The 61,084-nt window shown below is 35.5% G+C and overlaps 1 pseudogene; it reads left to right on the top strand.

The window, feature by feature from the left end:
• Positions 1-36,647: 36,647 nt before the first annotated feature.
• Positions 36,648-37,738, top strand: LOC149069494 (uncharacterized; annotated as a pseudogene).
• The last annotated feature ends 23,346 nt before the right edge of the window (positions 37,739-61,084 follow it).

Genomic DNA, 61,084 nt, shown 5'->3' on the forward strand with positions numbered 1-61,084 from the left:
TCTAAAAAAGAGCTCATTGAGCCAGCTCTCGCTCAAGCATTTCAGATATTAGCCTCGTTTATCTGTGACTTCCGTGGTCCACAGATTGAGATTCCAAGCTCCAAAAAGTGGAAAATGACCCTGCCCCAAAGTGTATGAGGAAGTATTTTCGACCAACAAACGACAAAAGACCATGAAACGAAGAATTATTGAAATATACGAGAGGAATGTCGTGAAAATTTATTAACTGGCCCATTCAATGGCAATTTCGAAAAATTAGTTGTGGTAAGACAATGCGAATCGTCACCAACTTAAGTGAGGTTCAGCTATTTCGTGTCGGGTTGAATAGGTTTCTCCCTATTCAATTTAGTATTATGCCAACCATAATAATAATAAATGTCGAGTTATCCGCAGGTAGAATTATTGAGATTCTACTGTACTTATTCCCCAATCAAATTTTGTGCGAATTCATTTTTTCTTTGGAAATTCTGTGCGAAACTCATATTTGCATTAAAGCAGAAATTGCAGAAATATTCGAGAGCTATATGAATATAATTAAATCACAATATATTGACAGCAATTAATCCCTGGTGGCTGTAGTCCAAAGGATCCCGATTTACAAACAATATTTGAATCATCACAAATATTACATGATATTCATTAAAGTCATTCGTATTTCATTTAAAAGTGACAGCAAAGCGAATAATTCATACTATATTGCAGTCGTCTATTCCAATGGTACGATATTCCAGTGTTACAAAATGTTTTTTTTGATTATGTATTTGCGGTGATGATTAAATCCGGCTCTGCAGATGTTTTTATTCCTGTCCTCATTTATTATAGATTTGCCAGGTCAACATTCAAACTCAGCAAGTGTTTAATCCCAGTACTGTTATTTTTATCATTTTTACTATGAATTATATTTCTTTTATCTGCGGTCGATAAATGTTTTTCTTTATGAGGGAAAAAACGGGTCACGTGCATAGGTACCGGAACCTAGGCTTTGAAGCTATTTGACCCCCACTTATAATTTCTGAAAAACCATGCAATGCACCTTCCCTCTAATGCGTATGGGCTTTAGTCCCGCATATACACGGGACAACCAGAAAAACCCTGTATCATCAGGATGAAAGCTTAGCATAATACCCACACGACCACACAGCGACAGTAATGGCTGACTATTTATTCTTTCATCAATTCTGCAATTTTTTCTTTAATTAATTTAGAATTTTCATCAGTTCTGAATTCTTTCCAATCCTGAAATTCGAAATTCCCATGAACTTTAGAATTCTAAATTTTGGTCAATTTTAGAATGATAAATTTCCATCATTTGCCAACTTTTTCTTTTTTTCATTAATTCTGAATTTTCATCGGTGCCGTGGTTTCTTTCAAGAAATTTTCTCATTCCCAATTCATTAATTCTAAATTTTAATTATTTGTCAGATAATTTTGTTCGTCAATTCCTAATTTTCATTAGTCTTGGAATTATTTATTTGATCAATTCTAAATTTTCTTCTGTTCTGAATTTTTCATGAATTTTTAGTGTTAACTTAAATTTCATTGTATCTGTATTTCGTCAAATCTTTTTGCATGTATTTCTCTCAGCACTCCTGTATATTTGTATGAATTTTCGGATGCCGATTTCCCTCCTCAACAAAATACAGGGTGTTTCAAAAATAATCATCGGAATTAAGGAAAACATAACTATTCAGATTTTAATCCGTTTTGATCGAATAATGAATAGGTAGAAAGAGAGAAATCTCGAGTTTCACGAGCCGACAGATAACGCTCTTTTTTTGGCAGCCACTTCAGTGTTTGTCTAGATTGACTTTTCCCATAGTTGCAAACCGATTCGGATGACTTCATTTTCCAGCAGGACGGGGCACCACCAAACTGGAGCTCGGACGTTCGATAATTTTTAAACAATCGCATTCCGAAACGATGGGACCTGACGATTCAGTTAAACATCACTGGCCGGACCTCGCAGTCAGAGATTTCTTCTTGTGGCGGTTAATAAAAGACTACGTTTAGGTGCCTCCCCTTCCAGCTACATTAGCCTACTGAAGATACGCATAACAGCAGCCATGGAAGCAAACATGCTCGCAAAAGTTTGGGACGAGTTTGACTACCGTATAGACATATGCCGTGCATCCCAAGGTGGACATAGTGAGTAGTGAGCACCTTTAATTTGGTTTGTAAAAATACTCTTTATACAATATTCTTTCCGTACTGTTTGAGAATAATTTACTAACGGTGAATTTCTAGCATGAATTTTATATATGTTGTCTTTTACCATAGAAATTGTATTCTTAAATCCAAACTACGGTATATCAGCCACTTCAGAAGCTTGAATATTGAAAAAAAAAATCAGTAAAATAATTGGTTTTGTTTTCAGCAATTTTTCTACCAAAAAGACATGAGTAAGTTCTTGGAAAAAGAAAAGTTTCTCCTGTTAGAACTCGCATTCAAAGAAACTTTGAGGGTTTCAACCCAAAAAATAAGAAACTTCCTTAGGATTTCCCTTGTCATTGTACCAGGAAATTAGTCTCGGTGACGAACGACTTCCTCTAACAGATTCTCATTCATTTCCTTGATATTCTCCAAAGAGATTCCCTTTTATGTATTGGATCCCAGACAAAGACGATCTGATTGTTTTCACAAATTGTTTGACGCGTTCAAAGCACCAATAAAAGTCTAGGTATCCAATGTGTTCAGTATAGCGAATAGAAGATTACCGATTGAACGATGAATATATAGTCTTCGAGAAGTGACATCTTTTTTACGGAGAGAAAATACTTAAACTAGTTAAAGACAAAAATGAGACAAGTATTCAATAAATACAGTATTCTGTTAATGGACAGACAAACTCAGGGGGTTGCTAGTAGGCATCAAGAGGAACAAAAATTTCAATGGAACATAGTGTCGCAAACCACGTTGGCAGGGTGAAAATCGCGGAAAACGCATGCACGCTCTGATTCCAGAGGAGACGCAAGGTGGATGTCAGTTTGATAGCTGAATGCGTTCGTAGGTTCGCTCACCGTATCTGACGTAAACAGCGTCACGGAACGCATGCGCTGTTGTAGGATCACACGCTGCGGACGACGTAAATTAGCGCTATTGCGGTAGTAAGGACGGGTAGCAGTTAGTTTGTCTGTTTCGATGAGTATCGCGATGGCTGACTACACGAACGAGGAACACGCTGATATGCATCTGATTTACGGTCGAACACATGGCAATGGGCGCTTAGCACAGCGGATGTACCAACAGCAATATTCGATGAGGAGTTGTCCGCACCATACTACATTTGCCACGATCGATCGAAACGATCTGGTATTTTCGAGTGCGTCCGGGAATCATTTTTACGGCGTTGTAGACTGTACAATGACGTCAGCGGTCGCTACTTTTAACAACTCTTGAAATAAGTACTCAAATAAATTTTTTTGTAGATATTATTGTACTTTTTGTTGTTCCAACGTGACGTCGAAACCTGCATGCGTTTTTCTCGATTTTCACTCTTTCAACGTGGTTTGAGACACCATGTTTCATCGCAATTTTTGTTCCTCTTGATGTCTACTAACAACCCTCTGAATTTGTCGTATTTGTCGGTCCATTAACTGAATAATCGACAATGGTTAATTCGAAGCTCAAACGGACAGCAAAAATGATCGAATTACCCAATTCACCCATATAAGATGTTCCTTCAAATCCTAGACGTTCTCGAAAACTCTTAATACATTAAAATCCCTCTTTTGCGGACACCCACGGGACAATAAAATCGTCCGTGAAAGAGCAGAAAGTTGGGGAAGAACAAAAACTAACGGACAACGTTTCTTTCTCAACTTATCTCAGACTTTTGAATTCAGATATCTCAGGGAATATTGCTCTTGAAATTGTTTTGTTGGCATCAGAAGAAATATGGCAACAACTTCATAATTGAGATTTTGGGCACAGGGTGTCCATATAAAAAAGTTATTTTTTTATTTTAATAACTATACAGCCCCTGGTAACATGAATGACGCAGTTGAAATTCCTGACTTCGCACATTTATATTCTTCAAGAATGACTTTAATATCTGTCTCATCGTTTTTTAATATCCCATTTTGAAAACCTTCAGTACATTGTGGAACCCTCTGTAATAGGCCCAAGAACCTCTGTTGCTTTTTACATATTCGTTTTCGTCCTTTTCAAGAGAAGATTCAATGCGACTTTATTTTTTCTACCTTTTAACCGTATCCGTAAGTCAACCACAATTTTTCTTATATAGCGTATGAACAAGCGTATGAATCTCGTTTGGACATGATGAAAAATGCTGTTAAGATGCTACATATTGGTATTCCAAAATAAATGAGCAATGCTGCTAGAAATGCACTAATCTCCAAAACATTTTAACTAGAGAAGTGACGTATTACAGTACTCCATCTTTTACCGTATGTAGAGAAGTTGCTTACTACACACACTTTCGTATTTCCTGAGAAGTAGCAAATGCATCTGCCATTGGCAGTTGCCAATAGAGTAATGCAAGATGTAGTGAAACTCCTGGAACCCAGGGTAAGACAAAAGATGGATTATGTGTGGACTATTATGTGTGGGATTGGTCACGGAATCATTACTTCTTGCTTGGAACAACAATGAAAAATGTTTGTTTATTTAGTTTTTTTCTCATTGGCTACATGTTATATTCTGGAAAAGATCAGCAAACCACGGAATGAAGAATAGGATTACTGAAAGTTAATGGAATTTTAATTCTGGGGAGAGAAACATTTTGGACATGTGACATACCTGAAGCAAATCCTCCTCTTAACCAGATCATAGAACGCCACTCTGGCGCAATAAAGAGATATAAACAGGTGATCGTAGAAGACCTGGACCATGCTCGAAGCTGTGAGTGTATGTATGTATGTGTTGTGAACCTAACGTGAAATTTGTTTCTGTGTAATGCTTGTTTCAGTGATCTGCCATCAATTTTTCAAACTATAAGTGTAATGATTGAATAATTGTATCGTTGTAGGCCTCTTTCTCTCTGTGGCGAAATTTTTTAACGTGGAGATCAGCTCGCATTCCCACCTCGAAGTTGGGAACCACAGAAAACCAAACTTTGGATTATCTGAAACGTTAAGGAAAAAAACTAATTAAACAAGCAATTTCAACATTAAGTTGAATAAGAAACTCAAGGGAACTTCCTAAGAATTTGAATTATCAGAAAATTCGAATTATCCAAGTTCTACTATACATACATTGTATTATGGTTTTTCATCCCAATTTTGGGGACAAGTTACCCAATGATTTGCTGAATTTATTAAGTCTGCAGTATTAACAAATGAGGCTGCTGTGTGGTTGCGTGGGCATCGTGCTGGCCTCTCATTGTGAGGATAAATGTTTGGACCCCGTTGACGGCATGGCGATGGTCACCTGAAGGTTTTCCAACTTTCAAGAGTGAATACAAGCCAGTATTCCATTTGAAAAAGTCTCTCCGCAGAGAGGAGGCAGACCTTCAACATGTAATGTTCATACTTACATAACATGGAAATCCAAGCACTCAGAATCTCAACTTCAAAATATGGAAGACAGATGGCAGCACTAGCAAGAACTCGAAACAATCACACCTCCAACTCCATAAATACGTTATGGTCATGCATAAACACTTACATACACAACGCGCTCCTGCATGTACCGATTCGTTAGGAAATGTGTACGGGGTGCAGGTACGGTTAAAAAAGGATGAGTAGCAACGCGCAAAATGGATTTATTCATATTATGCAAGTTTCCCACTTCGATTCAGCATATTAAATAACGAAACCTAATTCATAACACGCACAGCTCTAGACACTACCAGATAATGTTAGATTGAAAAAAAAATCCCATATTTCATCACGAAGACTTACTTCAGGGATGTTTCCACTATGTCCAACGTCGTCCATAATAGATATTATTCGATGTTTCCCCGTCACGAAAACTTATGTCCGAGTATAAAGCACTTGTCACTTTTGTCGAGGTAAATAATGATAAACGACGGTGAAATGTCTTTTAGTAGTGACTCTTGATATTTATTCTTCACGTAATATCTCGGCGTTTTTATACTTATAACCATTCTCATACACGATACATACCCGCGACGCTCTGGTGCTGCTACATATACTTAACGTGAATTTTTTCAATTTTCTTCCATAGAAAAAAATGGTGTCAAAAAAGTAATATTTATGTGTGGAATTGTGTTGATAATTAATCTTTTTAATCACACGATGGTCATTATCTGCAAACGAAGGCTTATTAGACCGAGACCAACAGTTTCTTGCTGATTCCGAATGGCAATTTCAACGCACTGCTTTTTTTTATACATATCTCTCCCGAGGGGTTGATGCGCTTATGCCTCTGCGAGAGAGGGGGGGGGGGACTCCATTCGGTAGCAAGAATTTTTTGTGGTCATGCTGTCACTGTTTCTGTTGTGCCTTCGCACTAGAGAAAGTTTCTAACGACGATGAATCGAGTATCGAACTCGCGACACCTCTAAACAACCTTTGGAGTCTTTTCCCTCATTCTGGAGTTTAAACCCTTCTTAGGCGAGTATATTATCAACTTGGGCAACCGCGCCCCTATTTTGAATGTTTTCACTTTCATGAGGATGTTTTTTATGCATACGATTGTGCGTGAAATATTACTTGATCCAGATGAAACCCGTTCCGTTAGAGTTCTCTGAAATACTAGACATTTGTCCAACACATTTGAGCAAAAGAGGGACGCCAATACTGCCCCCTTAGCACCCGAGTGGCGTCGTGGTAAGATGCCCGTTTTACACCATGAAGGTTTCTGTCAGGTCCGAGGTTCGATCCTGGAAAATAACATAAACAGCAAGTTCTTTCCCGACGAACACGAAGCGACCACCGTAGATGGCGTCCTCACTTCCGACCAAATTCTATTGGCAGAAAATCACTGTATGCCACGATATGACCGTAGGTGAAGTAGTAGTAGTATTATTGCTATGTAGCTAATCACTATTCCTTACCCTGCTTTTCTTTGAACCATTTGTGGGACATACCTTAGCAAGCGGAAATTTTCGCCCAAAGATGGACCACGATTCCACATTCCTTTGGAAGGAGACTTCAATACAAAGCATAAATAACTTGATACGTTCCAAAAAATATAATTTCTGCAAGGAAAATTTTACCGGATTTTGCAGGGAATTCGAACCATCATTTCTTGTAAATTTCTCGCTACAGATAACTGGATACGATGCGATTATTTTCGAGAGGAAAAATTTCACACATTCTCTGCAAAGATTTTAATCAAATCAAAAACCTTCACACTAAAGAAGGAAAATGTCAGTGTGTCTGTTTATTGAGTAGTGGCAGTACTTTCTTTCTGCTCGATCTTTGACTTAGGCCTGTGAAATTTTCTTTCCAGAAATATATGGAAGAAAAATTGTAAACTTACAATTTATCCAGTTGGATGGATACGATAAACGACTAGCGTTATACACAGGATGTCCCATAAATTCATAAATAGTTTAAAATTCATAAACATTGAAGGAATTGGTATACAGTGATATCTCGGCTTACGAACTTTTTGGATAACGAAGATTTATTTCATTGATTTTCTGCCTCGGCTAATGATATGTATGCACTGGAAAATATAAAATCCCACGGCGTGAGCCTAAATTTAGCGCCAGTCATCATAGGAATTTATCTCATTCGAGCTCGATTTACTCAGGTCCACCTCGGAATATTTTTCCAGACGTAGCTCCACTTTTCTTTCGGAAAGTTTCTGAACTATTTCATGTAAAATGAAAGATTCAGCTAATAGAAAATGCATTGAAAAATAAGAAAAGGCACCCATGTTTTAAGAGCAAGGCTCTTATCATCAAACTGAACAGTTTGGAGTTTACTAGCCTATCATTTCCATATGCATGCATCGGACACAGCAATGCGCTGACCAAATCATAAATGGATAGGTGTGGGGGGACTTACGAACTCGACTAGGTTGTGTCACCAGCTTTAATCTATTAAGTGTTGCTTGTATAGACAGTGTAAAATAAAAAGATACTTAGCACCCTCGCCCCTTCCCCCCTTTCTTATTTCTTGCAAATTCTAATTCATTCACTTTTGAAGCTCTTCATTTTGGCCTTCAGTCAATTTTTGTCTTTTTTACAGCACTCCTAGGTGTTTAAAAAAATCGTATCTTCCAATTTTGCGCAGTACCTGGAACTAATTAAATGATTGTCCACAGAGACCTCGCGAGAAATCGCGTTTCGGCTAGAAATATTTTCGTTATATAGCCGGGGTATCATTGAATTTAATACAGTTTGCGAGAAAAGTTATTCTCGATGTTTTTTGGTACAGGAAAATTTTCATCGATAGAGGGTACTGCATGAAAGTGCATCACTGGAAATACTGCAACTCATAGTTCTATAAAATACACGGAGTACAATTACCAGTTCATCTCTGAACTTTGCTTTTACTTTCGCTTAATCAGCTTTCCATCGTGGTGTTGACATTGGTGAATAAAGCACAATCGTATTTGTTTTGTTTTATTTTAGCCAGGAATCACAGACAGAACGTTTCTGACGTAGAGGGGAATGAAGAAAGGTCTAATCACTCCTGTCAGACTTGACTTGGGTGGAGTGCTCTTTTTCGACAAAAAAATTGAAATAACTTTTTCTTTCTAAAAAAAATTCCCCTGCTTGAGAATAACTTTTCACAAACCGCATTAAAATATGCCAATTCCTTTAATTTTTTTAAATTTTCAAACTAATTAAGAATTTATGGGATACCCCTTTACTCGATAATCTCTTATCGAGAAATGAAAAATTTAACCAAATAATACCTTGCTTAGAGTATTCTCTGATGCACAGTCATCCTTAAAGTTCTCGAAATTTAAATTACAATTTCCTGATAAACTAACTTTTATACGTCTCACAAGAAACAAATAAAATTTCGTCTGAATGTATTTTTCATAATGCATTTACTAAAATCCCCAACAGTTCCGAAATCTGTACGTTGCCAAGAGGTTGCCGGCATATTTAATATGTCTGAAGCAAAATAAATTATAGAACAAGCACTCCTCGAGGACATTACGCTCATGGTTTTCATCATATCTTTCCATTTACGTAGTAGATCTGCTGCAAAGAGCTTTCTCTCCCGTGTGTGTGTGTCTCTGTAGAAAAAAAAGGAAAATAGGATATAAAAACTGGAGAAGGAGAGTTTTCACCTTGTCTTGACACATTCGCCGGGCCAACTTTCCATTTATTATCCGGGACATTTACCGCTCGGAAGAAGATTTTTTCATTTTTCATCTTCACGCATCGTTTCAGACGCTTTTGCCGTTTTTCGTCTCTTCTTATGTAATATATTTTTACTTTACTTTATTTTGTGAGAGTTTCTTCAGACCACACAGTCATTTCTTTTCTGTAGTTTTTTTATAGCATGTTTTCTCCCCGTACATGACGCATTACCTCAATGTTCAAGCCATTACTTGAGTCTTGAGTATTTTTTTGGACGAAATATAATTTAAAGACATCATTCGATCTGACAGTCGTGCTTCGAATGGTCGCCAGATAAGCGGCCTTATTGCTCTTTACTATGAAGTTTCTTTGATTATATTATAACGCTTGGTTAAGATTTATGAGTGAGTTATCTTCTAAAAGGTGAAAGCTTTTCCTGGTTATTCGTTCATCGAAAATTCGGATTTCAGATGTTTGAAGAGGAGCAGAACAGGTACTCCGATTTGGGATCTGGAAATTTCATCTACGACATTTCGTCCATGACATTTCGCCTACCCTGACCATATGAGTGACCGAGTGAGTGATTCATGTGAATGACCGTCACTCACTTGATCACTCATACAGACAATCACTGGGTACTCACTTGGTCACACATGCGATAACCCTCTTGGACATTCATACGGTCACTGACTTGGTCAAGAATACTTTCACCCATTCACACACTTGGTCGCATAAATGGTCACTCACTCACTTACTAACTTGGCCACTCACACGATCGTTCACTCACTTTACAGGGTGAAACGTCCCGAAGAGGGACTGTCGGAGTTGAATTTTCCGAATATCATGGAAAGAAAATATGCATCGCTCAAATTTCCAATCAGTAAAAATTAATTCACCCACTCACATGCACACTTGTATGGTCGCTCACTTTGTCACTTGTATGGTCACTCATACACTTAGTTGGGGTAACTTGTATGGTCAGTCATCCACTCACTTGGTCACTTACACTGCCACTCACTTGAGCACTAATACAGTTACTCACTTGGTCACTTATGTAGTCACTCATGCGATCAGGTTTGGCGAAGTGTCAGAGGTGAAATTTCTGTTGACCAAATACACCGGGTTCGAAACGTGCAAGGGCTAAATGTCGGGGATAAAACTTCCGCTGACCCTCGGATATACAACATATTAATAAAATGTCCAGTTTTTCGGACTCAATAGATGATGGGTGCTCTTGTTAGTAGCAACATCTATTCAACCTCGGTGCTGGTAAGTGACATTAAATGTTAACTGTCTTTTACCTTTATCATTCTGTTACTTACATAATTAGCCATGGTGCGGTCGTGTAGGCATCGTACTAGACTCTCATCGTGAGTATCCAGGTTCGAACCCAGTTGACGGCAAAATGGTTGTCGACTTAATTTCGTTTCCTGTGGTTTAACACCCAGTCAAAAATGCGACTCGATGTCTAATTCGAAAGTTGTCGTTCCGCAGAGAAGAGAGCAGGTATACACATGATACTTACATAACACGAATATTCACTTCAAAGTATGGGAGACAGATGGCAGCACCACGACAACATGAAACATGCATGACTGGGAAGGTGAATACGTTAGTTCCCCTAATACACTCAGTACTCATATTCCGGCAGGTACGATGCGCATATGCGGTAAATTAGCTGTAGTACATCAATCAGTCATATATATTGCTGTCCCGCCCCTAGAGGTATACAGCGGGTAGCTGTCGTACATGTCACGACTTAGCGAATTTAAGAAATAAACAGACTGAGTGCAGTAGAATGTTGAAACACTGTGATACATGCTTTAATGTAACGGGAATTCGAAAAGCGAAATGCATTTATGTCTGTCACAACTCGAATATTGAAGGAAACGTCAAGCCAATATGAAAACTTATCACTGAAAATCAGAGATTCTTTTAAAAGAAGAAAAAAAGAACATGAATTCCATGAAATTCTTTAGAAAAAGGAGAGAAAATGTCTTCTTCTTTTCTCGTAATCTTGAAAGACATTGAGTTGTATTTTTTACGTGTATTTAAGTTCTGTCGCAGAAAAACATGTCATGTGTCCTGACTGCTTCAATTTTCCAATATTTATATAGCTTCTCAATCTTTTTTTTTATTGATATATATTGCCTTTGAGTCAGTGAAATTTCTTATTCCACGTTGGCATCACTTCATCACCGAGTGCGACGTCAACGCTCTTCTTATTACCAAACGTATATAGATTTGGTAATACGTTTATCGAAACGTCAAACATGAAATACCGAGCGGATCTTTCTGGTTTTTTTTTCCTCTCTGAAAAAAAATAAATGAATGAAGTTACAAGAGTAACATCATGACAAAAATCAGCGTCTTTTTCGGTTTCTTGAAAACACTTTTATAATCTTGGAAACAAAGAGGAACGCTAATAAAAATTCCTAAAAGTTACTGCTAAGTGGTTAAAAATGATATATGACAAGATAGCTCTACAAAATGTTATATCTCTCTGCATGGTGTTATACGCAACATCATAGTGTTTGTAATGGTTTGTACAAATGCGGATATAAACGGGTGCTGCTAGTATATTTCTGATTAAAAAAAATTAACATATATATAATATATTTAACCTTTTAATTCCCCCAATCTTCTCAATTGGGAACATCGGTATTCGAATACGTTGAAAATGTCATTTTGGAAGAAGGTATCACACACAATATTTTATTTATTTTTAATTTTTATGAAAGCTCTATTCTTAGTGATTCCAACACAGGCCTTGTTTTATTTATACGTCGCTTAGAACCGAAGTTACGTCCACTTCAGAGTTTTCTACATACAAGTAATTCGCGAATAAGAACTTTAAAAACATGTTCTACGAAAAGTGTTATTTTTGATATTTTACTTGAGTTTGAATTATGATGTCTCTAAAAATGTATTTATTGTATCATTACGAAATTTTAATGTCATATTTTGCTATATAGGGTGCATGGGTAACAGGTCACATGCCATTTTACTGGCAAACCATTAATCCAAGAGTCATACTTTCAATCAATAAGAAATATATCCAAATAACGTGTAGTACTCAGAAAATGTCGGATGAATGATTAAAGGTTCACCAATAAAATGTCAAAAGTCCTGTTACCTATGCATCCAGTGTAGTGTTGAGGTTATGAATCAAAATTTAACGTTCATTACATATATTTGTGGATCACTGAGATTCGTGACTGAGCCAAACCAAACTCACCTTTTTTACCGTTCACTAATTCCACAGGCATATATACATGTATATCCTCACTGAGAATGGCGTCAAATGCCTCAATTCAATATTGATCATATATCATTCTGCTGATGTATGCAAAAGAAGCAGTCGATATCGAATCACGACGAGAACAATACTAAAACTTCCTAATAGTTTGAATCCACGTTTGCGTTTCATAAATGCAGCAATTTTGGGCTTGATTTTCTGCGAAACCAGTTCTTATAAAAATAATGTATTTTTTCTTGGAGTGAAGTCGTGGATTAAGCGTTAAAACATCTGGATTTCTTAGTGCGGATTATATAGCTGCATGTTTTATCTGCACTTTTTTTTCTAAGAGGTTTGTATCAAATTAATATTTTTAAATAGTACGTGAGCATCATGATGTGCGCCAATCTGGTCGACGAGTTGGCGTCTGACACGTTCTGCGAGTCCACCATAGGTTGCAAGGACGCGACGACCGGCAAGATGCTCAAGAAACTCCTCCAGATGGATTACTTCCGGATCTTGGTGATCGACAACGTGGAGACCATCGATTTGGCGACAGTCGGGGCTTTCAAGAAGTTGATGCTGGACTGTTGCATAGATACTTAGAGCCACGCTGTTCAAATTCCTCAAAGAACAGAACCAACGAGAGAATTCAGTTTGTGTTTATATGTAAACCCAATCTTGCGTGTGAGGTGTACTGTTCTGTATGCGCGTCTCCCAGTAAAAATCTTGACGTAACAATACAGTATAAGGCTCTGAGAGACAAAGAAGAGGGAAAAGGCCTCAGAAGAACGAAATCGCGAGAACTGAGGGGTACATTGGAAAATAAAAATGAGAGAGCAGTGTGTCTGAAAACGATCGAGTATATAGGTTCGTAGTCTTCAGTGTACGTTCTTATTCTAATTTTTACTAATAAATTCCTGTTAAGTTTGTCTCGATGAGAGCTTACTATTCGGAGAACCCATGGTGGCTACAAGAAGCTTTATTAATATTGATCCTTCATCGGTTTTCAATATACAAACTATACTAATTGTAAAATGGCAATTACATTGTTCCCCTGCTTAAGCAGATATTGCGGGCTGGAATCAATGATACCCGATAAAGCAGGGCTGAATTTGTTGACTAATCCTGACAAGAAGGATGGAGATGACAAAGAGGGGGGGGGAGAGAGAGACAAGAGAGAGAGAGCCATCAAATGAAATTTCTCTGATAATCTTAAGGGTTCCGAAGTTGACGAATGAACCAAGTGTAAGAACCGCCTTTTGGCAATTAGATATTAGATACTTTGAACAAATTTGAAATAAATCAATAGTTAATTTATGTGCTTAATGATATTTTCACTAGTTGTTCTCCATGTTAAAAAGCAAGAGGCCCCTTAAAGTATGCATTTCATTGTTACTGTACTCAAATAAAAGTTTTTTGTGTGTCGTTCAAGAAGATTTTTTTTTAAATTTCAATATTTATATGACGACACAAAGTATAATAAAAGCTATTTTTTAAGGTTTGGGATTTATCTGCGTAGCCCACCTTGCCGCGAACTCGCTAAGTCCTTCACACACAGAGAGATGCTCTCATCTTTCTTCTCTTACAGAATTCTATTGCCATAGGAAAAAGCATCAAAGAGTCGTTTCACTTTATTTTTCTTTTTTGACTACTGCTATTCCAATGCATATGAAAGTTCCATCAGCAATACACAGATCGACGAGAGTAACGGCCATTTTGCGTGATCTCCCGGAATTTTCTTTTCCGATTTTACTTTTCTTATTTTCCTTCTATACACGGGAACTACTCGAATGTAGAAGAAACGTCAGCGCGTGTTTGGGCTTCGGGTTTATAATCGAACAGCTCCCCCCCCCCCCCCCCTTCTCTTCTTCGAGATTTGATCTTGTATGACGTCAAATGAAAAATGCGTATAACGAATAAAATAGAATTGAATGAGTGCGATGAAAATCGATACTCATATACCTGTGCCCCCACTCCGAAATCCCTATGTATAAACTGGAATTTTGATGCGCATTATAACAAATAATATTCAAATAACAAACTGTAGTTGAAATTCTGTACTTGAAAAAATTTACGAGTAATTGGGACTCTAAAGATAGAATTGCAGCAAATCTCATTCAAATATAGTGAAACTTCGCTACAACGATAATCGATACAACGATAAATCCCTCTACAACGATATTTTTAAAAATCTTGTTTGGAATCTCCTATAGCCAAATGTTAAATATGTCTCGACACAACGATAGCCTCTACTACGACAAATCCCTCTATACCGATATTTTGTAAGGTATTTTGAAAACTGCTACAACGACATTTTTTTATCTTTCGCTCAAAATCGTCTTGGATTGAATTCTAACTTCGTCACTTGATTTCATTCTTCCAAGAGCATCTAATAACAGTGGTTTTTTTTCCTTTCACAGAACTCTTCCCTGACTTTTAACAAATAATCCCTATCCTTCGTCAAATGTTTTACATTTCCCTCTGACTTCCCTGACTACTTTTAATTTCCTTGACTTTTCAAGTCTCTCATAAACCAGTAAAAACTGGAAAAAAAATACTTTTTAACATCTCCTAGGAACTTGAAAGGAAAAAAACGAATGCTTTCAAACTTATTGATTCCAGTCAGAACAAAGGAATACGCTGTTTCTTGGCACTTGATTAATTTTTTTGTCGTTTTCAGCGCAGAAATGCAAAAAAGAAATCTGAGCGCAGATTGCAAAAAAGAAAGAAAGAAAGAAAAACGAAGTACGAATGTAAAGAAAACCCGCAAAGTACTTTGGGTATTAATAATATTTTTCCCCATTTAAAATGGAAATCAAGTACGATCACCTTACCGAAAAAGAAATGTTTGCGACGTGAATTTCGCACGACACATTTCTGCAAGCCAAAGCTAAAAAATGCCACGGCAAATTGTTGGTAAAACCCGTATTTTCTAAAGAATCGAAAAATACAATTTTTCTCATTATCTCAATTTTCCTAAATAATCTGTCAACATGCTATAATTTTTTCCTATCTACTGTAGTTCCCCCCCCCCCAAAAACGATTCATCGCCATTCAAGACCCACTGCTCTACAACGATATTCTTTCTTGGCCCACGGAATATCGTTATATCGAGGTTTCGCTGTATACCGATTCCTTCAATTTTTTACGAATTTTCAAACCATTTACGAATTTACATTCCTCGAACATTTACTACCATATCCCCACACGTCCATCGAAGATTATGCCAGATTATGTTGAACTGCGAATTTTCATTTTGAGGAAAAGTTCTTACACATACATGGGATATGTAGTTCTAAACTAAAACTGTTCCTGTCTTTTCCTAAATGCAAATTCAATGAAAAAAAACAAACTTGTTACAGTCGGCGGAATACTCATAATTGAATAGATATTGCTTTCTTATGATTATATCTCAGAAAATAGTCTCTTTTCACTTGATTGAACCAAAATGCTTTCTGAGTTTTTAGGATTAGTCGTTGGCGCTACATGTATATGATACGGTGAATGTGATAACTTCGGTTTAAAAAATAAATTACGTTTAATCAGAGACATTTTTTTCAAGTTTGATAAATTTACCTAAATTTACAACTTTACCGGTAATTATGCGTGGCACCCACGCGTCTTTGTTAAATTTAATTCATGCCAAAAAATCATCACTTTTACCGGCTATTACGCATAATACGAACGCGTCGTTAATACAGGGTGATCAGCGAATAAGCCCTTATTTCAAAATTAAATATCTCTACAACAAAGATCAATAGAATTATGCGGTAAACGGTACGTTTATTAGCAAAACTGTAAAAATGTTGCACAGAAATTTCAAAAATTTAGTTTTTTTTTTAATTTTTAAAATTTAAAAAAAACAAACAAAACTGGAGATTTTGGGGTTCCGAAAATCCTCATTTGTGTGAAGAGAAACCACTGCATTCGTCTAAAGTTACTGCATGGGCTGCGGTATGCGCCATGTGTGCTGACAAATTGTTCCAAAATTGTAACGTAACGTTCAGTAGTAATCGTTTCTCGCACGAAGAAGGGGCCGATAATGCCTCTGGCGCATACCGCAGCCCATGCAGTAACTTTAGGCGAATGCAGTGGTTTCTCTTCACACAAATGAGGATTTTCGGAACCCCAAAATCTCCAGTTTTTTTTTTTAATTTTAAAAAAATTAAAAAAAAAACTAAATGTTTTGAAATTTCTGTACAACATTCTTACAGTTTTGCTAATAAACGCACCGTTTACCGCATAATTCTATTGATCTTTGTTGTAGAGATATTTAATTTTGAAATAAGGGCTTCTTCACTGATCACCCTGTATATAAGCATGTTAAATCGTACTAAATTCATAACATTTGTTGGCTATTATGCATAATCGCCATTTAGAATGTATGAATATGATAAATCAGTCCCATATTGCCATGATAAGATTTATTTTTTGGATGACAATATTTTTGAACCGGATACAATGAACTCTGATTTAACAAATTATTCCGAACACCCTCGAAACAACTCATATAATTCATTTCTATTTGACGAATTCTGAAATCAGACCTTGATATGTCAAACCCCATATTCAACAAATTTTACGATCGTACCCAGATATAATGCTTTCTCATTTAATGAACTTCACGATTGTACCCAATATAAAAACTCTCATTTATCAAATTCTTTGATTTAACGAATTATCACGTGTGTTATAGCACGTATACACATCCCAATATAACAAAATCCTATTTAACGAATTCTGCAATCGGACTCCAACGTATCTAACTTCCATTTGACAAATCTTCCAATCGGACCTCGATATAACGAACTTCTACAATAATTTTCACGATTGTACCCCTCCCCCGAAATAATGCGAATGTTTTTAAATTTTTAACAAACTTTTAACATTTAACAACCTGAACCATGACTTGACTACAACCAACGACGCTTGGGCATTATGTATAATCACCGGTAAAAGTGGTAACTTTTTATAGTACAGTCGACGTTCGTTATAACGATCCCCATCGTTCCGTTGAAAACGGATGAAATATGAGATGGTCGTTATACCGAACGGAAAACATTAATAGTCATTATATGAAAACATTTGGGACTTCTCGTTACGGGCATGGTAACGGAATGATCGTTATAACGAGCGTGGACTGCATTTAAAAAAATTGACCACCGACGCTTGGTTATTACGCATAATCGCTGGTAAAAGTGATAAATTAACAAACTTATCAAGACGATTGGCAATTAATTATAATAACCGGTTTTTGTGCATTATATCCGATTTATCACATTAACATATATTTATTTTTTTTTTGCCCTTCAAATATCAATCACTACAGTTGCAGTTGAAAAAAAAGTCTCGCTGTCGAGATTATTTACCTACGCCTGAACTGAATTAATCCGAGGCGTTCAATTCAGAGAACTGTCGAGATTTCCCTCGGATTATAAACGGTGTACCCAATGATGATTGAATTACAATGAATGCCCAAATGTACATACATATTAATACGAGAAATCTGATGCATTCAGCTGCTGGTCGTACTGCGTGATCGTATGTAGCTCACTTATACCGAGGGAAATGCAATCCAACTTGCAATTATAGTACCGACAAGTACTGGCTACGAAGTGAAATGTTATTTCAGTGTCTGTTCTCTCTCTTATATATAGTAGAAAATGTAAAATGAATCGGGGGGGGGGGCAGAAAACACATACAGGGTGTCTATAATTAATAGTTTACGTGTGTTCTGAGCTATCTGTAGCCGTTACTAACCATCAAAAAGGTATGAAAACTCAAGAACGATTTTATGATGAGGTCCATATGTCACGGTAAACCATAAATCAGTTATTATGCGTAATCGCCGATCGTCTCGTTACGTTTGATAAATTTATTACTTTCACCTGTGGTTATGCATAATATCCGAATACCATTGATAAATTTGAGAGGAACAAAAAAATCATCACTTTTGTCGTCGATTATGCACAAGTGTCTTTGTTAAATTTGATAAACGTTAAAACAATTACCATTTTTACCGGTGGCTATACATAATGCCCGAGCGCGACTGGTAAATTTGATAAATATGTATTTGAAATGTATCGCTGTTATACAAGCGATTATATATGTATTATACCCTAGCGTGATTGGTGAATTTGATAAATAAGAAAAAAATTCCCAAATGAGTGCAGTAAGTTGGGAACAAAGTCGTACCCAATATAATTCCCCCCATGTAATGAATTTCATGATTTAACGATTAAAATCGTGCTTTCATGATTAAAAATTCGTACAACGAAAGAATTTGTTAAATGGAAGTTCGTTATATCGGTGCTTGACCACCGCCCCGGCTTTAAAAATAAAATAGAAATGGACAAACATGAGGAAAATATATATGCATATATACAATTATACATATGTTGAGCATATGTCCTTTGCCCCAGCCCCCTCCCGGAAAAAGGTGAAATGACGCTCCTGCGCTACGATGGAGGAATTTGTTAAATATTGGTTCGTTATATCGAGGTCGGATTTCAAAATTCGGGGATGTTCAGACAACTTCGTTGAATGAGTTCATTGTATCCGGTTCAGACTCACAAGTACGGTCATCTAAATAGTAAACCTTAATGAGAGATCGAAACCAAATTGGTGATTATGCTCAATAAGCGGTAAATGTGATGAATTTAGTACGATTTAGTTCCATTGATGTAATTATGTATATTAACGGGTGATTATTCATAATAAACTCCTCCTTCTAACCAGATCATGGCCTGCCGTTCTGTCTCATTCAAAATATTTTAGCAGGTGGTGGAAAAAGAAGTGCGTGTATGAATAGCTGCGTGTTCATACACGCATATTAAACGTGTAAAACGTGACGTTTGTTTCGGTGTAATGCTTTTTATAGTGCTGTCATCTGTCATCAGTTTTTCTAACTATAAGTGAGTGCAAGAATTGAATAATTGTATCGTTTTAGGCCTGCTGCTTTATGTGGCGAGACGTTTTAACGGGGAGATCGGCTCGCATTCGCACCTCAAAGTTGCGAACCACAGAAAAACTAACTGCAACCGACCTCCACTGCTGGTACGGTGGGGTTCGAGACCCTGATCCTCGCGATGCGAGTCCGTCGCTATTTCCCCTTTCACCACATGGCGGCTAATATGCATAATACGAAATCGTCGTTGGTAAACTTAATAAATACTAAAAAAATGATCACTTTCACCGGTGATGATGCATAATAACCAAACAAGTGTCGTTGGTAAATTTGATACATACTTGAAATATATTCATCGCCTTTATCTATGATTATGACCACTCGACCACTACAACACCTATCCATAGTAACCGGCTATTATGCATAATAATCGGCGATTATTAATAATTATCAGTGAATATTCAAAATGGTTTGTGATAATTAATAATAACCCGGCGATAATGCAAAAAAGAAACAACAACAAAAAAACAACCGGATTTATAATTTTACCTTAACATATCATGAACTTGCGATGCTGTCCGTATATGAAAAAGGTAACATTCAAACGCTGTGTCTTCACAGTTGGTTATTTTGCGTGTTGTGTCCTAGTATTTGCATTTGATAGATAAAAAACATCGATGGCCATTGCTGATCAAACTGCGCCAACCTTTTTCAGTCCAAAAAAATTATCAAACAATTTATTTTGTACGGACACCGCGATATATTGTTCATTAAAACATTTTCATAACTTCTAAAAATATTCTTCAGCGACATTTCTTACTTCTTTTTTTTTTGGCTCGACATATTCTATGAAAAAGCAATAAATATTTTATGGGCCTTATAAAAAAAAGCAAATGACGTTCCAATAATTATGATGCTGTCATGTTGACACTTTCAAACTTCTTCTCACCACACCCATAGAAAGCGGGAATCACCACTACATTTTTCTCGCTCGTCGTTGATTTTTCTTTTAAGATGGCGAAGAAACACTAGCTTGGAATAAAAAGTGCTTACACTACCACTTTTTTTTATATTATTTTTCTATACTACGGGTTTGGATTATAATGAATATTATGCCCTTGGAAGGGTTATGTAAACCCTTGGGCTATTACTTAAATGGTAATATATACGTTCTCTTGTATATCGTGTTTGTATTTTAAGTGCATTTTGTTTTTGTGTGTACTATTTATGTCGTGTTAAATATGTGTGTGCGCATAATAAATTTCAGATTTCAAATTAATAGATAAAAATTGTGTGTTCACCGGGCGTGAACTGCAGCTCCAATGCTGGAAATAGATGAAGAATTGCTTAAAAATACGGAAATTATTCTCCGCGTTTTTATTTAGTTTGCGAGAGTAATCAACTGCGATTGTTATTTATGGGGAATCTATCATTTACTATACAGATGGGGACACACAGGCCCCCGGCCCGCATGCCAGATGCCGCTCGCCAAGGGGTTCCGTCGCGCCCGTGAAAGGTGTTCCGGTGGAAAAGTATAAATACATACAACAAGATAAATGTTTTGGCTGACCATATTCCCTTCATAAAAAACAAGATTCCTGTCATAAAGGAAAGCTATATCCATGCGGGATATCACCAATTATAGCAAAAAATTGCGAGTGAAGTTACTAATTTGAGCCAAAAAATTATCAGAGGCAAGTAAAGTTGCCAATTACAGCCAAAAGTATTGTGAAAGGCAAGAAAGGTTGAAAATTACGGCCAAAATTATTTTCAAAGACATGGAAAGTGAATTACAGCCAAAATTATTGTGAATTAAATTTTTCAGCCAAAATTATTGTGAATTAAATTTACAGCCAAAATTATTGGAAATTTCATTCCCGTCTCATAGAATTCCCACGAATTGTAATTCACCATGTCACTCACACGCCACGTCCAAGTAGTGTGCACCAGCTTCCCTTAAGACCACTTTTCCTATAAAAGGTAATCTATTTCGCAGCAATAACGATTCTCGAGGAGAGTGCTTCCATGTAATCGACAGGCATCTTGTACACCATTTAGAAGATGTTCATTGCCCCTAAATTCAAATAAAATATACAGGCTAATAACAAGAAAACTTGTCCAAACAGGTGGCTGACAAAATGGATTGGTAGTTTAATAGATTAAGTGTTCTAATAGATTTAGTAGTTCCGTGGAAAGTCCAAGCCAAGTGAAATCAAATGAACTTCCACTTTGGTACTACAGTCAGATATAATATAAATTTTAACGTTACCCTGTTCATAAAGTCAGTTTTTAGAGGCCCCCCCCCCCCAACATAATTAGCAAAATGGGCTTATTAAGTATTGACTCACCCCGCTTAAATATATGAAGTCACTTTTATTTAGTTACTATGGGTGACCAATACTTACTACTACTAAACCGCACATGCACCTCGTCCATATTCCTCTACGGAACCACTCGTGAATGGGTACATGTCAGAATATGCGTGCATGTGATGTGAACCGAACATGAAGTTCGTTTCTGTGGTATGCAGACATATTGCTTATCAAATATTGATGCCATCTTTCTTCCAAATTCGGAAGCAGAAAAATTGGCGGATGGTTGCTCTTTGCTTGTGTCATGCTTGAATGTTTTAAATGTTGTAGGACTGATTGCTCTCTGTGGAGAGAGTCTTTTAAATGGACGGTCGGTTCGCATTCACGCCCCGAAGTTGGGAAAACCACAAAAAATAAAAACTATTTCAGTCGATCACCACAATGCCGTCAGTGAAGTTCGGACCTGAATCCTCGCAGAGATCTGACTGCACTACGTGTGGAATGCAGTTATTTTTTACAGTGGAGATGTTCGTTTTGATGAACACTATCACTGTCAATGAATATCACCTTGTTGAATAAGTTAACGAAAACTCTAGGAATCACTTGAACGTATTAATATTTAAAACATTGCGATAAAACAGGACGGAAAAATTTGAATTTTTTTTCTATGAATTTGAAAAAAAAAAGTAATATTTCATGCATGAGTGATATCTGATCTCATTCTTTAGTTATTTCTCATTTGATGGAAAACAAGCAGAAAAAGAGCTTGTAAATTGCATGTCTTTAAATAAAAAAAAACGTTGTAGAGATTTTCTTACTATAATTTTGTAGAAAGAAAGGTTTCAGTCCCTATGTTTTTAGGAATTCAATCGTACAACGCTTTTTGGAATTCTTTTTTCTTGTGTTATCACACTCTATATTTTCCTCTGGGAAATCACGTGTTTCTGACAAATCATACGCATGAATGCCATTTTTATTGTTGTTTTTCGGCTTATGAATTTTCTGGAAATTCTCGGTTCTTTTACTACTAGTTTCTGGAAAAACTCGCAATTTTAATACGAGTATGTGCCATATTCAATGGAAAAAAAAAGTGAAAGGAGCTCTAGCAATGATTTCTGTTTTCATGATTATTTCCATTGATTTGACTGGGCTTACTGAAAATAATCACAGCAATATTTTTGAATTTTTAAGGACTCTTCATGGAATTAATCATTTCCGCAGAATTTATTGAGTGTGGAATAGAATGTGGTGTGATATTTTGAAACGGAATTGAAAAATTTCAAATTAAAATTCCAGTTATATATAGGGATAAATATAAAATGAATAAATGTAGATAGTATAGAGCGAAAGATATATGTGTATAAAATTTCTGATTTGGTAGGATGAATGTCATTATATTGAATTTCATTTCGTAGAGACATTGTGGTGAATATAAATTCGTTATAATCTAATGAAAGAGTGTCCCATAAATTCGTAAATAGTTTAAAAATTCATGAAAACTGAATAAATTGGCGTATTTGAATACGGTTTGTGGGAAAGTTATTCTCACGAAAGGAGATTTTTTTTTGTTGATCAGAAAAATTAGTTCGAATTCTGTCAACAGATGGCCCTACAAGAAAGCAGATCACTGGAAATATGCAAATCAGAGTCCTGTAAAATGCAGGATGTACAATTAATAGCTCATTTCTCAATTTCGCTCTTACTGACGCTTAGATAAGGATTGTGATATTGACTTTGGTGGATTTTCGAAGTTGTCTTACCTCGGCCACGAATCACTGGCGGAAGCTGTTCGAACGTTTCGGACAGAGGAGTGATTGAAGAAATGTTCAAGTCCAACCACTCCCACCAGGCTGGCATGTAGCGCTCTCTGTCGACAAAAATTTGAAGTGAACTTTTATCCTGTGAAAAAACAAAAAACAAACACGCACACACACACACCACACCTACTTTGCGGAAATAACTTTTTCGCAAATCTCATTCACACTTCCCAATTCTTTGAATTTTTTCAAACTTTCAAACTATTTGCAAATTTATTTGAGACCCTGCATTTTCTTTACATATGCGTAAGAATAATAAAAAAAATGTCAGATATTTTAATTCTCTCATCTAACATTAATACACTATCTACCAATAAGTATTTGGACACCTATGCAAATGACGATATCTGCGGTCCTGAGATACGTCACGCCCTCCGCCGGTATATATCGTGTAGGAAACAACATCGGCATTAGTCGCATGCAAGATGCCGCTCAGTTCGGAGCTCTCTGATTTCGAGAAAGGTATAATTATCGGGTATCACAAAAATGACCGATCCTTAAGGGACACATCTAGCGAGCTGAAGTACCCAAAATCGACAGTGGCCTATGTGATTGTCGGAATTTGCCCCGAGTCGGCAGACCAACGAAACTGGGAGATAGAGACCGACGGGTGTTGTCCAGAGAAATTCGGAAGAACCGCACCCAACCGATGGCTCTCATCCGCGAGTAGTTTCAACAGGCATCCGGGAGTATTGTTTCAATGAATACCATCCGTAAGGAAGCACATCTGATTGGTTTTCATGGTCGTGCTACTGCCCATAAGCCTTTGATCACAAAGTCCAACCGCGTTGCTCGTGCAAAGCACATCGAAATTGGACCGTAGATCAGTGGAAACGAGTTCTTTGGAGCGACGAATCAAGGTTCACCCTCTACCGTTCGGATGGCTGGGTCTGGCGTCTGCCTGGAGAACGTCTTCTGCCAGAATGCATTGTGCCAACAGTCAAGTTCGGCGTAGGTGGAATTATGGTCTCGGGGTGTTTCTCCTGGTATGGACTGGGACCCTTGGTCCCCATTCATGGTAAGCTCAACGCCGATGCCTACTGCACTATTTTGGATGACAATGTGCTTCCTACGTTGTGGCAGTTTTACGGGAGTTTTACAGCCCCTGTTACTTCCAGGACGACAATGCCAGCTGTCATACTGCGAGGTTAACCACGGCTTGGTATGGTGCCAATGGGGTTCATCGAATGGACTGGCCTGCCCAGAGCCCAGACCTGAACCCTATCGAGAACCTCTGGGACGAGTTGGATAGCCGAATTAAGGGGTGCCCTACCCGTCCGAAATCGGTGAAGGAACTGACATGTCTTCTCCAAGCCGAGTGGAAGAAACTACCACTAGCCGTCACACAAGGACTTGTGGAAAGTATGCCCCGGAGGGTTCACGCTGTAATTGCCTCTCGTGGAGGCTCTACCAACTATTGATTTTGAATAAAGTTAGTTTTTCTTTTCTATCACAGGTGTCCAAATACTTATTGGTAGATAGTGTATAATAGTGTAAGCATGTCTATCGAAGCATAAGAGGATACAGGCTTCTCGATCGGGGAGGGGGGGGGGAAATCACCGAGGGTCGTTACAGTAAATGGGGAGGCGAATGTCCAAGTTCGCCCTCTTTCAGCCTATGCCAGTAATACAATTTTTAACGAATACCTTACGACGCTTACTTGGTTGAGACAAAAATAATTTTTACAGGCAGTATTATAGTATTATTGTCATAATTATTGGTTTTTTATTGCTGTTATTGGATTGCTGTACTTTTAATATACAAGGTCTTCATAATCAATGTTCCACTTTGAAATGGCCATAAAAGGAAAAATACTTAACAAACTGTTATCAAACTTTGTAATAGTTTACAGGAGGTCATGGGATTCAATTTTCTGCAAAAAGAAAAAGTTCAAAAACTCACCACCAGTGAGGAATGGCGCTGTATACAATATTGTTAAACGAAATAAGACATGAAGACATCGGTTTAAATTGGTTTTAACCGTTTCTAAAACAAAACAGTTTGTGGGGTTTTGACAGAATTGAAAAATGCGATGCACCGACATATCCGTAACATTCCTACTGATATGCTAAAAGCTACTGTTGAGAAAGCAGTAGTGCGATTTAACTTGTTCTCAGAAAATGGTGGACGCCACAATGAACATGCTTTGCAACACGTTTTAGAAACGATTAAAAATATTTTAAACCGATGTCTTCATGTCTTATAATTGTTTAACAATATTGCATACAACGCCATTCCCCACTGGTGGTAAGTTTTTGAACTACTTTTTTTTGCGGAAATTTTAATCCCATGACCTTCAACTATATTGAACCAACCAACTCCAACCAAATTTGATAGTATTTTGTTCAGTAGTTTTCCTTTTATGGTCATTTCAAAGTGGAACTTTAATTATAAACACCCTGTAGTTTAAATATGTATTCGACAACCATTTTTTTATGGTATCTTTCTTTCAGTCACCTGTTTGGGCATTTTGTCTATTGTGGCCTTTGTATTTGTATTCGTGGTTTTCTTTTGTGTGAGCTTTTTGTTGAATACCATCATTCTGCATGGTAAATATAGCCCATATAACGAATATGGGCTATATTAATAAAATAATAATATAATCTCCATATAACGAACTCTCACTCAATGAATTTCATGATTTAATGATTAAAATCGTGATTTAGTCGCTAAATCAAAGAATTTGTTAGATGGAGAGGAGTGGAGGGTGTTGTTCAGCGAAAAATCGTAAAATAAATTTCTATGAAAGTTCATTATATCGGGTAAGATCGTAGAATTTGTTAAATGAGAGTTCATAATATCGGTGTATGATTTAAAATTTTTTTAATAGAGGTTCGTTATATCGAAGTCCGATTTCAGAATTCGTCAAATTGGAGTTAATTATAGGAGTTATTTTGGGGATGTTTGCAGAAATTCGTTAAAATGTTGATTTCATTATATTCAGACTCCTGCTCACAACTACCGTCATCTGAATAATGAATCTGATCACGGCAATGGGACTGATTTATCATATTCACCAATACGAGATAGTGATTATGCATAATAACCGACAAACGTAATGGATTTTTTTTAGTGTTTGCCATGTAATCAACGACCTTACGCTTGGGAATTATGCATAGTCACCGGTATAAGTGATAAATTTAGTAAAAAAAATTATCCAGCTTACCAAAATGGTCGGCATTAATGCGTAATAACCGGATTTATCTTATTTAACGCGTAACATATACATCCTATTTTAAATATGGGCTTATTGACCACTCACTTTTTACCTCTCAAATGATTTTTGACTTATATAAAGTTCTCGCAGAGCAATAATAATCATTTTTCGCATGTACTCGAGGAAGTGATATTAAAAATTGAAGAACTGCTTCCGGTTGATTATGGATCCGCCTCTCGGAATGTTTTCGATATAAATTGCCGGCAATGAAATATTCAGGTGCATGATAACCTTCCGCGTACGTGGTGCCGGAATATAAGCCATACGTCAGATAAACGAGCCGGTTGGCCGCAAGAGGGAAAACAATTTTTCATGCCTTATTCACAACCTCATTTCCTCGCTGCCAAAGTGCTTAACAACACAATTATAGAGAGTTGTTCACTTCGTTGCTTCTTCGCCATCCTTTCCATGAAACCTTTCGTGGTATGGTGATGATGGTGGACACTTACTTCCGAAACCTCTCTCCTTCGCGTTGAGTAAAACTCATTACATAATCTCTCATGAAACAACTCCCGAGTATTAGGAAACCCTCGTCTTTTCTATACGTCCGTCATATATATACGTTATTAGTAACCAGCTTACGCCGTAATTCACCTGCAGCGAAAAGCTTTTGAAAAGCGTTACTTGTTAAAGGCAACGTACGTCTAGGCGAGCAGAAAAGGATGTTTTCTCCGTCTTCTTCGACGACCAAAGCGAAGTTGGTGAAAGACATTCCGTGATTTATTTAAAGAGTGGTCTCTTAACTACTCAAGACGACATAAGATGCGTGTGCTATGTAACAGATATGATAGATACATTTGCACAGAGGCACGAATGGAGGGATTGAAGAGATGGGGATCTTCCAGTAATAATGGGCATCGTGTGGATCCAGATTCGAACCGCGTTTGTGGCACAGTGGTAGCCTGTTGAACTAGGCTCTCTAAGTTTGTCAATTTTGAGTCACGAATGCAAGCCAATCTCCCATGTGAAAAAGCCTCATCACAGAGAAAAGGCAGAACGTCAACACGATACATACATAATTTGAAAATTCGTTCATTTTTAATTTCTATTTCAAAATATGCAAGGCAGTTGACAGCACCAGTATAAGAGGAAGCAAGCATAACTGACAACATAGATACGTTAGGGCAAGGGTTCTCAATCTTTTTCAACCAATGGCTCCCCGCAGCAGTTGTGTGTGAACGAAGAAATTCTTCTAAAAACTTTTTTCAAGGGTGCCTGTGTGCGCTGCTGCTCACAAAGGTTGGCGTTGCTCAGTTTAAGAGCCCCTGCATTAGGGGAATGCATATACACGCAATACGTTGCAGCATGTACCGATTCGCTAGAAATTCTGCAGAGGAATGCGTACGAGGTGCATGTACAGTTAGTAAGTAATAGTACTAATAGTAAATATGGAGATTTCCTTCCCTGAATTAGTCAGAGGGATGTAAGTCATTACCACACCCACACGACAACAATCCAAGAAATGTTTATACCGGTTTTAACACTCTCTATTTTCTGTAGTGCCTTTGGACATTTCTTCAAAATGATCGTTTTCCACAATAACTTTCGAAAAGTATTCACAATTAGGCCCGGAGGAGATGACACCATTTATCATCCGTGATCAGTTTAGAAACAGCTTGAACTTCAGTTGATTTCCTTTAATTGCTTTAATTTTTTTCCATTAACTATGTGGGTATGATCTGCATAAGAATGAAGATTCCTTCTACAATTAAAGTGTCAAAACACGAAAGGAACGGAAGATGATGAGACAGAACTGATGATTAAAAGGACACTATTTTCCAAACAGGATGTAACGATACTATTCAACAAAGAAGAAAAAAACCCGATATGTTCTTATTTTTAAATATACTTGACAGAGATTATAAAACGGTTCTGCTTAATAGAGTGTAGGAAACGAAACTATGGAGGAGATAAAGATAAAACGTTACTTTTTGTCGGACAGAATAAAACTGTGTTGAATTTTTTATCACTATAAACGGTACTATTTTGCGGATTTTGTAGAGAGGATGAAACGACATTATTTTGCGGACTTCCCAGAAGGGATGAACTAGACAAAACGACACTATTTTTCAGGATGACGCGAAACAGGATTTGCAGCGATGATGTCACGTTATATTTTCGCAGAGAGGCTTATAGGAAACTGTTTTTATTTATTTATTTGAATACCACGCTACAGAAAACAATCCAATTACAGCAAGGTATGACATAAAAATGTAAATACAATAAAATCAAACAGGATAGAATGCAATACACAGTTATAAAATACAAAAATAGAAACAAACACTAGTCAGTACCAAATACGTAAACTTAAAGTCTGTATAAAATCACCGGATCAATTAAAAATGAACGTAAATAAATAAAAACACACGACGATTAGAAATAAAATGAAAAATAAATAAAGAAAACCGATATATTTTTAACAGTCAAATACAAGAAATCATCATTTAAAGGGAAAAAAAATGGCTGATCAAATTTACCAATAGGTGTTGCAAATATATCAAATTCGTTAGGTAAACTATTATACAAAATACAAAATCTGTTTATAGCACAAGACACACCAATCAATGTCTTAAAGTGAGCTATATGAAATGATTTATTTGACCTTGTGTTGTAACGTGTCACCAAGAATCTTGTTTTAGATAACAGAAAAGAACAATCTATTACCATTACCTAACCTCCAGAAAAATGTCAAAATAATGAAATTTCTTCTCTCTTGGAGACTAGTAATTAAAAAAAATTGTCGGAGAAAAGTTGTTGAAATTGAAATGTCACATGCTTTAAATTTCTTAAAATACAAATATCGCATAAATGAATTTTGTATAATTTCAATACCACCAATAGCATTATTGTAATGAGGATTCCAAACAACAGATGCATATTCAAGTTTTGGTCGTATTATAGAGTTGAAAAGAACAATCATTGTATCCAAATTGATAAAAAAATTTTAGTTATTCTTTTAAACCTACCGAGTGTGCGATATGAATTACTACAAATGTTCTTTATGTGATCACGAAAGGTAAAATCAGAGGTGTAAATTACACCCAATCCGTAGCAGAATATCTTCTCTGTAAAATATCAGTTCTAATATAATATGAGTATGTGATAGGATTTTTTCTACGGGTGAAAGACATAACAAAGCATTTGTTAATATTCAAATGTAGATGATTCTCGATACACCAGTGGTAAATGTGGGTTAATTTATTTTAAACAATAGAACAAGATTCAAAATTTACAATAAAGTCAAATATTTTAAAATAATCAGCAAATAATAAGCAATTATGAACAGCAGCTGCAAGGTCATTAATAAAAATGAGAAACAAAAGAGGTTCAAGGACAGACCCCTGAGGGACTCCAGATGTTGCACAAAATCCACCACTAAGAGACGAGCCAGAAGATACAAAAATCAATCTGTTTTTTAGATACGAAGCAAATAAAATACAAGTATCATCACAGAAACCAATTTTTTTTAGTTTGTACACTAATATATAGTGGCTAACACAATCAAATGCTTTAGCGAAATCTGTGTAAATTACATCGAGCTGACTTTTATTAGCTATAGCTTCAACAATATGGGTATTGAGGGAAAGAAGATTGGTAACCGTATATCTATTTCTAACGAAACGATGCTGATTTGGGGAGATACACGTCTTAATTTGATCATAGATTTTATCATGTAAAATAGACTCAAAAATTTTAGCAAAAGGAGACAGAATGGCCAAACATCTATAATTTCATGTCTATCAACTTTTTTAAGAATTGGAACGATTCTTGCTTTCTTCCCTTCATCCGGAAAGATCCCATTTTTAATAGAAATATTAAAAATTAATAAAAGTGGATACAGCAAATGCTCAGCACACGCCTTGATAAAATATGGATGTATACCATCAATACTTCTGAAGAGAGAGAGAGCTACTCTCCTTTAATCTTTTTATACTACATTTGATATCATTTAAGGAGATATAAGGAATATTGATAACATCAGAAGAAACAGGAAAGTCGTTGTTTGAAGCAGAAGAACGATTGCAATCATCCTTAGAAGTTGTGAAATTCGGTACAAAAAATTTGGCAAAACCATCAGCAATCAAGGCGTCTGTTGATAAAACATTGTTTTCGAAATACATATACTTAGGTGCATTCTTATTTTTTTTGTTACAATAAGACCGAAAATTTTTTGTTTTGAATCTGAGAGCTGCTTTAATAATATATATATTTTTTATGAGCTTGTGTTATATAGAATTTAACCTTAGCTCTATAACATTTGTATTGCACAAGGTCAGAGATAGTATTAGTCATCAAATACCTTTCGTTTAATATTGTAAATAATATTCCTATCAAACCAGACAGGGGAGGATATTTCCAAGTAAAATTTTTTCTTTATGGTACACACATATGAAAAATTGTAAAAATGTGGAAGTAAAACATGAAATTCTCATTGACATTAGTGTACAAATGTAAAAAATTCCAATCATAGTGACAAAAAAATTATACAAGGAATGAAAGTCAGTTTTGAAGAGATTATGAAACAGAATTATTTTCTGGAGGAGACAAACGGCACTGTTTTGCCAACAGTATGAAACATTACGCTAGTTTTTCTAACAGGATCAACCAACGACACTATTTTCCAGAGAGGATGAAACTGGACACGACCACCTCAAACGTGGTCTTTAAATCTGATCCAGCAATACTAAACCAATACCACCTTTAAATGAACATTAATCATAAGTTCAGTCATCACCCTTCAATGCGATCCTGAATAGCTTCACAAAACAGTGATTTTTAATCTTTGCTTTAATCCATTTACGTAAGGCTTCTGTCAAAAAATTTGGACGATATGCAGTTGAAATACTAGCGTAAGTTCACAAAGTTATTTCCATTAAAATGGTATCTTTGTTAACATTTAGGAAATGTAGAGGACGAAAAGATGTGGAGCACAGAGGTTTCAATTCTGTCCACCTCCTATATACAAGGGGGGGGGGTCATTATACGAGTACAACTTTACCGATATACGAGTTCCTAGCGGCTGCAACAATCAACGAATGCTAATGAAGTTCGAGATGTAGCGTTTCAGAAAATGCGCTCGCCAATAAGTGGAGAAACAAAAACATAGCTCTAAATAAAAATTTCGAAAAATTGAAATGGCAGCGCTCACTTTCTTGCATTGCAAAGTGATTAGCACAGTAAGAGTCATGAATTGCGTTAAAACGGCTCCAACAACAATAAAATAATATATAAATAAATATTATTAGACGCAAACAAAGAAACGTGTGGAAACAACGAATGCAGATCCCATTACTGCCGCAGGAAGTTCCCCACCGAGAGGTTAGCTCACCAACCCCTGGTGAGATCTATATCTCTTTCATCTACGTCTTGCGTCGGCGTTTATGGCGCTATAGAAACCGTTCCACCACACACTAGTCATAGTTTTTCACTGTGCCGATTAATTAGCAGTGCATAAAAGTGAGTGTTGTCATTAAATGTTTTTTGAAATGTTGTTGTTGTGACCGTAACCGCGAGAGCTAGGGTTTTGTTTTTCCTCTTCATTCCCTAGCGTATACTTTGAAACATCTACAGTATATCTCGAATTTAATTCGCTTTCGTTGATTTTAACGGCAGCTAGGGGCTCTCGTATATCAGAAAATTCATTTTATGACCAACCTGTATATAATGCTAAATATTTTTACTCGTGAAACCGTGTGGAAGGGAGAATTATGCTGATGTAAAGGGGGAAGAAATCAGGTTTGTAGGATTACTAATGAAAAGTTTTTCGAAAGAAGGCGGATAATTCCGACTTCTATTTTTCATCTCCACTATGCCGGTATATCTAGCTTAGCTACGGGAATAGGTATAAAAACCTGAAAGAAATAATGGATAAATTTTCATAACAAAAAGTCTCACTTCAAAAACACATTTATTCCCAATCGTGCAACCGCAGATCGAAATTCAAATTTGAAATCTTTTATCATAACAATCACTCGTTGCCCTTTCGACAACGTGGCTTGTTCACCAAAGCACCAGCCAATAACTGATTTCGGCTAAAGTTATCATATCCGTATGTTTCTACAAAGCAGTGCATGTGTGTGAGTGTGGTTGTTTATCTTATTTAAATCTTGTTGACTACATTCTCCCCAAACTGAATATCCACATCGTCTCAATATTCTAATCTTTTGTTGTTCCTTCAGTCTATTCTGCGGTAGGATTTTGCGTATTCAGATGAATTCCACGCAGCCCTCTTTACCTTGGAAATTGAACCCTTAAGCACAGAACAGACTGTGGATCTGGAATACAGAATAGAGAGAGGGAGGGGGGGGGGAAGAAGCTGTATCAACAGCCGGTGCACAATTGTTAAGATACGAATATCATTTCCATGCTAAACAAGCTGTACAGAGATTTTCCATCTCACAATAGTACTCGCATTTCACAAATATCATCCTTTTACACCAAATCCTAAATAGCTTATTTACAACCACCATTGATAAACTAGAATAGAAACAGTCCCTTTAAGACAGAATTGTATTTATTATCTTCACCTGAGGGAAATTTACAATTCAACGTCTCATTAGGCTGAAAGTGTTCAACTTCAAAGGGAGAATTCAATTGCCCAGAGTATTTGTTCACGGCTATTAATTAGAATCACACTCTCCCTCCCTCAAATGAACTTGGTCTTTTCAACGAAAAATTTTCCGGACGAACGAAACGGGAATTGTTCAAGTAATAACAATAATAGCGAACAATATTTGTTCATTTAAAGCTTCGAATGGATTTACGTCCGTGATTTATCAGCGATCTCGGCTCTGGTATCTCTCCAGAGCACGGCAATCAATTCCCAACTTGAAGTTTAATGGCAATTAATAAAGAAAAATTACATTTTCAAACATTTGGGAGCTGTAAGACTTTCGTGCAAGGGAATATTCCGGAATATACGCAAATATGGAAATATGGATGCATGGTTTGAGGTTGATAAACTAGTGTGTGTGTGTGTGTCAGTGAGTGAGTGAGATACAGAATGGACGAGATCCTGGACACGTTTGAAAAATCAATTTTAAAAAAATCAACCAATCGACACATAAAAATGTGGTGCAGTTTTCAACAAAAATACTTATAAAGTATTGCTTCGTTTTCGCTCTTTGAAGTTGGGAACAACAGAACACCAACTTCAGCCGACCACCACTGCGGTAACGGTGGCGTTTGAACCTATGTCCTCGCGAAGCGAGTCCGTCACTATGAGCTCTTCACCATCCCAGCAGCTAATATGCATAATATGCATTGTACCCAAGCGTCGTAGGTGAACTTAATAAATACTAAAAAAAAGTGATCGCTTTTACTGGTGATTATGCATAATAACTCAATGTCGCAATCTGGTAAATTTGACAAATACTTGAAATGCATCACCTTTATCTGTGATTATGCATAATACTCTAGTGTAATTGGTAAATTTGATAAATATGGAAAAAAAAATTCAAATTATCTATCTAGTATGTGTGACGAAAAGAGTCGGACCCCGCTGTAATGATTACAAATTTTACGATCGCCCTGATAAAATGATATAATACATACGTAAACTATCACGTATAGCAGTGGTTCCTACACTTTTTGAAGCGTGATCCCCTTTGTTTCTCAAAATATTTATTTGCGACCCCATAAAATGGTTCTATACACTTGAAATCGACCATTAACAAAAATTGTAGACACATGCATTCACATATATAGCTTATCGGTAGAGCCTGGAAATTTAGGCACTAAAAATGTCCAAAGTACGAATTAATTTTTTTTGTATAATTAATGGTGAAAGGAAAAATAACTGAAAGCTGTGATATTAAGGGTCCGAAACCTGTCTAAAAATTGACTGTACTCATTGAATTTGCTTTTCAATGATAGATCATAATAACTAGTGTGGAAATAGGAAAAAAAGTATAGAAAACACGTATAGAAGAATAAGAATAATACACAAACTGGAAATCCATGCCGATGAAAATGGTCCTTTAACAATTGGGAATCCGCGCATAATCACGAGCCGGAAGATAATTTCGAGACAAATAATACAGACGTTCCGCTTTGTAATGTTTAAAAAAAGAAAAATCACGGAAAAACATTATAAGCGGAAAATCGTTTTAAATTTAAAATTTCGATGAGTATTAATGAAAGTCGGGACCACGAAAATAAGTCGTACTAAGCGGGATAGCGTACAGTGGGAACTTGATAACCACTGTATAGAAATGGCGCTAAAAGAATAGTTGTGGGGGAATGTTTGTGGAAATTATCAAAATAGAAATCAGTGCCTCTTGCCATTCCAAAAATACCAGAGGCAAAACTTTTACAAATAATTTATTATTTGGAAATTATTCAGAGATTGTGATTTCTCGGATAAAAAAAAAACCCGGTAGGATTTGAAGAAATAGGGCCAAAATTAGGACTAGTGTGTGTGCGTGTAAAACTAGAGAGTAATATTCAAAGTCGAGGATAGATGATGCTAAAAAACAGAACGAATTTGTTCTGGCGCGTGAAGCAAAATTTGCCGTCAATTAAATTACAGATTAAAAATTGTTTTAACTGATATTTGACTGCATCAAATTTCCCTACCATTAAGTTTAACTGTAATAAATATAATTTGAAAATAACGTGAAACAAGTTTTCCCAAAAAAAAAGAGTAAACTTGGTCTTGTAATATTTATTAATTAAAAAATTAATGTTTTAACCTGACAGCAGAGGACGCTAGTAAAAGTCTTTTTTTTTCCCCGGCATGCAAATCAACACATTTTTGTGACAGCTCTTTCAATTTCTTGACTATATAAATTGCACATATTTTTACATGTAATTACTGGTTACTTGAATAACATGTTTGAGGAGTTTCAAAATCCCTCCTCTCCATTCCATCACCTACAATGAAGAAAATCAGGCTGGGGACAAACGACTTGTGGAAACATGGAGCCCTTAATACTAAGAGTTGTGAGAATTAAAAAATATATATATCTATTCTTTTGAACTTCTCAATACGAAAAACATTCAAGTTCTACGGAATATGGCTCTTGAAATTTACGAATAAACATAACCGTTTCAAAGTAGGAATTTACGGTAGGAAAAATAAAAAATATAGATATTTTTGCAAAAATAAAAAGTTTGAAAATAGGCAAAAAAAGACATTTATATGGCATTTTGCCTGAACTTCCGGGCTCTACTTATCGTACGATTAAATAATCGACGTATGGGTGTACCCAAAATTCCAAAACGAACACGGCTATACGCGTTTCGGAACAATATGAAGTTCCATGAGAGCTTTTTTCATGGTTTGACTTGACCGTGCTAAGTTCATGCGAGCTGGGGTCTTTTTGTATGCTTTGATATGGGCCATCATTAATTAGAGTTGAGGATTTCTCAACGTAATCCGATCTATTCATGATGACTATTCGATCTCCTTTGTCAGCCTTGGTTATGGTTAGTTCGGGGTTATCGCATAATTTCTTGACTACCATGCTGGTAGTTACACATGATTGAAATCCACGGTGTCAACGATCAGTTGTCGTAAAACCTCTTTTTGTGTAGGTGCCAGAGAATTGAACTTGAAAGCTCTTTCGATGGGGGCAACTAATTTCGTAGCCGAAGGTCTACGTGGGACAGAGAATTTGTTATTAAATTTTAGGGCGCAGAGCTCCTGGTCATTGATTCGGTTCTCACCCCATCGGTTGCGTTTTGCGCCAGGTTTTACACACTGCCCAAAGTCCACAAACTCGATATTCCACACCGACCCATAGTCTCGAATATCGGCACTGCCTCTTACAAGCTTGCGAAACACCTGGTGTCAATATTTTCACCACTCTCTTGCAATAACACACACACTACGAGAAATTCAGTTGAATTCGCGCAGAAACTCCATACCTTCAATCCCGTTAACACAAAAATGGTCTCTTTTTACGAATGTCCCTCTAGAAGGCGCTCTTCGAGGTCTGGAGACCAGACTTACCGAATTCCATTTTTCCCAATTTGAAATCTCTGAACTGTTAGACCTTACTCGGGTCTGTCTCAACCAAAATACGTTCTCTTTCAACAAACAATTCTATCGTATGACTGAAGGCCTTGCCATGGGAAACCCTCTCAGTCCTGTATTTAGTAACATCTACATGCACTATTTTGAAACAAAACTCTTCCGTGAAATTCGTTTTCCTTTTTATGTCAGATATGTTGATGATTGCTTCGTTCTTCTTGACCATAACGCTAACATTGACCATATTCTAAATACTCTCAATTCCATTGACCCTTGCATTCAATTCATTATAGAGGAAGAAAACAATAACCAAATTGCATTCCTGGACGTACTGGTCACTCGCCATGAACAAACTTTCTCTACCACTATTTGGCAAACCATTTGCTGTTTCTCTACCCCCTCACAACCTCTCTGCGCATCCTCCATCACAAAAGTATGCCTCGTTCTACACATACGTGAAGCGAGCTATTAATATCTGCTCTTCGCCGACGTTACTCGATGCTGAACTGAATATCCTTAGAGCAATAGCAGTCGATCGTATCTACCGTAGCTCTTTCATTGATAATCTACACAGCAAACTGATTAAAACACTTCCAAAACCAAGCCTAAATCTGAACACAAAAACTTGATCATTTTGCCTTTCTTCCCAAAAACCAGCCAACGCATCGCTAAAATCCTTCGAAAATACAATTTTTCTGTGGTTTTCACCCCCGTCAAAAAACTTCGTTTCTCTCAACTAAAAGATCCCATTGACACTCTCAACAACTTGGGTATCTACAGCATTTAATACCAATATCATATAGGCGAAACTAAACGTGCCCTAAAATACCGTTTAAATGAGCATAGAAGATACGTAAGCAACCAAGACTTTAACCGCTCATCCATAGACCAACACTGATGGTCCTTTGACCATAAATTTGACTTCTCTTCTGCCAAAATCATCCAAAAATGTCCCTCACCATCTGACTTGGATTTCTTCGAATCATTCCACATCAACAAAAACACAAACCAGTTGGTCAACGACTTATCTAGCACACCACCCTTCTCAAAAATCTGACAACAGTTTCTACAATAATTATTCTTCTCCATCAGCATCATTATCACGTTCTCGGTTGTGATTGGCTCCGCCATTTTTCTTCTTTTTTTCCGTCCTCTTGCTCTACTCTTTTGTTGCCGGTTCATTTTGAATTTGACTCTTGTCTACAACAGCGAGTAACTCCATCTATAAGGAGTTTCTCAATATTTTCTTTCTTCTTTGTTTCTGCTACTGATGAAGGAACTTCATATAGTTCCGAAACGCGTATAGCCGTGTTCGTTTTGGAATTTTGGGTACACCCAAACGTCGATTATTTAATCGTATTATCAAACCCAAAAGGTAATCCATTTCTACTTATCATATTGTGTTTTTAATTTTCAAGAAATATACAATTTTGTGATTGTCTCTGAGCCACCCTGTTAACTTGACATATTGGGCGTTGCACAAGTAGAATTTGATAAAATTGCATTGTACGATATACGTGGAAATAAGCTCAGCTGAGTAAAAACATTTTTTCTTTTGTTATGACGTTGTTTTAAAATAAAAACGAAATTTCTTATTTGGGCGTTTTTATTTTGGAGAACCTCACGCGACCCCCATAGTGTGAAACCCTTTTTAGCTCCGGTTATGTCTGTATGTAAATGAAACAGTGCTCATATTCATGCGTTAGCTTTATGCAACGCAAATTGTAATCATACTAATTATTCACCATTTTTATAGCATTTTATGTGTTATGTCGAGTTTTTCCCTTTAAAACATTGCCTCTGTGAGTAAAATTCAAACTTTTTTTTTTTCAAATTTACTGAAATAAAAAACAAACTCTAGGCCATGATAAGTATTTTAGTGCAAGCTACACCTTTTTATGTCAATTAGTTAATTTTTTTTATTAATTTTTAGAAAGTGTCCAAGACTTCTCGCCCTCAATGTATAATTATACTCTTTTGAAATAGCTGGATTTATTGTTTACTCACTAAATATTTCACTGCGATTATTTCAATGGTATGATCAAACATATACAAATACGACGGGCACGGCATTCCGTCTCGGAATCCGAAGAAAAATTTAAAGCTGTGAGATATTGATCGAGGTCGTGGAAAGGACGGAAGCGATTAATTGCCTGTTTCCCGTAATTAAGTATGTAATTGCCAAGGCGGTACTTTCACTCGGTTCATTCGTCAAGTCTACTTCGGAGCTCTTGAGCTTATCAGAGACGTTCCATTTGACGGTATCTATGTCTATCTCTCACTTATCTCCATCCTTCTTGTCGGGATTACTTCGGCAAATATAATGACAGAGAATAATGTGTACGGCATGTTCTACTGCCACATACAGACTCTTATAACCCATAAAAAACAGAAAGAATGATTCTTTTTTGTCTTGTACGGTATCGATTGTTTTTACAGTATCGTATTTTTCCTGTCACGAATCTATTCCAATAAGCAATTTACTACTGTTGCATGTTAGAAATCAGCAGCAACGGAACATTATGATGGTGGAACCTAACAACATTATTAATCATTAAGTTCTGCCATCCAACTTCGAAATCGGAATTGAGGATCTAAAGTGCGTTCCATTAAGAACTTAGAGAAAAATCATAAAAAAATAAAGAAATATAGGTATATATAGCGAAAAATACTTTTTTTTTGTTAAAGTACCTTGCTTCAGAGGACATGCAATGGTCCGATTGTTTAACCACTTTTCAAATCAAGTAAAGCAATCTTTTCTGTCGAGCAACCACAGAGGACCTGCACAGCTGAAATAACGTGAACGCCTTCATCAAATTTTCTGCAGCAGAGAGCTTCAACTCCGTAAACAGCCTGAAATCGCATGCTTCCACCACATAGAAAAAATGTGTTGTTAGTTTAGTTCGTTTTTGCGAATGAATAAGAAATACTTCATTTGAAAAATATTTTTGCGGATGAACGAAAAAAAAACCTATTTAAAAAATATTCTGGTGAATAAATGTAAAACTTTTATTTCAAAATATTTTGGCGAATAAATGCGCAATTATTTATTAGAAAAATATTTTTGCGGATGAATGTAAAATTTTTGGTTTTAAAATATTTTGGCGCAAAAAATGCAAAATTTCAAAGTTAGAAAATATTTTGGCGAATAAATGAAAGTTTTTTTCTGCTGATAATCATAAAATTTTTAATTTTTTTCCTGCGAATGCAAAATATTCAATGTTATTTTTGCCGATACAGTTAAATGCAAAATTTTCGATTTGTAAATGTTTTTTGCGAAATTTGGGTTTTTTCTTCGTGAAATTTACGTACCTTCAGATATTGTACATAATGCTATTTGACATAAACCAATAAATATTTATGTGGATATTAGTTATTATAAATTGATGAAAAAATAAAATGAAGAAATTCATGTCAACAAATGGATAACGAATACGGGAAAATTTGCAGACATTTTGATGAATAAGTAGAGTAACATAAGAAGAGTAACGTAAAAATGATTAAGATTATTAAAGGGGAAAAAAAGTCATACGTAAATCCATTCTTCCAGACCATAATTCTTCAAATGGCGTGTGTGTGATTGTGATCCAATATAATATATAGTTTGAAGATGGATGAAAGTATAATAATAATGGTAAAAAAAAAACCTCTATTAATTTTCAGTAAATGAATATTTAACGTTACAAGCGACAAGCCGTGATTATCTCAAGGAATGGGATGTGATCATGCATTGTTAAACACATGGGAACCACGGCATGCGATACGGAACGACATGGAAGACCTGAAATAACTATTAACGAAGAAATTCATTCCGCCCTTCAACTTAACACTAAAAAATAATTATTAGAATTATTACTTCGACAGTTTAATCAATCATAATATTGAAATATCACTGCATAAAATGGGTCGAATTATGGTTCAATTATAATATTGACTTATGATGCAAGATGATTATATTCATAAATGTAGGAAGTAAGGCTGGACGAATACATTGTCCGACATGCCTGGAGCGAGTAAAACATTTAACCCGGTGTTATGTAATTTTTTTTTCAGATTTCAAGAAAATTTTCGTTTTCTTGACTTTTTGATTGACGACGACACAAGTGTTCTAATACACGTGCGTAAAATTTCACAGAAATGCTTTCTTTGGCATCCATGATCCAAATATGGTCAACGCGTATTATGATTTATTTTCACGGTTCTTATATTTAAGCAGACCGCCGCGGTCATAAGTTCTCATCTACTACTTAAACGTATATGCACCTTGTACACATTCCTCTACGGAATTTCAAATGAATTGGTACATGCCGGAATGTATGTGTTGTGAACTTAACATGAAGTTTGTTTCAGTTTAATGCTTGTTGCGTGTAGTGGTTCTCCTGCAACTAGTCTCAAAGTGGGATTATACACTGCAGTTACTTTACCAAATCCGGTCATATGTCGCCATACCGCAATTTTCAACCAGTTGAGTTCTGCAGGAAATGAAGACACCATCTATCGTTGGTCACTCCAGGCTCAGTAGGTAAAGAACTAGTTTCTGATGCTCTTCTCCGGAATTCGAACCGGTTGACTTTGACCGGTTGACTGCTTCACTCTGGTGCTATACACTGCAACTGAGCTGTTCTGGAAAACGGAAAACCTCACTTGCGGCGAAATATTATATCGCAATGGTATTGACGGAGCAATATTTCTTACTTTGCATAAAAACCCAAAAAAAACAACATATTTTTACCTAAAAAATTATTTTTTATGACTTTATTACACATTATAGAAAGTGTCCGGAAGTGATAAATAATCATTGATATCGATTCTAAAAAAATTAGAAAATATTTATACCGCATTTCTATTTTACATATGAATATTGGGAAAAGATATTCATCACAAAAATACTGGGCTCTTCTACAGCCATCTATGACGTAAAAACTAAACTGCATGCTATAATTTCGTAAGTATACTCAACTGTTAGCTTCAAATCGGTATGCAGCATAAAAACGAACAAAATGAATTATGTTACTATATATTATTTATTTGTATGCAGCATACCGGTGTAAATTTCATGCGCCAAAATACCGGTTGATATGGTTTTATGTTTATCGCCAAATCACTTTGTGAACAAAAAAAAAAAAATAGTAACTGGTATTTTTCCCCCACATCAAATTTACATCGGCATGGATAAAAATAATTAAAAAAATTGTTTCGTAAAACATGGTAATCATTTTCATTATATCGTATCGGTTCTAAACAACCAATCAATTTCACTTCAAGAATTATAACAGATAGTTTTGATTTTATTCAATAGGTGACAGCAGGGGGTTCTATAGCACCCGAGTGGTGCAGTGTTAAGGTGCTCGTCTTCCACCATCAAGGCTAACATCGAAGTGTAAGGGTTCCAAATCCAGGGAAGAACAGAAAAGAAGTTCATTTATCTACTGATCCTAGGGTGACTGCCGACAGACGGTTTATTTCCCACTCAACTCCGTTGGTTGGAAAGGGTCGTATGGCGATATATGAACGAACTTGGTGCAGTAAAGTGGCAGTAGCAGGGCCCTATAGCTAGAAGCGGTGTCTCGTATTTATAATAGCAAAGTATGAAATATAACAAAGAGGCAAAAGTTTCTCCTTTTTTTAACTGGTTCGCACATTATTCTCTCTATTTATGTCGGTTTGCTCAAATTGGAACTTAATTTCAGCCGCCTACAATAAGAGGCTGATGAAGAACACTGAACGAAATCCTTATGAGGCCCAGGCTATTAGTTCCGATAGGTAATCTCATCCATTGCCTTCAATTCGAAAATATAATGCCTTCTGAATTTTTTTCAAGCTGTCATGATTTTTATCGGTGAATTTGCGTTATGTTATGTTATTTACTTATTTACAATAGTTTTGGCCCTAAGGCCTATACAAAAGAATGCGTTTGAGTGAGACAAAGATATTGTTTGATATTGGGCAAAAAAAACTAGCGATAGTGAGGGAGTTGACAATAGAACTGTGGAGTTTATTCCATTCAATAATGGCGTGACCAAAGTAGCTGCATTTAAAACAGTCAGTGGAAGCATAAATTGGTTTCATTTTAAGGGAATGGTCGAGCCTCTTGGAGATGTAGGTTGGTTTGGCTAGAATACCAAAAGTATCAAAATTAAGATAAACATGAAAAATCTTATAAAACAGAGTTAGGAGAAATAAGACGAAGAGTAGCAAGGGGGAGCAGATTAAGTTCGTTTTTAAGTTCGGACGCGGAGTGACCAGCAATCGTGGATGAAACGGGTGGATTTATGGTGAATAGATTCGAATTTGTCTATATTAGTGGGAGTGTAGGGGTACCAGATTTCAGCGGCGTGGGAGAGTACAGGAGAGATGTAAGTTTGGTAGCAGAGCAGTGTGATATCCCGAGTGGAAGTTTGAGGCTGCGGTGAAGGAAGAAAAGTTTGTTGAGACATTTCTCTCTCTGGAGTGTAGGTCAGCTGAGATCATGACGCCGAGGTATTTAATTTCAGAAACTTGGCATATGGTTAAATTATCGATTGAGCAAAAGTATTCGAGGGAAAGTAATTTACGGGTGACTGTCATGAAAATTGTTTTTGAAATATTGATAGGCATCTGCCATGGTGAACACCAGTCAGAAATAGAAGCCATATAATTAGTTCCGGTATTTTTCAGGACTTATCAGGCTATATTATCCTAGGCCCGCGTCTGGATTCCGGCCCCGCACCTTAAATCGGCTATGATTTTATAAGCGAGATGAATTGTAGCTTGATGGCTTCTTTTCTCGACACCGACAGTGCAGAACACGCAATATACTTTCACTGGCGTTAAATTGTTTATTCGCGACCACATTCTTGTTAAATTATCGTATTTCTTTCAAAATTTTGATTTGAAAAAAAAAAAATTATACCATTTCTGATATTTTGCATGGGAAATAAACCAATTAGTTTTTAAATTTTTATTAAAGTAAGTAAATCCAGTAATAATATTTTTTGGGCATTTAAAATATTTATTCGGGCATCTATTATTTTAAGCCTCATTCTCCTGAAGAGCATGCAAATTTTTGGAAAGTTGAACCCTGGTAGGAAGGCTATCGAATAAAAATCGATAGGTTTCAATTCTCTCAGGTACTTTTCTATCTCTTGTGCGGATGTAGTGCTATATAAATTCCGCGTTTGCCACTACCGTTACCAGAGACTATCTCCGGAGTATAAAAAAATAGCATAAGAGGGGAGAGGGGGCGGAGTTGAGGTCCCTGTCGAAAATGATGGAACGTCCGTGGCTAAATTTCCTGTCGGATTGAAAATATTGGCTTCCCTGGTCATCTTTCATGGATATTGAAAGAAGAGCGTGACCGGCGAGTCTGTGGGTATGACGCAGTAGTGACAATGAGGAATAACCTCCTTCTCTTTTAAGCATATTATTCTGTATGGCTTCCCTAAAATATCCGTATATAAATGTTCTTTAGGAATAAATTAATGAATGACAGATCTCGATGACAGAGAGAGGGAAAGCATATTTCGAATGAAAGATATAGGGTTGTGCAGCGGTTTTGTGGGTTCCAGTGGTTCCCAACTTCGAGGCGCAAATAAGAGCCGATGTCCCCATTAAAAAGTCTCGCCGCAGAGAGCAACAGGCCTACAACGATAAATTACTCAATCATTACACTTCAGTCATAGTTAGAAAAACTGGTGGTAGATGGCAGCACTACACATAACACGCATTACACAGAAACAAACTTCACTACACGTACACGCACATTCCCGCATGTACCAATTCGTTAGAGGTTCCGCAGAGGAATATGGACGAGGTGCATGGGTGGTTTAGTAGTAGTAGTGGTTTTTGTGGGTTTGGAACAGACTGAATCAGCCCGTGCGAGGTCGATTTCGGAGAGAAAAAAAAGCCTGTGTATATACGAAGAAGTCCCCTCTACATATACTACTGGAGATGATAGATGGCACCTTTGCTAGAGGAAAGAGGGACACTTGATATGGGTGGGACAGGGAAGAGAACAATAGCTAAAAGCTAGTAAAATGCTCTCGACCCTAAGACATCTTTGCTCTTGCGATACACGTAAATCTTCTTATTTCTTTTGACCTGAAAGAAAGATAAAAAGAACGAAGTATATATCAATATTGGTTGGCAAGAGAATGCGGGGGTGAATTTGATACAAGAGATGTTTTAAATAAAATCAGAAATCAAGAGACTCTTGTTAATCTTTGACGAAAAACAAAACCATGACAAAAAACAAACTACTATGTTTAATAAAAATACTTGAAACATTCAATATTCCTTAGAATAAAAACACACACGAAAATGTTCAAAAAATGAACATGAAAAAGAAACTCATATTTTCTTAGAAGAATTGAAAAAAAACTGCATTTGATCAAATTTGAAAGAAACTGAAAATAAATAAACGTGAAGAAAAAGGTCAATTTTTTTTTTTTTTTTTTTAATAACATACAAACATATATACAAGCATATACAAAAACACATTAAACATACACTTTTGACCTCAAGGGACATGCTTGTCCTTCCAGTAGGTCTACAAGGATTTCTCCGTGGATTATTTTTCTTAGCAACAGCCTATTATGGTTTAGGTCGGTTTATAATTGTTCAATATACAGTTTTTTTTTTGTTTTTTTTTTTTGTATTTATGTTACAAAGAAATTTTACATACAGATGGATTGTATCATGTGGTTGTATTATTGTTGTAATATAGATTCTAGACTGGTATTCATAGAAAACGTGAATATATTGTTATTAGATCTTATGTAATTATTTGTATGATTGATTGTATGGTATAGATTCATTATTTTTGGAGCGGTGTATCTATAACTCTTTTGAAATAACGTTTTATTTGTTTTTGGCACTTTATATATGTTATTTAATCTAGACGACGTTCTATTTTGTTTCATTTCTAACCAATTATTATTTAAGAATGAAAATTTTATTAGTCTATAAACATAGTTTTGTCTTATAGTTAGCTTATGGCATTCTGTTTTGTTGTTTATTGTGGTGCTTGTTATTTGGGATCTTATCTTGTTATATATATTATCTAGTTTTTGTATATCTGTTTGATATGCACCTCCCCAAGCAGTGATTCCATATATTACTGTTGAATATATCCAAGCATAAAATAAATCTTTTAGAAAGTTATTGTCTATTGTGTCTCTTAGTCTATAAAGAATTGCTGCATATATTCTTAATTTTTTTATTATTTTTTCACACTGTGATTTCCATTTTAAATCATCTTGTATTATTATCCCTAGGTAGTTGTATTCATGTACTCTTTCAATTTCTTGACAGTTACATTGTAATATATGTTGACACGGACAATGATCATGAATTTTTATACATAAATTTGCCAAACTATTTATGTTTCTTGTTTTTAAGCATATGTATTTAGTTTTCTGTATGTTTAGTTTTAGTTTATTTTTCTTGAGCCAGTTACTGATTTTAAATAGGTCCTCTTCAACTTTTTTTATTAAATTTGTAATTTCAGTGTCTTCAACATACAGTACTGTATCGTCCGCGAATGAGATTAATTTACCATTTATGTTGAGTTTGAATATATCATTTATGTAAATGAGAAACAATATCGGGCCAAGCACAGATCCCTGGGGGACACCTTTTTTTACTTCTATGAATGTACTCATTTCTTCACCTATTTTAACTGATTGTTTCCTATTAGAATAGTATGATTTAAACCAGCTCAATATGTTTCCACGTATACCAGCTGTTGACAATTTTCCTGTGAGTATCTCTAAATCTACGTAGTCAAAGGCTCTTTTTAAATCCAGAAATATCGTTATAGAAAATTTATTGCAGTTGAACCCGGTATTTAAATAATTGCACAGCTCTAAGATGGCCATTTCTGTATTCTTACTTTTCTGAAACCCGTATTGGTTAGGAGCTAAATAATGCTGATAATTAAGAAAATCCACGAGCTGTTTTTTTATGCACTTTTCTATTACTTTTGAAAATATTGGAAGAATTGATATGGGTCTATAGTTCAGTAAGTTATTTGTCTCTCCTGATTTATAAATGGGGTGTACTATGCCATACTTTAAATCACTATAAAAGACTCCTTCCGTTATAGATGAGTTAATTAGGTTTTTTATTACATCCACGTGATAATGGGCAATTATTTTCATCATCTTAGGGGTAATTTGGTCAATTCCACTTGCTTTATTAGTCTTCAATTCTGACATAACCTTATCAATATCATAATCGTTAATTTCAAAGAAGTACATAGAATTGTTAGAATTAGTCATTGTTTGGTCATCTTCACAATTACAGACTGTGTTTATTTCTATTTCTTCCAAGTTTCTTGTAACAAAGTCTTCGTTAAATTTCTTCGCTAAAATGTTATGGTTATCACAGATTGGGAGTATATTTTGCTTTGCACTTTTATTAAGTATATTCTGATTTATACATTTCCATTGCATTTTTTTGTTATTCTCGCATTTCGTAAAAGTATCTCTGATATATTCCTGTTTTATTTTTCTAATATACTTTTTCAGTTCCTTATTGTATTCTTTGTAGTCTTGCTCGTATGACATAATATTTGGGTACTTTTTGTATTTTTTGTATAATTTTTCCTTATAATTTATTTTATTTACTATTTCTTTTGTGATCCAGTTTTTTTTACTTTTTTTGGGTTTCATCTTGACTTGTTTCGTCCATAAATTAGAGTTTGATTGTATGATATCCACGAATCGTTTGTATTTATTTTGTATGCATCTTTCTTCTATGACACTAACGAAATTTATATTTTCAATGAATTTTTCAAATTTATCATAATTTATTATTTTTATATGTTTGTTTTTTTCATTTTCTTCTATTTTCTTTTGTAAAAAGTTTATGTATCCTAATACTGGATAGTGATCTGTTATCTGAGTTTTATACACTGTGAATTTTTCTATTGAATTTATTTTTGATCTATAGAATACATGGTCTAAACATGTTTTATTATTATTTGTTTCTCTTGTTATATTTTTGTGAAGGGGGACCAGTCCATTTATTGCCATTATGTTAAGATATTGAGAAGTTTCGTTATCATCTCCATGTAAATTTATATTAATATCACCCACTATTAAAGTATTTTGCTTCAATTTCTGTAAATTTTGTTCTAATTCATCATTAAATTGTGAGATGGAGAAAGAATGCGAACGGTATAAGAGTAATAAATCAATGTCATAATCAGGGAGGTATATACATAATTCTTCAGCAGTTAAAAATTTAACATTTTTCTTTTGTATTGATTTGATATTTTTATTTATATACATTATTACTCCCCCGGCTCTATTGTATGTTCTACTGTTTATATAGCAATAGTAATCTATTATTCCCTCAAGATTGTCAATATAGTAATTAAATAATTCTTCACTTTCAATCCATATTTCACTTAGGCATATAATATCTATTAATTCATTTAGAGTTCTAAGAAATACCACCAGACTGTCAAAATTTGCTCTTATACTTTGGATATTCAATGTAAGAAACGTCAATGTTGAGTTTGGTTCACTGGGGCAGTTCATAAATTTTTTTGCTTCACTAATGTCCTCCAGAGGTCGTTGGTCCTGCATTTCGAGAAAGTTCTCTGTGATCATTTGTACTGTGGCTTGATTCTAACTTTTGCAAATGTTCTTGGTTTGTTATTCTGATTACTCTTGAAGTTTCATCCCTCCGGAGAAATATTTTCCCTTCTTTCGCCCACGCGAACTTGAAATCCAGTTTGTTTTTCGTTTGTCTAGCCAGGTGAAATAACTTCTTGTTTTCAATTGTTAGATGTTCGTTCACATATATTCGGACATCTTGAAAGATCGGGTTTATTTTATCTGCTGTAAGGGTATTTTGTCGCTTAGCCTTTTGAATCCAGATGTTTTTTGATGTTTCACTATTGAATCTTACTATGATTGGTTTGGGTATATTCTCATTTCTTGTTGGGACTCTGTGAGCACATTCAATTTTAGTTTTTTCAGGTATTTGTAGTTGTGTTTTTACTGCTTGAATTATTTCTTGTATATTCTCATTTGGGCTTTCTGGTATTCCATTTATCTCAATGTTATTTCGTCTCATTTTGGTTTCTAACTCATTCATATGATATTTCAAATTTCCTATTTCTGCTTTCATGTTTTTGTTTTCCATCTTGAGTTCTTGATTTTCTCTACTTATTTGTTGAACCATCTCTTTCAAGTTTTCTACCTGCTTTGAAAAATCTTCCATGCATTTTGAGTTGTATTCTATAGACTTTATAACCTCCTTCATTTCATTTTCCATTGCTTCTTGTTTATGTATGATTTTTTCTGTGACTTGTTGGATGGTTTCCTTTACTTCCAGTTTGAAATCACCTATGATTTTTTCTATCCTGTCAAAATTGTCTTGCTGTGTATCATTCACCGCTGTGGCTCCTTCATCTTGTTCATTTTCACAGATTTTACATGTGAAATTGCTTCTTTTGTCTTTTGCCATCCTTCTAAATGCAGATTCGTTGTATCCAGCACAAACGGGGTGTATATATTGTTTACACACTGTACACAAGAAAAATTCGTTCACGTCTATCACTTTATCGTTACACTTCTTACATCGTGATCCATCCATCTCTGATTGTTTTCCCCAATGAAGAAATCGTATATTCTAACTTCTTAGTTTAAAATTGTTTTCATAGATGGCGACTCCGATTCCTTATTTCTTTGTTGTCTAGTTATGTCGCTGTACTTTGTTCATTTATTTTCATTACTTTTTAAGTATCATATTGTTATATTATTTGAACATAATTACCGTTCCCACAGTCCTGCAGCTTCCAGTGCTGTTGTTTTCGCTTAATCTACTGATAAAACACTTAATTTATATGTATTTTTCGGAGCTCGGTAACTATCTGTTTGTAAACATTGACGGCGTGTTGCCATCCCGTTCAATCACAGAAGTCATTAAAAACTATATCATGATTTAAATTTCATTTTTTTTGTTTTTGTGTCTTAGCTTTTATTTATTTCTTTGCATTTTAGGGAAATTCTGATTTTGTTTTTGTTTCCTTTTTGGTTTCGGAAGAACGACGTGATAGATGAAAAAGTCACGAAACTATCGAAGAAAATTAAGATGGAGAATAAAAGAAAAGGAGAAAATTGTTTAATTATTTTTCGAGTTGAAACAAATTCATAATTAATAAAATATGCGTATGAAACTACATAGTGAGTCTATATTGAAAGAAAAAGAAAAAACAAAATGGGGAAAAACGGATGAATAATTTTGTCAACGTTACACAGAGCTTCAGTTTAAAATTGCACCGAGTTGAAAAGTATGATGAAGGTATATTAATGTGAATATCAATCATATATATTGCTGTCCCGCCCCTAGAGGCATACAGCGGTATTAATGTGAATATACAGGATGCGCCGAAAATTAAAGCTTTAAAAATTAATTGAAAAAAATGATGAAAAACTTTTGTAGGAATATGATCGGGGGGGGGGGGGGGAATCGAGTTTTATTATCATAGCCTAAAATCATTGGATTATACGTTGAAAAACATCTTAATTTCTATGTGTGGATTTTTGCCGCTGCGTTTCAAATTCAATTTATTTTATTTGTTTCCAAAGTTAAATAATACATGAAACAGTCAAATATCAATGTTTGTCGTCTAGAGGCCTGAGCCTGTACAGAGCAACTAATTAAAGGTAAAGACGAAAAAAAAAAACAACACAAAACTTATAATAAAAAATAAAGTTATACAATAAAATGAATTTGGATAAATTTTTGTAAAAATTATACTGAAATGCATGTTCACGTAACAGTAGCATTTGATATAATAACAATTGATATGAGGCAACTACAGGCGTATGGATAATAATATAATACGCCTCTATAATTAAAAATACACATCTGTATCGTCTATTGCTATTAGAAATTCAAAATGTGATTTTTTTAAATTGTTGTGCAAACCTAGATATATTCAATTATCCATGTATTATATATTCAAATATATTTCATCTGCAGCTTGTATGCCGAGAATTTGGAATACATATAAATGTTTTCAAAACATTTATATCTACCACCACGCCTCTCTAGCTTCATTGGTTCACACACGAAAAATTATGGTCAGATATCTTTTGAACCAACCTGGTATCAGCATAGAAATGGGATTCTTCTCAGGGCTTCATCATATTCGGCAATTTTTGCTGCTGATATATTTACTCTGATTTAATCGTTCTTCACTAATACTCGTCCATTAATGTATAGACTGCGGTAAAATTCTAAAAAATACGCCTGTATTTTACTCTTTTATTTACGAACTCGAAAACTTTCTATGAGAGAATTCCGGGAATGTTTCGAAACCATTCGAATGGACTATGGGGGTTTTCTAGCTTAAGGTATGTATGCATATGAGCAAAGTCACATACTTCCTATATTTTATTCAACTTCTTTTCCCAATTCCAGCTTTCAATCTTTTTTTTTTTAAAGTTCTTCGGCAAGTCACGTGTGAAATATTCGATGGAATATCCAAACGTTGGAAATTTTTTCCTCATCTTGCGTGTTTTGCTGTCAGTGTCTGTCTTTTCTACCCCCTTCAGCCACAGATATTCAATCCGCATACTTTCATATATTCCAAGGAAAAAGGGGAGAATATTTTCATCTTTTTTATTATTGTTGTTTTGCTTTTCTTTTGATTTCGCCCAGGTATTACCTGCTTGTGCGCTCCAGAGAATCAATAAATCTCAGACGGAGGGGGAGGGAGACCCCGAATATTACTGTGATGTCGGACCATCTGCGTCACCTCTCTGTGAAACTTTTAGTATAATTTGGAGTCTAAGATGGGAAAGAATAAGCAATAGCAGCGTATGTGTGAGAGAGAGAGAAAAGAAGCATAATATCGCCTTGGCTTCTTTTCTATGGATATTCTTTCGAACTTCTTGATTGGAAGCACGGGTGTGCATTTGCATAATCGGAATTTACAAGAAAATCGACTCCCTTTCTTGTTGTTGCTGTGGCTGTTGCTTCATGATCTTTGACATCGGAAACTAATTAAAATTTGTGTGTACCATTCGGCACTTAGTGTTCTGGTAAAAGAATTCGGTAGGTATTTTTTCTCCTGCATAGAATTTTCTCATTTTTTTTGTTGGAATAAAACGAATGAAAGTTGAAATTCACCTTTTTTTTGTTTTTGTTTTAGGGATAGTTAAATATCTAAAAACTGATTTTGTTTCATTTTATTGTGAGATAATTGTTTTTTTTCTTTTCATTATGTTTCGTCGATGTTGATTAAAAAAATCTCAAAATAATACAATGAAATTCAATTAACTTAGTTCTGAATTGATTTTTTTAGACATTAACGAGTTTATAACATAATGCATTTTTTTTCATTTCAAAGACATGCACAGACAATAAGACAAAACTACAGAAACGCAGTGAATGACAATATAAGAAACAATACAACGTAGATTACACGTAAAACAGAAATAAAGAAAAATAAACATACACTTTGCAACCTCTAGTGATTTTACAAAATTCTTCCATTAGGTCTAGATGAGACATTATTTTGAAATTGTTCCAATGCAACAGCGTTGATTCAGATATTTTACAGCCTAGTTCAGTCTACTCTTGTCTAGTCAATCAGTCAAGTCTAGTCAGCCAGTCAGTATTTTATGTGCGAAACATTGTGTAGAAATGGCACAGAAGAAGTGGCACACTGTTATTTTTTTTGTATTATTAATCCTATGGTATTACAGTAGAGCCTCATTATGGTGGACTAATGGGTTGGTCCGTTTTATTGAAAGTCCGGTTTATAACAAATGATTTTTATAGGGATATATAATGCAACAGAGTATACATCAATTAAAATGGAGTAGTTATTTATAAAAAGTGTTTGTTGTCTTTAAGTATTTTGTATTTTTTCAACACAGGTTGAATTAAAGAAAAAAATTTTTTAACAATTTAAACAATTTTAAACTTGTCAGATAAAAATAGGCACTCGTATTATTACATTGTTTAACTTCCCTTTATAAGCGAAATCCGTTATAATGAATTTCCGATGTAGTTCAATATTTGTGAGCGTTATATTTTGAATACATTTTTTTACATAATTAAAAATTTGTGAGTTACAATTCAACATTTCTAATTTCAATTTATGATTCCATCGTAATTCTATCGATTTTTTTACCCCTATTAAATGCCATATATACAGGGTGATTCAGAAAAGATGAGAAAAACTTTAAGACGTGATATTACACATCAATACAAGCAATTGTCATCAAAGAATGCAGGGTCTAACATGAAATGCAAACACGCGAGCGCGTTTCGCAAGCGATAAAACGCCATTCCTGTTGAAATTTGTCGGAAGAAAAATAACACTATGCATGCAAATGTGACCTGGAGAAGAAGAAGAAACCGCATCCAAAATCTGCGTCCCAGGGAATAAAAGACGCGGAAGCCAGCGTTGTGAAGAAGTTATTCCAGCGTGCAACCGTTCTAACACTTGTAACCTACGTGATAATGGCGCACTTTGGTGATACTGAAAAAGCAGACATGCATTCAATTTACGGAGCTGCAAACCGGAAGTACCACAGAAGCAGTATATTTTTTATTTGTTTTTGTGTGTACTACCAAGTATTACGTCAGCATCGAGGGGGGGGGGGGCGTTTCGGATTTGCTGATTTTTGATGACAAGTGGGGAGGGAGGGTTGAAGGTTGCTTACGTCATCAGCCACCCCTTTTTGAAGATATGAAATATTCTAAGCTGCTGACGAAATTTTGCTGACAAAGGGGGGTTCGGTGTTTTTCTGACTTTTTCTGACAAGGGGGGGAAGGGGGTGAAAAATTGCTGAAAATCTGCTTACGTAATACTTGAATGGCCCCATAAGAAAATAATTCTTTTTTGATTTCATCAAATTTATTCGTTGAAAATTAATTCAATGATGAAATATTGGTATGAAATCGGTTAATATGGTTCGAGGCGCGAATGCGAGCCGATCTCTCCGTTAAGAAGTCTCGTCGCAGAGAGCAACAGGCCTACAAACGGAGCAAATATTCAATCATTACACTTCGCTCACTTCACTTCTGAAATAAAGATGGCAGAACTGAAACATCAGACGCAACATTAGATACGCACCCAGACTGTTAGGTACACACTTACACTTCCGGCACCACTCATTGTGTAATTAATTGCCTATGGCGATAGACCTGGGTTGTGCTCGGTTTCGAAGAAAGCGGCATGCAAGCATTACACAGAAATGAACTTCACGTATGTTTCGCAACACATACACGCACATTTTCCAGAATTACCCAGGTCTCCTTCTATATATACCACCACATTATATCTCTTTATTGAAACAGACCTCGGGGCCTGATCTGGTTAGAAGGCGGGGATCAAATCCATTTGAAGAATTGAATAAATAATGACTTCAAATGTTTTAGGGCTTCACGCACCTTCACGCCTCCTTCCATTTTCCCTTATAATGACTTCATTCCATCATATTTTTCCAAATATATTTTAATTCAGATTATTTCCAAAATGATTTTAATGATGGATGATTACAAATTTATGTAATCTTATATATAAATGTGAAAGTATGTATGTATGTATGTATGTATGTATGTATGCTCTTTATACAAATCTACAGTTTTAGACCGATCGTCGCCAGATTTTGCATATATACCAAACAGGACCGGGATTGAGCCGTAGGCTACTTTAAAAGTTCGTCAGAGCTGGGCAAATGCCCGAAATGGGCGAAAAACTGTCGGGCAACAATGGTTTTGGGGGCCTCAACAATCACTTTCGGAACGTTTACTTTGGTTACCGTGGTTTCCAACAATGCGTTTCAGACGTGTATATGTCTTTACAATGGTTTGTCACATCTTTAACGCTGCCATCATTACAGTTTATCCCTTTATAATGGTTTGGCTCTTTTCCAATACTCCCAGTAATTGAAGAAAACCCTGGAAGCGCCAGATATTTTTGCTTGCATGTATACAGGGTGTCCTGTAAGTGCTAATGTGGCCTTTATCTCATCAACCACCCATCGTTGAGGTATAGTTTCAATTTAAAAAGTGCTTAAAAGGAGTTTGAATAATATTCGCTGCACAAGCTGGACATATGGCGTCACTAACAACAGAGAACAACAACTACGGCGATAAAGCAGGGAATAAAAATGTTCTACGCCAGCTGATGAACTCAATGCTTGCCTCAAATCATCAGCACTCTACTTCACCAAACACCAACTCTGGCCATATCGCTACATTGCAATTTACTGCCATTAGTGAGATGGGTTGGAAGTGAAGGTTATGTCTATCGGTGGTCGCCTCGAGTTTGTTAGGACATCAACACTCTGGCACGAAGCTAAAAAATTATCATTATCCACCAACATGCGAGTTCAACTGCAAAATGGCTCAGCACTGCTATCATTTTCACATCAGTTGATCAAACTTGGCAATGGAAGAATTCCCGTAGACCCAAGCACTGGACTGATAACGTTCCCTAATGGATTTTGCCAGTTATTATATATATAAACTCAGTTCAAGAACTTGCAGACAAAGTCTTCCCAAACTTTCAACAAAATCACCGAAACCATGAGTGGCTTTGTGAGAGTGCGATTCTGGCACCGAAAAATGTGAACAAGATCAACGGAAAAATCCTAAAAATTATTCCGGGAGACTCCACATCTTACAAATCGGTTGACATTGTCACAGACACAGCGCAGACAGTTCTGTATCCTGCAGAATTTCTGAACTCTTTGGATATTCCGGGTGTGCCACCACACAATTTGACCCTCAAAGTCGGAGCACCTGTAATGCTTTTAAGAAATTTGGAGACACCGATACTCTGCTATGGCAACAGACTCTGCGTGAAGAAATTGCACAATTGCATCATTGAAGCAACGATTCTAACTGGATGTTACAAAGAAAAAGAAGTCTTCATTCCACGTATCCCAATCATCACCGAAGAAATGCCATTCAATTTCAAGCGATTACAGTTCCCGATTCGTTTAGCTTTTGCCATGACAATCAACAAAGTGCAAGGCCAGTTGTTAGCAGTGGCAGGTATCAACTTACTTGAGCCCTGTTTTTCACCCCTTTTCGTCACCTGTTCGCGTGTTGGTAATAGCAAAAATTTGTACATCTACACACCAGATGGAAAAAGAAAAAATATTGTGTATCCACAAGCGATTGCCTCAAGTTTTTAATTAAAATATTTAAAAATGTGAAAGTAATTTTCTCTTACTTGATGCAGAAATTTTTTTGATTAAGAAGTAATTAATAAGCTATACATATATAAATTTTTTACGGGGTGGGCAACGTCGCCGGGTATCAGCTAGTTCAGAATATTTTCAGAAATATCCTTCAAGAAAACAAATTTTACAAAATTTCTTATACTCACTGCAATGTTTTTTGTTTTTTTCAGTAAGGTAATTGATCAAAGAAATACAACAAAAGGTAATTAATTGAAGGACTCGTTTTAGTACAGTTGTATTCAGATTAGTAGTTTCACATAAAAACAATAGAGAAGTAAAGAAAAATACATTCTAATGTCATGGGTTAAAATTTCTTTCCTTTGATATTATTTCCCCGTTTGAGCGTCGTTTATCTGCTGAAATCACGGAGCCACTGGCATTTTTTATTCTTCTTGGTACAAAAAATAAGTAAAATAAAACAAAATATATTCTATTTTAATTTTTGAAAAAGAGATTCAAATACTTTTTTTGGAAAAATGCGTGGTTTCCGGTTCTTTTCATAGATTTTTCAAATTTTTCCCTCTTCAAAAATTATTCAATTTTTTCCCCAGCGAATATTTTTTATTCAAAAATCCCTTTTTTTGATTTATTTTGAATTTTTTTTTTAATAAAGATTTTTTCCCTTTGCTCCTTCTACATTCCGTGTAAGTATTGGATTAATACAACCACAAGACTATGAAATTCGGTCTTTTTTTGCTCCCGATGTTTCAGTATTTTTAATTTCGACTGAGATTGGATTCGGTCTAGTATTAAATCCAGAGAAAAGGATTCAGACAAAAAAAAGAGAAGTATTTTTTTTTTCATCAGTATTTCTCCCACTATCACATTAATGGTACCGAGAGAGACATCTCAGAGTCTTAGCTAGATAGATCGATTTACAAATTTTCGTTCTGAAAATTATATTTTCTGAATTTTCGGTGATGAGAAATTTCGGTTAATCTTTCGGGTTCATGAGTTTTTGAGTTAACAAAATTTAATTGCACTGCATGTAAACAAACTTGTTTATCTTTGAAGGCATTATAATTTGAATTAATTTTTACCGATTCAAAATATGGATGATGAATATTTTTCCTAGGATTTGGGAAACTCACCTACGATATTTTGCCCCCACGTTTAATCCCCGGCATGTTTTGCCCTGGGCTGTGCCAAATGAGTAGATGAGTGACTGTATGAATGATCAAGTGCGTTGGTAAGTGAGCTGGTGAGTGAGTGGGTGAGTGAGCTGGTGAGCGAGTGAATGAATCTTTCATACGTACACTCCCTCAATCTCTCATTCAGTCAGTAACTCACCCACTCACTTAGTCACTCCCATGATCACTCACCCACTCATTTGGCCCCGTCCATGGTGAAATGTCGGGTGCGAAATGTCTCGGGGGAAAATCGTGCTGGAGGGAATGTCGGAGGAGGGCAAGTTTCCATTTTAAACCATTTTTCCTTGATCAAATTCAAACTAATCAATTAAGAATGCAATACATCAGACATGACATTTTAAAGAAAACTTTTGTGCTTTCTGTTCTTTATAATATAGGGTAAATATAGAATCATTACTCATGAAAATTTTAATGAATGAATTTTTCAGGTTATCATAGGTTAGGATGATTCATTGAATGTATATATATATATATATATATATATACAGTATTTCAAAATACTTACCTCTTAAAGTGTTCCCCCATATTTTGTGAATCCCCCTGTATATGTTGGTAGCTGTATTGGATTAGCTCCATGTAACGAGAGGAAAAAAAACAAGAACAATTTTTTTGAGAGGGAGAAATAAAAAAAAATTATTTTGTGTATTAATAATATAGACCCACAGTTTTTTTTTTCTGTCAAATTTTGAAAATTGATTACTGCATCGTGACTGAGATATGATGACATTGCTAATGTGGACATAATTATCACGAAAAAATGCGCCAAATGGCGATGACCCCAAACCATGCCTTTTCTTTTCGAAGTCCAAATAGACAAAGGCATGAGAAAAGGAAAGGGATTCGAAAAGAAAAGGCATTCGGTCGGCTAAAGATCACCAGCCATTTTGCGAACTGGCTGCCCAAAGCCCGAAATTCGGACATAACCTTTCTTTCCCGGATGCCCCCAGGGACGGTCGGGGGCAGTTATCTTGCATTGTCCGGGTTCATTTGCAACGACATTTGCCAATTCGCGAAATGGCCGATTTCGGTCTTTGGCTGTAACTTAAATTAATATTTTCTACAAATACTGAAATATCGAAGAAAAAGAAAACTTTACATGTTGTCATAATTCTGCTCATTTAAAATGTTTTTTGAAGGTTAGTAACTCAAATTTTTTCTGGAAGAGGATCTTTCTCAAACTCGGTGAGACTCTGCAAAGGTCGATCTTGCGTACACCCCGAAGGGGCGCCGAAAAAGAGCTTTTTACATAAGATAATTTTGCCTTGAGTCATCCTTGTGTCCTATCGCCCCTTCCTGTGTAGCATTTAGCCTCCTTTTCCCCAAAATGATTGTGTTTCATTTTGTTCCGTAACCAGGGCCGCAACTATGGCAGGAGTTAGGTGCCTCATCGCTGGATCAGGAAGGACTGTAAACTTACTGTTTTCCCGTTAAAAATTACGGGGAAGGGAGCGCCAAAATGGACACTAGCCCCGGGCTACAGAATAAATTTTCGTTTCTAGTTAGGATCCTGTCTATATATCACCCGTAAAAATAATATTTACGCGGAGTTTTTGTAACCATCTTCTAAGGTGCGAAGCGCACACATCAATTTTTAATTAATTTTTTTCCGACTTATACAAAATCGTTCGTTGAATGTAAAACATACTTATAGTAGTTTTACGATCGGAATCGTAAACCAATATATTTTTAGCTGTAATGGTGGCCGTTCATTTACCTTTTTTCATAACACATTCCAGGAGAAAAGAACCCCATAAAACACAAGATTTTATTTCACAAGAAAACAAATAAAAACGCAATAAAATAAAATAATTTAAAAAAAAAACCTCTATATTATTTTACAGCAATTCTCTCACAAATGAAAGAAATACAATAAGATCTCGTTATAACGAGTACGGATTATAACGGGAATCTCGCAATTACCAATAATTCACAAGTGATTGTCAAAAAGAGCTAACGTTAAAAATACAAAAAGTATCTGATTATAGCGAGTTACTTATAAATGAAAATCACAAAAGATTCACTCTAACGAAAACGAATATTTTCGAAAATGGCACGGTGTTTCTTTCCCTTTCTTTAAGGAATGTGCATAAAATGGACTGGAAATAGTGGCATTTTTCCAAATCCCACCAAATCTCCACCAATCTTATCATCCTATTTATTATCTATCTAGGAAATGTGAAAACAAATACTTTCATCCGTAGGTGTGTTGGTTAGGAAGGTGGGACATGACCCCTAGTTTTGATATCGTTGTTATTTCTCTTGGAATCTTCCAAAACTACACACAAGATACAGAGGAGTTAATCATTTTCGATGCCTCAAATGTTATTGAACATTCTTATAGTGCAACGAACAATCCAGTTGGTTGCAGAAACAGCTGCATTCCACAAACTGCGAAATTTTGTTATACAAGCAAATGTTGTGTATGCATGAGCAGTTATCTCTAGATGCATATCACAGCAAAAGTAGTTCATAACTTAAGGAAAAGAATGTTAAATTTTTCTATCTGGGGCAATCAAGATCCCACTCATAACATGATCCAAAAAAACATCATGAAAAAAGTTATAAGCGAGAAAACTCTTTAACGGGAAATCTCGATGTGAATTAGTAAGAGTTGGAACCACGAAAACAAGTCGCCCTAAGCGTGGAAAACGTTCTAAGCGGGATCCCCTGTTGTTTATATTTCCCCCGTTTGTGTTTCTGCAGTGCAAAAAACTAAAATTCGTTTATTATGAGAAGTGCCGCTATAACGACAATTTCCTCTCTGTTTGTGAATTATCGTTCCGGTCTTTTACTGTACTAAGGTTTTTGGTATAAAACCTATAAAGCACATTATAGAAGTATGTAAAATATATTTCAAATTGCATATATCTATTACTTGAGCACTTTTTACTAGTGTTATACAGTTTGCAACTTGGGGATCATACTCTAATTACCTGGGTCTTTCTCAGACATACATTTAGAAATTTTTAATTCTAGTTCCTGAAAATATAAAATGTTATTATCCATGAAGTCAGATATACGATAAAATGTTTGTTTAAAACATAAAATAAAATAATCAAGGAAAAAAAAAAAAACTCATGCAAAACTTTCAATCACAGATAAACACACACACACAACAAAAATTAAATTTTTATTTTTAAAAATTCTAAAATGCTAATGTCAAAACAAAAAGTTTATCCACAGAATGAAGCCATCAAACTAAGAATAAGACATGAAAAGATAAAATAAGAAACACACACAAAAAAAAGAAGAAAAAATAAGAGAAGAATTCCCGTAAATAATGCTATAGATTGCTGCGTTGGAGTCAATCATGATACAAAGTAAAACTTTTTGAAGGGAAAAGATTTAGATTCTCCTGTATTTTTAAAATCCGAAATAAATCATTCGGAATAAACGGAACAAGAAGATAAACGCGTCTATCTTTCTTTTTTATATATATATATTTTACTTTGGTATTACTTGTTATTCATGTTTGAAATTTCTTTTTTCTCATTTATTTAAATTTTACTTTATTTCCGCAGTTTATCAAAAACTTTGTTCGAGGTGTTAATGACTTTTCATCCCAAGTGACGTGACTCCATTTTATTATTTTCTTACTTTCAATGTGTTCTTACAATCTGTATTCTTTTCTAAAAAGAAAAAATATTGAAATAAGATGCATATGTGTATATATTTTTTTGTAATCTTAACGAGAAACGTCGTTTAGTTTCCAAACTTTTTCCGTAAGTTTTCGCAACGATTTCTTAAGTTTTACGATTTTTCATTAAAATGCCACGTGTCATTTCTTTTATTATTTTCTTTTCAGATTTAATGATTTGGAGGGGAAAATGCAAGTTTTTAAATTCATTGGAAACAACCTATCTCAAAAAAAATGTCAATTTCTTTCGAAAATGTTAATGTCTTATTATTATTTTAATATTTTGCGTGGGGTTGGAAATATTTTGGAGCTTTAAATTTATTTTTGTCGTACATTTGCACTGGAAACAATTGCTAGTACCACATTAAAAAAGAATGATGATTAATGAAAGGGTGTAATTGCATTTTTACAGGCATTATTAATTT

The sequence above is a fragment of the Pholcus phalangioides genome, unplaced genomic scaffold (assembly GCF_987345545.1).
Source record: "Pholcus phalangioides strain wild (caught in Gottingen) unplaced genomic scaffold, Ppha-v1.0 ptg000022l_1, whole genome shotgun sequence".
Classification (NCBI taxonomy): Eukaryota; Metazoa; Arthropoda; class Arachnida; order Araneae; family Pholcidae; genus Pholcus; species Pholcus phalangioides.